The sequence below is a fragment of the Nerophis ophidion genome, linkage group LG05, assembly GCF_033978795.1.
Source record: "Nerophis ophidion isolate RoL-2023_Sa linkage group LG05, RoL_Noph_v1.0, whole genome shotgun sequence".
NCBI lineage: Eukaryota > Metazoa > Chordata > Actinopteri > Syngnathiformes > Syngnathidae > Nerophis > Nerophis ophidion.
Window position 1 is genome coordinate 56,767,893 of NC_084615.1, and position 72,089 is coordinate 56,839,981.

Below are 72,089 nucleotides of genomic sequence, written 5' to 3' on the forward strand. Positions count from 1 at the left end.
TAACTTTAGTTGTTTTTTTTTTATTATTATTTATTACACCTATGTGTGCTGTCTTGGGGTGAACTGTTACACAGCTGTTTGTAGACATAATATTTGATGGTAATGCTTTAAGTCTTAATATTAATTTTGTACCAAATTGAGGAGGGGAATTTGCCAAACAATAAAGAATACAGTACAAACTGCGGTAAAGCAATATTTTCAGGTGTAATTCAAAATACGCTGTTAGAAGGATGCGCGCAAACACACACACACACACACACACATAGACACGCATAAACGAATGCACACATTACATCACTTTTTCGCAGCACAACAAGCGTTGATTGTGACATAATAACAATCTTTTGTATCAAAATAACATGTCAGTTGGCATTGATTAAAGCAGTGGTTCTCAACCTTTTTTCATTTTAAATTCAAGTACCCCCTAATCAGAGCAAAGCATTTTTGGTTGAAAAAAAGAGATAAAGAAGTAAAATACAGCACTATGTCATCAGTTTCTGGTTTATTAAATTGTGTAACAGTGCAAAATATTGCTATTTTTTAGTGGTCTTTCTTGAACTATTTGGAAAAAAAGATATAAAAATAACAAAAAAATTGTTGAAAAATATACAAGTTATTCAATTATAAATAAAGATTTCTCCACATAGAAGTAATCATCAACTTAAAGTGCCCTCTTTGGGGCTTGTAATAGAGATCCATCTGGATTCATGTACTTAATTCTCAACATTTCTTCACAAAAATAGAAATCTTTAACATCAATACTTATGGAACATGTCCACAAAAATCAATATTGCATTGTTGCATTTCTTTTCACAGTTTATGAACTTACAGTCATATTTTGTTGAAGTATTATTCAACAAATATATTTATAAAGGATTTTTGAATTGTTGCTATTTTTTTTAAATCTCACGTACCCCTTGGCATACCTTCAAGTACCCCCAAGGGTATACGTACCCCCATTTGAGAACCACTGGATTAAAGCAAGCTATACCAGACTGAACAACAACACATAACTTAAACTACTTCAACAACCCCCCAACATCAGACCCTGACAACAATGCAATTTGAAGTATAAATGATAAAATATTGAGTATTAAGAGTATGTTAAAGATCAATTCCTATCTTGTTTACTTCCCTGACAACCTCCTTGAGGTTTCATATACAATCAGAAATATCAAACAGCTAAAATGTGCCAAACATGGCACATTTTAGCTGTGAGTTAGTCAGTTAGACATTTTAGTCATGAGTGTTTCGCATATCTCCCATTAGGACTGTAATGGATTTATATATGTTTTATGATTTATAATGTCCACACAACGTTCAATGCGCAGGATGTGTTGTTATGTGAGACCTTGTGTTGACTTTATTTGTTGGTTGTTGGTCATTTAGACCATGAGTGGGGAAAGTTGTTAGGATTGGGTCATATGTGTATTGATGCTGTGCTCAAGAAACTTTCAAGTGAAATTAGTGGTCATTGAACATTGCTTCTATCTTTGCTCACAGGAGGGCAGCCATACAACTCTAATTCAGTCCACAGCGAACTAGATTTGGGCAAATACACGCCGTGGGCCAATCTTCTTGGTAACATTGGGATGTCACGCAGGCCGCACTGAAGACTCCAACGGGCCTTGGTTTGACATCTTTACATTTTCTGTGCCTTCTAAATAGTAAAAAAAACTGCTAGCAAGAGGCAGCTAACAATGCAAGTAATGGGAATTCACCAAGTCTGTCTATAAAGCCCCCTAAAAACATTTTGATCATTGCCATAATTTATTTCCTGGAGTTGTTCGGAGCTTTTCTCTGTGGAATTTGTCATGATCCCACATGACAGTAAATGGTAAATGGATTATACTTGTGCAGCGCTTTTCTACCTTCAAGGTACTCAATGCGTTTCGGCACTATTTTCACATTCACACAATGATGGCGGGAGCTGCCATGCGACCCATCAGGAGCAAGGGTGAAGTGACTTGCTCAAGAACCACAACAGACGTGAATAGGATGGCAGAATCTGGGGATCGAAACAGGAACCCTAGCACAGCCGCTCTACCAACCAAGCCACACCGTTTTTTATTTCCTGTGTTCTGTATCATTTCCTTACATGGTGCTCTTATTTTGGTTCTACTTCCTGTGAAACTCCTTGTTTCGCGGCACCTTCCCTTTCTTGAGTTTCTTGCCAGCACACCTGTTTTCCATGTCTAATCAAGTCTATTGTGGTTCATCTATTGCTCTTTGCCAGAGTTGGATTATTGCTTTTTGTCACTGTGTGAGATTTAATATGCTGCCGCTATGTGGCTTTTGTTTCTACTAGTGTTGTACGGTATACCAGTATTAGAATAGTATCGCAATAGTTTTGAAAAGTTTTTGGTACTATACCGCCTCTGAAACATGCCGGTCCCGCATGCGCGTCAAAGTCACATTTAGTCATTGCTGGTTTACGAGCAGAGGAGCATGTTCGGTAGCACACAATCACCGAGTACTTACAAGCAGACAGTGTGTAGACAGAAAAGGGAGAACAGATGCATTTTGGCTTAAAAACTAAAGATAAAGGTGAAGTTATAACACTGAAACGCCCTCAGGAAGAGGGGCTTTAAGACATGGCTAGCTAGGTAGCGGCTAAAGTCCATCCGCCGTTGGCAGTAATTTAGCTACTTCAAAATCCCTAATCCTGGTCTCCATGGCGACAAATAAAGTATGTTTCTTATAAGTATCATTCCTGCAGGACGAGGAATAGCTAAACGTGCTTCACTACACACCGTAGCTCACCGGCATCAAAATGTCAACAAACACCATGCGTGGATCTACACCTGACATCCATTGTAATGATATCAAGTATATGCACGTATCTAGTTGATATTTTTTGGCATCACAACATCTTCTTTCTTTTTTTTTAAAATTCATTTTATGTTTATAAACTTAGGAATATGTCCCTGGACACTTAAGGACTTTGAATATGACAAATGTATGATCCTGTAACTGCTTGGTATCGGATCGATACCTAAAGTTGTGGTATCATCCAAAACTAATCTAAAGTATCAAACAACAAAGAATAAGTGATTATTAAATTTGAACAGAAAGTAAATATTGACAGTAAATGTACAAGTGGATGAATAATTATATTTTTACCACTTGTCCCTTAATAATGTTGACAAAATATTAGAATGATAAATGATACAATTAGGAGTCTAATTAGGAGTCTTTGTTTGTTTGCTTACTAATAAAACACAAGTTGTCTAGTATGTTCACTATTTTATTTAAGGACTAAATTGCAATAAAAAACATACCGTATTTCCTTGAATTGCCGCAGGGCATATAGTATGCGCCTGCCTTGAATTACAACCGGGTCAAACTTGCTTCCCAACATAATTAGCGCATGCTTAGTATTACCGCCTGCTCAAACTCGTATTGTCACGAGTGACACTTCCCCTGTCGTCATTTTCAAAATGGAGGAGGCTGATTTCAATACCGGTAATTTGAAATCGCATATAAGAAAGAAGATTAAGAGCTGTTCAGTAGGATTTAAAGTCCAAGCTTACATCCCACTCAAAATTTTACTGCATACCTTTGGTAAGTGCCGCAGTGAGAAGAGGTTTTAAAATAATTAGCGCATGCTTACTTTTACCGCATGCCTTTGGTAAGCGCAGGAGTGAGAAGAGGTTTTAAATTAATTAGCGCTTCGGCGGCAATTCAAGGACATACGGTATGTTTAATTTACCCTAAGATTTTTTGTTAAATTAAAGCCGATAATGACATTTTTTTGGTCCCCTTTATTTAGAAAAGTACTGAAAAGTACCTAAAAATATCGAAAGAATTTTGGTATCGGGACAACACCAGTTTCTACTGTTTTTTGGTCTCTACATGAAAAAAGTACATTCATATGTGATATTATTTTTAATATATACCATGAATTGATTAACGTGGACCCCGACTTAAACAAGTTGAAAAACTTATTCGGGTGTTACCATTTAGTGGTCAATTGTACGGAATATGTACTGAACTTATATGTACTGAACTGTGCAAGCTACTAATAAAAGTATCAATCAATCAATCAATCAATCAATCAATCAATCAATCAATCAATCATTGACCTGCAACGCCTACCCTCTGTCTCTGCATCTTAAGGTCATAACCAGCTCACTCGTGGGCTATTGCGACAGAACTAACAGAATTCTCATGATGTGCATTGTTTCACACTTTTGTTTTGGATGCACCGAAAAAAAAAAAAAAATTAAATAGTGCATTTTCATTTAAGTCGCAAAAATCTCATTATAATGAAAGTGATTTATCCACACCCCAAATATTCAAACAATTCCATTACAAAATATTTCACTCTTTTCAATAACTACAAGTTTTGCTGAAAAGTATTTGTTCAACGCAACATATTTTTTAAGCTCTTAGGCTTCCACATATGATTTCCAGACATATGACCTCTAGTTATCGTTACTTATCTACCCGATGTTCAGCTCATTAGGAACGTCTATAACAAATAACTGACATTGTGAAGAATAACACACAAGCGAAAGCTGTCCCAGTGATGTTGATATCAACTTGAGCAGTCCTCAGGCTTTTTTCTACACATGTGCATACTGTAAAAAAAAAAAAAAAACATTAACATGGAATTTACCGCCTAACCACGCAGCCTCCTACACTCATATTCAATGCTGTCACATTTCATTTCTGTCAGTGTCGCTGGTGCCACATCCTCATACCCACAGGGGACAAAATAAAGTCTCATTCCAGAGGACAGTACCCTGCGAGGTGCGAATGTCAGCGCAAGCGTCTTCTTCTGCCACGAGCCAAGAAGGTGACGGAAAAATAACAACCCGCCAACTGTCCTTCATTTCCTCCCTGCTCTTTTCATCAAAAAACTTCTCTTCTTTATTGCCGCCTGAGCTCATCTTCACAGATAATCTTTTTCACGCACCGCGCTCAGGAGAAAAGCTGCTTCCGCTGATTAGTGGAAGTAAGAGTAAAATCAGAAGTAAAACAAGGACGGTAACTGTGCTGACTGAAGTAAATATAAAACTAATGAAGTACTTGTGTTCCTTTTTTGTCTACCAAATAATGTGTTGTAGAAGAAATTAACTTTGGATCCATAAGAATCAAAATGTATTAAGTCAGAAGTCGAATGAGGATCATAGAACCCATAGAAGACAAATGTGAGATTATTTTTAATATAATATTACTAATTGAAGTGAGAGATGTGCAATCTTAGATTGTTTATGATAAATGTTGTGACAGTCTCTTGCTGTCGTGCAGGTTCTCAGGACCACCAAGGAAGGACATTGTTGCGCAGGTTAGACTGTCTTTTATTTTTCAATAATAAAAAGTCTTTACAGGTTGCTTTTCAACCCTGCCGTGTCCTGCTACCTCTGCCGCTCCACCTTTTCAGTCGCGTGTCTTTTTGTCTTCATGTGGCTCTCTCTTGCTCTTGTTCAGCATCCGCTTCCTTCTGGCTCCTTCTCCCGCCGTCAGTCCCCCCGACGTGTATGGCCGCTGCCCTTTTATACTGTGCGAGAGGAGATTTAAATTGTGCCCAGCTGGGCGACCCACGCACTTGATAATATTTGCGGAGTTGATTCCGGCGTGCCCTGACTCGCTGTCGGACTGCCGACCACGCCTCCTCGCCGCCATCTTGGGCTGGGCTACGGTGTGCTCTGCCTCGTTGTCGGACTGCCGGCTCCGCCTCTCCACAAATGTATTCCCATTTAACACTTTTTAGTACTTGGGAATGGCCTCCCGGTAACAGTTAGAGATGCTACCTCAGTAGAAGTATTTAAGTCCCATCTTAAAACTAATTTGTATACGCTAGCCTTTAAATAGACCACCCTTTTAGACCAGTTGATCTGCCGTCACTTTTCTGCTCTGCTCCCCTCTCCTGCGTGGAGAGATTATCAGATGACCACAGATGACGTGCTAGCTGTTCAAAGTCAGGAACCCGGGGTGCAACACTCATCCGTGCATCAGTTGGGGACGTCTCTGGACTGCTGACCTACTCAGTGGCCTAGTGGTTAGAGTGTCTGCCCTGAGATCGGTAGCTCGTGAGTTCAAATCCCGGCCGAGTCATACCAGAACTACAAAAAATGGGACCCATTACCTCAGCATTAAGGGTTGGAATTGGGGGTTAAATCACCATAAATGATTCCCGGCCGCGGCACCACTGCTCCCCTCACCTCCCAGGGGGTGATCAAGGGTGATGGGTCAAATGCAGAGAATAATTTTGCCACATCTAGTATGTGTGTGACGATCATTGGTACTTTATTTGTCTCCACTCAAGCTGATCTCCTGCTGGTCCCACTATGGACTGGACTCTCACACTATTAACTAGAATCACTCAACGTCCATTGCATCGGTCGCCCAGGGGGCGGGGGTCCCCACATCTGCAGTCCCCTCCAAGGTTTCTCATTGTATCCCATTGGGTTGAGTTGTTTCTTGCCTTGATGTGGGATCTGAGCCGAGGATGTCGTTGTTGCTTGTGCAGCCATTTGAGACACTTGTGATTTAGGGCTTTGATTGATTGATAGATACACATTTTTTCATGTTAGACCCTTTTTAAATCCCATCAATCATCAAATGAATGTCCTAAAAATTCTACAGGACACACCCCATAATGACAATGTGAAAAGTTTTTTTTTTTCTTTTCCCAAATGTATTGAAAATACAAAAAACATCACATGTACATAAGTATTCACAGACATGCTGAATACTTTGTTGAAGCACCTTTGAAAACAATGCCACAAGATTGGCACACCTATCTTCGGGCAGTTTGGGCCATTCCTCTTTGCAGCACCTCTCAAGCTGCATCAGATTGGATGGGAAGTGCTGGTTTTCATCCAGAATGTCTCTGTACATTGCTGCATTTATCTTAGTCTAGACAGGTAGCTGACCAAGAACCCTGACTAGACTAAGATGAATGCAGCATGTAGGATGTAGCTCTGTCTGAGCTACAACATTTTCTCTGTGGAGAGAGAACATTCCAGAAGAACAACCATCTCTGCAGAAATCCACCAATCAGGCCTGTAAAGTTCAGTGGCCAGACGTAAGCCATTTCTCAGTAAAACGTTTGCCAAAATCTACCTGACAGACTCAGACCATGAGAAATATAATTATCTGGTCTGGTGAGACAAAGATTTAACTTTTTGGTGTGAATGCCAGGCGTCATGTTTGGAGAAAACCAGGCACCCCTCATCAGCAGGCCAATACCAGCCCTACAGTGAAGCATGGGGGTGGCAGTGTCATGTTTTTCAGCGGCAAGAACAGAGAGTCAAGTCAGGACAGAAGGAAAGATGAATGCAGCAATGGACAGAGACATCCTGGATGAAAACCAACGCTTCCCATCAAACCTGACGGAGCGTGAGAGGTGCTGCAAAGAGGAATGTTTGAAGAGGAATGGGCGAAACTGTCCAAAGATAGGTGTGCTGCAATTTCCGTTTCATTCCATTAGAGATTTTTTGAAGCAAATTTCAAATATATGGGTCTCCATTTATGGAGGTTAATTTGTGTTTTCATTACAAAAGCTTTTTTTTTTAACACTGAATTCATGTAACTAAATGTTTTGCATTTGAATTTTGAAAAAAATGCTTGTGGAAAGGCGGAGCCGACAGCGAGCCAGGGCAAACGGTGGTCCTGCCCAAGATGGCGGTCAGGAGGCGGAGCATGCAGCAGAGCGGAGAGGCGGGGCACGGCTGGAGCGACACTACAGCCATCAGAGTCAGGTGGGTACAGAACACACCTGTGCTCAATCCCTGCATCTTCTGCTGCAGCATAAAAGGGGAGAGGGAGGAGCAAGCGTGGCAGAAGTAGGCGAGAAGACAACGGACAACAACGACCACGAGAGCGACGAGATCCACCCTGAGCGAGATGAGCCCCCGCAGCAGACGCAGCCACAAGACGAGCAGAAAGAGCCGGCGAGCTAGAAATTGGCGTGACCGACTGTCAAGACGAGATGTTTATTGAAATAATAAACTAGAGTCAAACTTACTACGAAGCGTCTTGTCCCCACAACCCACATGATGACGGCTGGAGTCCTGTCACAGTGCTGCTTCTAAAAGCGAGACTCACATCATACTTGCTTCACAGAAGGTGTGGTGTTCTTGGGATGCAACTCAAACACGACGAGTTGAGTTTATACCAAAATGGATACATGGATGATACAGCAGAGGATTGGGAGAATGTGATATGGTCAGATGAAACAAAAATAGAACTTTCTGGTATAAACTTAACTCGTCGTGTTTGGAGGAAGAAGAATACTGAGTTGCATCCCAAGAACACCATAACTACTGTGAAGCATGGGGGTGGAAACATCATGCTTTGGGGATGTTTTTTCTGCTAGGGGGACAGGACGATTGATCCGTGTTAAGGAAAGAATGAATGGGGCCATGTATCGTGAGATTTTGAGCCAAAACCTCCTTCCATCAGTGAGAGCTTTGAATGGTTGATCAAATACTTATTTTCCACCATAATTTACAAATAAATTATTTAAAATTCCTAAAATGTGAATTCCTGGATTTATTTTTCACATTCTGTCTCTCACAACTGAAGTGTACCTATGATGAAAATTACAGACCTCTGTCATCATTTTAAGTGGGAGAACTTGCACAATCGGTGGCTGACTAAATACTTTTTTGCCCCACTGTATATGAGCTGTCGAAGTCGCTCCCTTAAGCGAAAAGGCAAGGTATCAGCTATTCTCTTTAGCGTCTTCTCTATCGCACTTGCAAATTCTGCGTCAAGACGAATGGCTAAGTCAATGAGCGTGTCAAGTGTGGCAGTTTGTTTACGGGTTGCAAGTTCGTTCATGATGCGAAGATGTAATCCTTTGCAAAAAAATGCTTCACCAAATCCTCTCAGCTAGAATGCGAAAGTCTATGGAGTGTGTGGCCACAGAGAGCTTGCCTTACTTGAAGTCAAGCAGGAACCAGACTCACCGGTGAAATGTGAAAGGTTAGGAATGTTGGGCTCCTAAGGTGTGGGGGGAATAGCCGCTATAAGATGTAGGACTGTTCCTGTCTCGTCGTAACCTCCTTCTGGGTGACTTCACAGTGCTCGCCTGATTGACACCCTGGCTAAGGGTGCTGACATTGGCAGTGAGTGTCTGGAAGGCGGCAGTCAAATCACGCAGCAGCTGGTCGTGTTTATCGAGAGTCTGTCCAAAGCCAGAGAGCGCAGAGTGGAGATGTTCATTTTCTGCGGGATACATGTTGGCCATTTGATCTCTCTCGATTAGAGAATAGATAATAAAAAAATACCCAAAAGGAGTGAGGAAAAATAACTAAAGCATAAAATGCACACAAAAAGTGTGGAGAGGAAACATTCAACACTACCCGGCAACCATAAGAGATGAGAAGCGTGAGTGGAGCCAAAGTAGAGGAGAGTAATTGTTGGTCTCAACCTAATGAGGATTTTGGCAAAATAAGGGCATAGTTTTTTTGGGTCGTTCTGTGTATTTTTGTTATGTTTATTGCGCTGTCAAGAGTGTGTTGGACAGCCTGCTGAACACTAAACACTACTTTATTGTATAAAGCGGTGTGCATCAAATATGGCCGCAATATTTTGACGGAATAAAAGCATGATTTATAGTACTTTTATGAGCAGGGTTGTGTTTAAAATGAAACGTCAGAATGACTGCAAAGCCAATATTTGGACAACATGGCGCCTGTGGTTTCCTTGGCCATACTCTCTTTATACACGGCACTGCTGTATCCCTTACATTACTGCCATCTGTTGTTTTGGAATTGTAACTGCATGCAAAATCTACAGTACAATAAACAGTAGGAAGGGGATTCATATGGCCCCATTCTTGCAGTTTACCTGACACATGAAATGTGAGGAATAAGGGTGGGGTGGGGTGGCGGGGTGGGGGGGGGGGGGGTGCACTAAGCACTTTAGCTGCCAAATAAATGGCAGTTGAGTGTTGAATATCTTAACATGTGTTTGGTGGCAATTCCATCTTTGACCACAGCGTCAGTTGCTACGTAGAGTGACGCTTTCCATCATTTTCAATATATTGCATTGTAAAACGAATATCCCAGGATTGGAGCGATATGAATCCCTTCCCTACTGTAGTACATTAACCTCTTAAGGCCCAAGCTGTTTGTTTACATGCTTTTTTTTTAATTATTTCTCCTTGCCATATGACCTTATTTTACCCTAACAAGAATAAAAACTAAGAATCATCTTTTGATATTATGTACTTAGTCCATAACTACACAACCGTGTACTTCATGTTTTGTGACATGCTAATTCTCATTTTTACACTTTTAAAAAATTCCAATGTATTTTATACTCTTCTGACACCACCAAATGACAGTAAGTGTCCACATAAGCGGCCATAAGACCCCAATTCAGTTGTGTACACAATGCATCCGTGCATGTGGCTACTAAGCCTTTGTGAATGACTCAAACAAGATAACCATTAAATTATAAATTCCACCCTTCCATCCTCAATTTTTATTTTTTTTAACAATTAAACCCCGCGACCCCGAAAGGGAATAAGCGGTAGAAAATGGATGGATGGATGGAATTAAACCACAACACACACACAAAACTTCCACAAAAAGTTTTGTGTGTGAGTACCGGTATCAATTCCCAGGTGCCCGGAAATGGTACCATCCATCCATCCATTTTCTACCGCTTGTCCCTTTCGGGGTCGTGGGATGCTGGAGCCTATCTCAGCTGCATTCGGGCGGAAGGCGGGGTACACCCTGGACAGGTCGCCACCTCATCACAGGGCCAACACAGATAGATAGACAACATTCACATATCGATTCAAATATGAGTGGTACAGTCTCTTCCACGTTTGCAACAAAGAATATAGAAATGTAATCTGGTCTCCCTGAGCGTGCATACTTCTGGAAGGAATTTTTCACGTAAACATTGGGACACAGCTGTGGTAAAGAACGGCCGATCAGTTAAAAAAGGCAAATATTGAAATAAACGAGAGACGACTATATCAGTTGGGCTCCTGGAAAGTTCAGGTCATCTTCCTGATACTTTTCTTTCCCTATTTGTCTTCTATCATCCATAACTTATTCAAGAAATAAAGTTTTAGAAGTTGAACTTTTCCTGTGAATAAGTACAGCTGTTACGCGTGTTTCCACGTCTTTTCAGAGATGAGCCACACCGACCCGCCTCTTCGCCGCCTCTTGTCTTTTCATCCTCAAGTCTCGCTCTACTTCTACTTCCTCCCTCCCCCGGGGCTCAGACGTATAACCGGCATATAACTGCCGTCTTTTGGATGACTAAAGACGCCGCCATCCTGCCATCACACTTCCTGCCCCCATGAATAGGAGATACGGGGCAGTGGAGGAGTGAAGCATTCATCCAAGTCTTTTCACCTTCGTCATGATAAACATCATGTTGTCTTTCACCCTAATCGCTCTCTTAGAACACAGAGAAAGCTCAATAAGTTCATGTCAGAGATAAATGTGATCCACACTTTCTTCTAGCTCATTAAAAAGCGTCTATACGAATGTTAATATCTTCATTATAATAGGGACAAGTGGTAGAAATTGGATGGATGGATGATATTACCAGCATCTTGGTCAAATCACGCAAAGCAAAACTTCACAAAACACACAAAGGTTACTGTTTACATAAATATTAACAAACTCATACAAATCCAAATGAATAAAGCTCATGACTTCATGTGGGTTTAAATTTTATAAGCTTTTTTTGAATTAATTTTTTTAGCATATCTTACATTAAAGGCTATTTATTTTGTATTTATTTAATAACAACAATAACAAAGGGTTGTGCAAAGTAGAATAAATATCATGGAGTTGGAAAAAAAACAACTGTTATTGCCTAAAAACTAGGTTTTTTTACAACTCAATTTGTTTCCATGGGTTTTAAGTTGAGTTTTGTATAAAATACAAAATATTAAAATCTGCATTAGGGCTGGGAATTGGCAAGGACTTCCCGGTACAATAAGTACCGCAATACCTGAATCATTAAATGTTGCAAAAAATGAATACTGGGATATTCTATATGGTTCAGTGATCAATTTAAAATGTAGCTTCAAATAAAAGTTGCTTATATGTACATTAAATGAAAGTAATCATTTATAAAACTACGTCATTAAAATGATCCATTTCTACTCTGGCCTGGACGTGCAAAACACTTTTACATTTCATGAAACAAATGGCAATTACTGAAAAAAAAAATTAATACAAGACAAAACATCTTCCAATTACGTAAACCAAAAATATAAAAAATAAACTATTTACAATTTCAGAAAACACATTCACAAAAAATTAACTTTTTGTGAACGTCATTTGAAATTTTTTTTTTCATTTTTTTATTTGATGTATGTATTTGTAAAATGTTTAGCTTTTTGTCTCGTCTGAATGTCAACAAAATGTTTCCTACTGTCAACGTCTTGTAGTGATTTGCTCAACACTAATCCGCGATGCAAAGTAACAGTACCGCCGTGCTTTGTGTGAACAAGGTGCGAAAATAAACACCTTACTTTTAAACTGTCATTAACAGTTTTTTTTTAAACTTAACATTGAAGTTCAGTTCAGTTTTATTCAACTTTTAAGTACATGTTCATTTTGGTATGTCAGACTTAGCCCTGTCTTGGTTTAACTCTTATCTTACTGATAGGATGCAGTGTGTCTCCCATAACAATGTGACCTCGGACTACATTAAGGTAACGTGTGGAGTTCCCCAGGGTTCGGTCCGTGGCCCTGCACTCTTCAGCATCTACATGCTGCCGCTAGGTGACATCATACGCAAATACGGTGTTAGCTTTCACTGTTATGCTGATGACACCCAACTCTACATGCCCCTAAAGCTGACCAACACGCCGGATTGTAGTCAGCTGGAGGCGTGTCTTAATGAAATTAAACAATGGATGTCCGCTAACTTTTTGCAACTCAACGCCAAAAAAACGGGAATGCTGATTATCGGTCCTGCTAGACACCGAACTCTATTTAATAATACAACTCTAACATTTGACAACCAAACAATTAAACAAGGCGACACGGTAAAGAATCTGGGTATTACCTTCGACCCAACTCTCTCCTTTGAGGCACACATTAAAAGCGTTACTAAAACGGCCTTCTTTCATCACCGCAATATCGCTAAAATTCGCTCCATTCTGTCCACTAAAGACGCTGAGATCATTATCCATGCGTTTGTTACGTCTCGCCTCGACTACTGTAACGTATTATTTTCGGGTCTCCCCATGTCTAGCATTAAAAGATTACAGTTGGTACAAAATGCGGCTGCTAGACTTTTGACAAGAACAAGAAAGTTTGATCACATTACGCCTGTACTGGCTCACCTGCACTGGCTTCCTCCTGATGTGACTTTAAGGTTTTACTACTTACGTATAAAATACTACACGGTGTAGCTCCATCCTATCTTGCCGATTGTATTGTACCATATGTCCCGGCAAGAAATCTGCGTTCAAAGGACTCCGGCTTATTAGTGATCCCCAAAGCCCAAAAAAAGTCTGCGGGCTGTAGAGCTTTTTCATTTCGGGCTCCAGTACTCTGGAATGCCCTCCCGGTAACAGTTCGAGATGCCACCTCAGTAGAAGCATTTAAGTCTCACCTTAAAACTCATTTGTATACTCTAGCCTTTAAATAGACTCCCTTTTTAGACCAGTTGATCTGCCGTTTCTTTTCTTTTTCTTCTATGTCCCACTCTCCTTTGTGGACGGAGTCCGGTCCGATCCGGTGGCCATGTACTGCTCGCCTGTGTATCGGCTGGGGACATCTCTGCGCTGCTGATCAGCCTCCGCTTGGGATGGTTTCCTGCTGGCTCCGCTGTGAACGGGACTCTCGCTGCTGTGTTGGATCCGCTTTGGACTGGACTCTCGCGACTGTGTTGGATCCATTATGGATTGATCTTTCACAGTATCATGTTCTCATATGTTCTCATAGTCATCAGTATCATCAGTATCACAGTATCATGTTCTCATAGTCATCATTGTCACCGACGTCCCACTGGGTCATTATTGTCACCGATGTCCCACTGGGTGTGAGTTTTCCTTGCCCTTATGTGGGCCTACCGAGGATGTCGTAGTGGTTTGTGCAGCCCTTTGAGACACTAGTGATTTAGGGCTATATAAGTAAACATTGATTGATTGATTGATTTAATTTATAAAAAATATATTTTGATATGTATTTGTTATGTGACATTGGCTAAACATATCAAATATGCGTGTTAAATAAAAGCTGTGCCTTTTTAAAAATTAACACTTAAGCCTACAACGCTACTGTATATTATTGTTTATCATGTTGGTGTTACTTGGAGAGCCAAGTGTTTTCTAAGGTGGTAGTTTAGAAACTACCGATTTATGTCATATATTGATTGACTTACACTGTGTCTACAGTGTCTTTAATTTACAAAATGTATCAACGTGTCACCTTTCATTCATCTTTTAATTGCTTTGTATGTGGCCATTGCTGGAAAAAGTAAAAAAAAAAAAAAAAAAAAAATATATACATATATATATAGGATTAGGATCTGAAAACAGTTAGGAATCGAAAACAAAGATCACAGCAAAGAACCAAAAACGAGGCCCAACAAAAGAACAAACCAAAACTCAGTGATGGGCAGTAACAAGCTACATGTCGCTAAGCTACATAGCTTAACTACATTTTCCAGTACCTTGGCGGTATCTTAGCTACTTTTTTTTAAAGAGTAGCTCTTCCTGTAGCTTAGCTACTTTTAGGCACATGTAGCTAGGTAGCTTACATCAAAGCTACAAGCTACAAAGAGAGAAAATGGACTGCAAATCCAGACCCAAAAAAATACGGAGAAAATACAAAAAAATGGATGAATGCGAACATCCATACATGCGGAGACGATCCCCAATGACTGGTAGGTGTTCGCATGATAAGTCACAATTGGCTAAAGTTAAGGGCGAAACATTACTGACTGGCCAATCAGAGGCAAGATAAGGCGGGTCATTGAAACTAGTAAGAAAAATCATAACGGACACGCAGTCATGTAGTCATGACAAAGAGGGAGTTAGAGACAGAAGGACGCTTCAAGCTGACGACTCAAAAAAACCTACTTTATTTTCCGCACTATAAGGCGCACCGGATTATAAGGCACAATTTAATGAATGGCTTATTTCAAAACTTTGTTCATATATAAGGTGCACCGCATTATAAGGCGTATAGAATAGACGCTATAGTAGAGGCTGGGGTTACGTTATGCATCCATTAGATGGAGCTGCGCTAAAGGGAATGTCAACAAAACAGTCAGATAGGTCAGTCAAACTTTATTAATAGATTACAAACCAGCGTTCTGACAACTCTGTTCACTCCCAAAATGAATAAACAACTGTTTTATTATTTTCCCCGATTCAATAAACACGTAAAAAACAGTCTGATACTGTTACAGTGAACCAAACGTTAGTGCAATCACAACATAGTAACACTCGAAATAGTGCAAATTAACAATATATTAATAACTCAACGTTGCTCAAACAATAATGTCACACAACACAACACACAAAATAAACATGTAAAGCTCACTTTATTAAGTTATTCCTCATCCACGAATCCCTCAAATTCTTCTTTTTCGGTGTTCAAATCAAACAGTTGGGCGAAGACGGCATCCAACATGCCTGGCTCTGTCTCATCAAAGTCGTCATTAAACAAGTCAGTGTGCTGCTGCTAATGTTAAATTCTCTCGTTGCTGCTCTATTCCCGTGTTCTACTGTGTGACTGATTGCCTTGAGTTCATACTCTGCGTTGTAAGCGTGTCTCTTAATACCAGCAATTTTGGGGTCTTTACATAAACACACAGAAACGGCATGCCTCCCGCAGTCATATATCCCAGCATGCACCGCACACTTCTTCTTCTACGAGGGAAAAGGAAGTTGGCGGCTGCTTACTGTAGAAGAAGAAGTGCGCTTCTCCTTCTACGGGGAAAAATTAAGTCTGTGGCTGCTTACCCTAGTTGCGAGACCTTTTGTGGCTCAATATTGGTCCATATATAAGGCGTGCCGGATTATAAGGCGCACCGTCAGCTTTTGAGAACGTTTCAGGTTTTTAGGTGCACCTTATAGTGTGGAAAATACGGTACTTGAAATTAGCAGAGGGATTCTCTCCCGCAGATTAAGTTTTTCCTTTAGTGATGAAAACAACATGCAGGAAACCGACAGTAATGCATGTCCTTGGCTATATTTAGACAAATATATGCGTTTAGAAAAAACAATGCCCAAAACATTAGTTTTTAGTTGTTTACTCTGTAAACCAACACACATTTAGGAGCACACATTTAGGTAAATTGAGTCCAAAGTTTTACTGCACATACCTATTATCAACTTTTACCCAACAACACACAAGTCATTGTGTTTTGTTTTTTTTTGTCAAATAAGTAGAGAAAAAGAGTAACATTATATGGGTGGGCCAAGGAAAAGGCAAACTAAATAAATAAATACAGTGAGTGCTGGGACCCCTAGAATTAGTTGTAGGGTGTCCACTGCTAAATAACAGACAGTTAATAGTAATGGACCCTATATAGGTTTCTGTGGAAAGGGATTGTGATCAGCGTGCTGCAGGAGTAAAGGTCAACGCCTCTGTCCATGGTGCTGAAAACAGAGTGCCATCAGACGGGGGGAGTGGCAAATGCTGACGGCGAGACAAAGCTGGCAGATGATTAGATTGCACAGGTGGTACGTCTTAAACTAATCATCCGTTGTCTTTAACAGTTAGAGGTCAGGTGCTGGGGGATTAGGAAGTTGGAGAGAGACTGGGGAAGATTGTCTTGGACAGTCGTACCACTAACACTGGTACTCCTCAGGGCTGTGTACTTTCCCCCTGGCTCTTCTCCCTGTACACAAACAGCTGCACCTCCAGTCACCAGTCGGTGAAGCTGCTCAAGTTTGCGGATGACACTACTCTCATCGGGCTCATCTCGGATGGCGACGAGTCTGCCTACAGGAGAGAGGTGGACCGGCTGGCATCCTGGTGCAGCCTCAACAACCTGGAGCTGAATGCCCAGAAAACAGTGGAGATGATCATGGACTTCAGAAACCCCTCTGCCACCTTGAAGCCCCTTCCCCTCTCGCTTAGCTACATTTAATCGAGAGTAACTTGTAGCTCAGCTTACTACATTTTCCAAGTAGCTTGCCCATCACTGCCAAAACTCAAGAACTGTTTGGCAAAATGGGTAAGCAGGAGCGACGCAACGAAGACAGTAGGAAGACGAGGAATCGGTGGCAGAATAAAGCACTATATATGCTAGAAAAACCAGTACACAATGACTAAAATGTTTTAGACCAGAACAGAAGAAACTGGAGGAGGACGAGAACGGAGACAATAAAAATTCTTGGCAGAGAAGCAAGGGAGACGAGGAAGAAGAACAATCCGGCGTCTTCCCACACTCCAAGAACAGAATCCTGCAGAGGAAGCACAAAAAAGGAACCAGGCAGGGTGCAAAAGCATAACGTGACATTTTGAGCAGAAAAGTCAATGTTTGTGTGTATTTATAGTGTAGCAAAAGACAGAAATGTACATCAGCTAAGCGAAAAACACACACACATCCTGCTCCCTTGTGCTGACGGGAGCACATTAGCTGTAATGGAGTGCTGCAGGTCACATAGATTCTGTAGGATAGAGTGGATGGGGCTGTCAGTTTGACAGACAGCTTATGGTACAACGGCTGCACGTGTGCGAGGAGGAGACAGCGGCCATGATGGATGCCATCCCTCTTTGGGACATAAGGAACGAGGGATGTCCACTTATCTACACCTGATTAGGAGGACGCTGGGAGAAGAGGAAAGGTGCATGTATTGCTGGTATTTTTTCTCATCCGGCTGGCAGGAAGCCGAGGGGTAATTCTCATGTGACTTATTTTGCTGATTGACCCTCTGACAAGATCAAATCCTCTGAAGACCTGGTGATGTCCTCAGCTGTCTTTCAGCCAATCTGTGTGGGAGGCGGAGAGCGGAATGCAAGACACAATATAAATAGGCAGTACTTCCAGGGGGTCCCTCAAGATAAATGTTTTTCTGCTTGGGCTGTCAAACCTACCAGAATATTAATGCGTCAACTATAAGTTCCTTTAACGGCACTCATTTTTTTTAATGCGCACGCGTCCTTTCTGGCCCTCAGGCCATTCCATAGCAGGGTAAACTTGGGTTCGTTCACTATTTACCGATGAGCCACACGTGGGCAAATAGCGAGCTGAAATGGACAAAGAAAAGGGTATATTGTGGAAATATCAGGTTCAAAGCCATGGAAAGTTGTTCTCCCAACAAGAAAGCTTGTGTAAATTATTTTTTTTATTTTTTTATTTTTTTTAAACTCCGTCAATAATTTGTATTACATGTTCTGGTCAAGTCCTAAAGTACAGAATATTTAGCAGGATAATTATTACTTTTTAATAATAAATAGAGAAGTTTAAGACATTGCCATGTAGAGATATTAAAAGCCTACTGAAACCCACTACTACCCAACACGCAGTCTGATAGTTTATATATCAATGATGAAATATTAACATTGCAACACATGCCAATACGACCTTTTTAGTTTACTAAATTGCAATTTTAAATTTCCCGCGAAGTGTCCTGTTGAAAACGTCGCGGAATGCCGATGTGTACGCGTGACGTCATGGACTGTTAGGAAATATTAGCGCTGCGCACACACACAGCTAAAAGTCGTATGCTTTAACCGCATACTTCCACAGTATTTTGGACATCTGTGTTCCTAAATCTTTTGCAATTTGTTCAATTATTAATTGAGAAGTCAAAGTAGAAAGATGGAGTTGGGAAGCTTTAGCCATTAGCCACACAAACACACTTGTTTAAAATTCCCGGAGGTGAAACTTTACTATGGATCAGAGCGGTCAAGCGAACATGGATCCCGACCAGATGTCAACCAGCAGTTTTCGGTGAGAAAATTGTGGTAAAAAGTCGCCACTTACCGGAGTTTAGCTGAGCTTGTGCCATCCGTACAGCTGCCTTCGACATCCATCAGACACTGGCCTCAAGACACCCGTGGATACACACTTCCGACTATCAGGTACTATTAAACTCACTAAAACACTAGCGACACAATAGAAAGATAAGGGATTTCCCAAAATTATCCTAGTAAATGTGTCTAAAAACATCTTAATCCGTCCCAATGCAATCACGTTTTTTTTTTTTTTTCTAGTCCGTCGCTTTCAATATCCTCAAACACGAATCTTTCATCCTCGCTCAAATTAATGGGGAAATTGTGTTTTTCTTGGTCCGAAAAACTCTTTTTGTTGGAGGCTCCCATTAAAAACTATTTGAGGATGTGAGGGGTCATCAACGGGTGACGTCATCGTCTGCGACTTCCGGTAAAGGCAGGGCTTTTCTGTTAGCGACCAAAAGTTGCAAACTTTATCGTGGATGTTCTCTACTAAATCCTTTCAGCAAAAATATGGCAATATCGCAAAATGATCAAGTATGACACATAGAATGGACCTGCTATCCCCGTTTAACTAAGAAAATCTCATTTCAGTAGGCCTTTAATACCAATACGGTGTACAACATGTATTGTACAAAATATCTGAAGCATTTATGTTTTTATTACCAATCATCTCTAACAATCAAAGCATGATCATAACAATTTACATTTTGTGTTATTCACATGTGAAACTGTGGTCTAAACACTGAAGTGTACCTCCCCTCTTCTGGATGCAAGTGCTCCAAAAGTAGGAATACAAATTCTGTATTTCTACAAATTACAAAATCTGGCAGACTACAATTATTACTAATTGTCATTAAAAGCGTGTTGTTGTCCTTTCTTGTGCTGAGCTGTTTAAAAAGTATACTATTTAGAACACATTCAATAAAGCAAAATAATTCTCCAGTCATGGTATTAAAACTTGAAAATGATCTGTCTGGGGTACACTTCTAAATTATTCAAAATATATGACTCTGCAATCCATCCATCCATTTTCTACCGCTTATTCCCTTTGGGGTTGCGGGGGTGCTGGTGTATAACTCAGCTACAATCGGGCGGAAGGCGGGTTACACCCTGGACAAGTCGCCACCTCATCGCAGGGCCAACACAGATAGACAGACAACATTCACACTCACGTTCACACACTAGGGCCAATTTAGTGTTGCCAATCAACCTATCCCCAGGTGCATGTCTTTGGAGGTGGGAGGAAGCCGGATTCACGCATTCACGGGGAGGGCATGCAAACTCCACACATAAAGACCCCGAGCCCAGGATTGAACCCAGGATTACTCAGGACCTTCGTATTGTGAGGCAGACGCAGTAACCCCTCTCCCATCGTGAAGCCCGGATCTGCACTTAATCGCAATTAATTTTGAGTTAACTCTAAGCAATGCGATTATTGCGATTAAATATTTTAATCGTTTTAATTAAAACCAAAACAAGAAAAGTACTAGTCTACTTGTGACAACCAAAAAGAAAGGCAAATGGGTAACCTCGCTAAAATCCTGCACCAATGCAAAAATGTAGAAAGTGATGACTGGTATAGCCAGTTCCTAAATGTTGTTGACATGAGACTTAGAACAGCACAAACAGACAACCCTGATTGCCAGAAGAGCTGAAGTGGGGGTGCAGATGTGCCTCGTAGGTCCGCCTATCGCCGAAAACTTGGGAATCGAAAATGGGAAAAGAAAAATACACAGTAAAGGGCAAAACAAAGTAAAAAAAAAATTGGTGATATAATATAGCTTTACAAATTGTCATGATCCGGGGTCCGGTTCATGTTTTTGTTATGTTCTGTTAGTTTTGGACTCTTAGTTCCTGTTTGACACCTGAGTTTGGTTTGGTTGCCATTGCTACTTATTATTTTCACCTGCCTCTGGTTAGTGGTCCCACGCTCAGCTGTGGTCAACCACTAATGAGAGAGCTATTTAGTCACCTTGCTCCCCAAGCTCAGTCTGGTATCATTTGTTGTTTCATGCCACAGTTTCATGCTTCTTTCATGCAATACCTTAGTTAATTATGTTTGTTTCTTGCTATGCCATAGTTTATTCTAGTTGTTCGCTTTATGGTAAGTCGTGTTTATTTCATGCCACATTTTTATCAGTTCTCTATGTCCATAGTCTATGCTAAGTATTTACTTTAACTCCAAGTGCGATCAGCATTGTTTTTCTTTTTTGTACGTTTTTTGAGTGAAGATTATTAAATATGTTCTTACCTGTAAACCTCGTCCGGAATAGTCCGTTTGCATCCCGGGAAAACAAACCTTGCAGTAAGCTGAAACACTCTGCCGTGACACAAATGTTATTATTGTTTTGGTTGAACAGTGTTGGGCCCAGTATTGACCATTTGGATAAACCGTAAAGTATTTTTAAGCATGCAGATGTTTTCTGAGCTTCGCATATCCCTTTGCTTATTCAGTAGCTTTTTACCCAGCTCAAAACATCACTCGGATGCCAGCTTATTCTAATATGCTAAGATAGTATTATTTTACGAATAATTGATACTCTTGCTCTTTTTGGTGATCAACAATTTTTTTAATCATTTCCAGTATAATGCTGTGACAATCAGTTGTTTTAAATTTATATTTGTTTTTACAATTTTTTTGTGGTCTATCTCAGCAGTGAGGAACATTAAACATCGATATATGTCTAACTAATCATTACATTCTACAAATAATGAAGGATATTTTTCTAACTACTTTTTTCATATTGTTTTTTTAAACATTTTTATTGATCATTTAATACAATGCAAGACCTTGGTAATATTTCCCTTAAGCTGAACTTGTTTTTAGTATGTTTTTTATTTATTTCCTACTTCATTAGTTCAATCAATCAATCAATGTTTATTTATATAACCCCAAATCACAAATGTCTCAAAGGACTGCACAAATCATTACGACTACAACATCCTCGGAAGAACCCGCAAAAGGGCAAGGAAAACTCACACCCAGTGGGCAGGGAGAATTCACATCCAGTGGGACGCCAGTGACAATGCTGACTATGAGAAACCTTGGAGAGGACCTCAGATGTGGGCAACCCCCCCCCCCTCTATGGGACCGAAAGCAATGGATGTCGAGCGGGTCTAACATGATACTGTGGAAGTTCAATCCATAGTGGCTCCAAGACAGCAGCGAGAGTCCCGTCCACAGGAAACCATCTCAAGCGGATCAGCAGCGTAGAGATGTCCCCAACCGATACAGGCGAGCGGTCCATCCTGGGTCCCGACGAGCGGTCCATCCTGGGTCTCGACTCTGGACAGTCAGTACTTCATCCATGGTCATCGGACCGGACCCCCTCCACAAGGGAGGGGGGGACATAGGAGAAAGAAAAGAAGCGGCAGATCAACTGGTCTAAAAAGGAGGTCTATTTAAAGGCTAGAGTATACAGATGAGTTTTAAGGTGAGACTTAAATGCTTCTACTGAGGTAGCATCTCGAACTGTTACCGGGAGGGCATTCCAGAGTACTGGAGCCCGAACGGAAAACGCTCTATAGCCCGCTGACTTTTTTTGAGCTTTAGGAATCACTAATAAGCCGGTTATATTTAGGAGTAGTTATTTTTCAATTTGTCTTTTCTCAAGCATGTTGCTATCCTTTTGTCATCCATAGTTGATTATTCTTTCTTTCACGTCTTGTCAAAGAACAGGGGTGCCCAAACATTTTGTCTCCAAGGGCCAAATTAAAAAATTGTCACTGGATCATCAGCCAAATACAGCGATTATTAGTGTGCAACACAAATATTTATCATGTAAATAATTAAGGTTCCTTCAGTTAGTGCATATAACAATTTAAAATAAACAACAGGGTGGCAAAATTAAAATACTGTAAATCCTTCAGAACAACAAACCATAATTGCACCCACAAATCGAAACGAATATAAGTGCAAAATCTCAACAAAAACATGAATCTTCAACACTACAAACTGCTAATAGGTGACATTAATCTGATCTTTGTTTAGTTTTTTACAAGCTCTCAATGTTAGGTTGCAGCTGGCTCACTGACAACGTCAGTATGTCATCCAGGTTTGAGTCAGTCGGGGTGACTCTAAATCTGGACTTATTATGGTTCATGACACTAAAAATCTGCTCACATTGCTGCCAAACAATGAAATTATTCCCTGTGCATGTTTCCTCATGTGTGGATACTTTTGCATTTAAGGCCTGTTTGTATAAATATTTCAGATTTACTGTCATGCATTTTTTTTTTTTTTAGCTCAGTATCACAATGAAAGTAATCACCTCTGGTGGAATGTTGTCAGGAACAGAGTCAGGGTTAACATTGAAAGTTTGAGAGAAGAGTTTAATATACCAAGCACTTTTTCTCAAATCCATAAAGCGTTTATCAAAAACTCCCTGTTTAGGTTGCTGAAAAGTCCCTTAGGCAGCTTCTCTTCTACCAGGATCACAGTTCTCAACTGGAGAAGTGAGCCATATTTCCTGCAAAAGTTGTGTCCACAATAACTAGTAAAATTGCTCATTCATAAATCAATCCATTTTCTTCTGCTTATCTAAGGTCAGGTTGTGGGGGAAGCAGCCTCAGCAGAGAAGCCCAGACTTTCCTCTCTCCAGCTATTACGTCCTGCTCCTCACGTAGATCCTGAGGCGTTCCCAGGCCAGCTGAGAGACATAGTTACCCCCAACGTGTTCTAGGTCTTCCCTGGGGCTTCCTACAAATTCGGATGTGCCCTAAAAACCCCCCGAGAAATGAGTCCTGACCATATGCCTAAACCAACTCATCTGGCTTCTCTATGTGGAGGAACAGCGGTTTTACTTTGAGCTCCCCCCGGATGACAGAACTTCTCACCCTATCTCTTAAAGAGAGTCCCGCCATCCGATAGAGGAAACTCATTTCGACTCCTTGTACCCATGAACTTGTCCTTTCAGTCATTACTCAAATCTCATGACTGTATGTGAGGATGGGGACGTAGATCAACCAATATATTGAGAGCTTTGCCTTCCGGCTCGCCACGATGGTTCAATGCAGGGTCTGCATCACTGCAAACGCCGCACTGATTCGCTGGTCGATCTCACGATCCACTCTTCCCTCCCTCGTGAACTCCGAGGTACTTGAAGTCTTCCACTTGGGACAATATCTCCTTCCCAACTCGGAGAGGGCACTTCACCCTTTTCCGGATAAGAACCATGGACCCAGACTTTGAAGTGCTGCTACTCATCCCATTCGCTTCACAATCAGTTGCAAACAGATCCAGTGAGTGCTAAAGATCCTGGCCAGATTAAGCCATCAGGATCACATCATCTGCAAAAAGTCAAGACCTAGGTGTAACGCATGTGTCAAATACATACATACATGTTTGGAGACTATTAGGCTCTTGCCTTTTTATTTACTTTTTGCGCACTTCCTAGTCACGAGACTGCCACAGTCCAATCAGCTGTAGTTGTATGCCGGTAGCCGGAAGTGCCGGTAGTGCCTGGTATGCTCTTGCTCTGTTTACTCTTCGGGAGCTCGGCGCACTCCTCCCTTGTGACGTGACCGGCGCGGTCCAATTAGTGGTGCTTATAAGCCGGTAGCAGGAAGTAGCCAGGAGACAGGACGTGAGAGGAGATCGACTGTATTTCTGCTCGAGGTAGGTTTTAAATCTCGGTTTCACCTGAAATATTGTGCTGACGGACTTTAAACTACATGCCTGTTTGTAACTTCATAGAGCCGACTTCCAGCGCCGGATTCTTTGTCATTAAGCTGTGTTTGACTGCAGAAGCTGAGTCGGTGAGTCCATATTTATGACAATAGCACTTTAAGCATTAATCTTTCTTCATTGCAACAGTCTTTGTTGCCTATTCTCAACCATACATATAAAAGGTTTATGACTTACACTGATGATCACAATTGTGTATTGAATGTACTTTTATGTGTTTAGATAATAAGCACATTCAGTGCACTGACTGCTTTGTATAGGTCATAATTATGCTGCTAATGGTTATTTTAGCATTTTATTGCATATTGTGATTCTGATATGTTTATTGATTTATATTGTACAATATTGAGGAAAGAATTAGAAATTATTGAATATTTATTATAAATACTAATAATATATTGTGAATATTTGATCATGCAATTAGTGTTATTTAAGGAAGATAATTTGTGTACATGTGGATTTATAAGAAGGGTCCTGGCTCTTATACAGGCCAGGTTTCTCTTTCTGATGGCAAACTAAGGAAAATAATCACCTAATCCAAGGATCGGTTTTGGAAGATTCCAGCCAGGAACCTCACCACCTGATCTGTCTGGGCTGGTAGGAGGCTCTCGAGCCAACCCCTTTACAAATGTTCATCTTTACTTGCAGTACATGTACTGCACTGCCATCTTTTTTCCAAGAATTATAATTTGAACTGATATTTGAACTAGATCCAGAGACCCTGATTAACTGAAATAGAATTGTATTTATGTATATCGTACTTATGTCTTTTCTTCAAATTACTTTAATGTTGAATGGCCATTCAACTCATTGTGTGTATATATTTGCTGTCCATTACTAATTATGTAGTACACGGTGTCAACCAAACTACAATACAAGCTCTGCCTCGCTCTACGAGTTGAAACTACTCTTCTGTTCCTAGCCCATAACACCCCATATATACAGTATATATTGCATTGATTTGTAGCACGTCTAGGTTACATAACCTAACCTAACCCTATAGCCACTAAACCGAATCCTGTCAACCCCCTGACTGCATCTTGAAATATATATTTGTCCATAAAATGTATGTACAGAACCGGTGACAAAAGGCAGCCCTAGCAGAGTCTAACCAACCAAACTGTGACACCCATCATAAAGGCCACAATCAGGCAGTCCGATACCCCATAATCCCTGAGTATTCCCGACAGGATTTCCCAAGGGACAAAGTCCAATGCCTTCTCCAAGTCCACAAAGCACAGACTGGTTGGGCAAACTCCCTTGCACCCTCAAGGATCCTGCCGAGAGAATAGAGCTGGTCCACAGTTCCACAACCTGGACGAAAACCCCATTGCTCCTCCTGAATCAGAGGTTTGACTCTCCGGCATAGCCTCCTCTCCAGTACACCTGAATAGACCTTACCAGGAAGGCTGAGGAGTGTGATTCCACTATAGTTGGAATATACACTCTGATTAACCTCCTTAAAGAGAACCACCACCCCGGTCTACCAGTCCAGAGGCACCGCCCACGATGTCCATGCAATGTTTCAGACTCTTGTTGACCAGGAGAGCCCCACGGAATCCAGAGCTTTTTGGAATTCTAAGCGGATCTCATCCGCCCTCCCACCAAAAAGCTTTTGAACTACCTCGGCAACCTGAGACCCAGAAATAAGAGAGTCCCCCACAGATTACACAGACACTGCTTCTTCACAGTAAGACGTGTAAGTAGTATTTTGAAGTATTCCTTCCTAGGCTACAGAAGCAGTATAATTGTTATAAACTCAAACTTACAACAGCATAGTCAGCCAGGGTAATCACTTCAGCACCATGGAGAGGGCAAAAATACAGTGGCACATAGGAGCTGCACATACTTAAGTAACACATCTTTTTTTGGAAATATATATCCAATGGATATGGCTATATATTTTTGGAAATGTATATCCATTCAAAGTGTTGTGTACAATCCTAATATATATATGCTTACATGCATGCAGATTTCGAGAGAGGAGCTCAAACTTCATTTGAAAGGCCTTCATGTGGTTAAACAGTGCCGTGAAAATCTGCTCCTTGCCTTGAAGTTGAATATTCAATTGAGCAGGTGTATGGTGTTCACTGTAAAAGCCATTTAACAAATCCACTTGTCATCCGTAGGAAATTGGATCTAACTGCCTTTGGTTGTCAGAAACTCCACGATGGCATGGCGCAGCTCAAAATATATTTTTTAAACACTTTCTCGATGTGGAACCAGCAAACTTCTTGGTGGTACAGCACATCACTGTATTGCACATCATCGTCTTCCAAAAGGGCTCTAAACTGGTGATGTAAAAGAGCCTTTGATCGTATGCAGCTTATGCTTTTAACGACATTGCGCACCGCGTCTCCAAGCCCATTTAAGATAACACTCAGCTGTTCTCGGTTCAGGATACAGTGGTATCGTGCCATCTTACATCCCATTAGGAAACCTTTTTAGCAACCAGCGTGGCAGGGGACACCGTTATCGCGTTTATTTTATTTCAGCTCAAGTACTGTCCGACTGATGCGAACAAGTTCATGCTTTTAGTAGTTCCTCGCAGCATCTCTACCCCAGCCAGCTCTTGTGAGATTTCCATGGTGTGATTCACTACTCAATTGAAAACTAAAAGCTGTGCTGAGTCCAAAATATCTGTGCTTTTATCACGTGCTAGTGAAAAAACAGTAAATCCAGGCATACGACGGGTTAGTGTGTTGCGGGAGAGTCTGATTTGAGAGAAAACCCTTGCTTGAGATGGGCATATTAATGTTGCTTTTGTGGTCAAACACTCTTTAACAACATCCCTGTTTCAACAAATTATCCAGTGTTGGCAACTAGAGGTGAAATTTCATACCTGGCCAGTGTAGCGCTGTTCTGAGTAGAAGAGGACCATACTTAGGTGCTTTGCTGCAAACAAAATTTAACTAGCAACTCGCTGGGCTTTTTCTTTTGCATCTCATACTGGTACTTTGATAACGCTGCGTGTTTTGTCTTGTAATGCCGATGTAAATTGTAATCCTTTTGTACAGCCACAGACTGATTACAGATAAGACAGACTGCTTTAGTATTAGTTCAGTTCAGTTCAGTTCAGTTTCAGTTTGTTTTGAAAATGCATACGATACAATGTAATGCATCACACAGTTCCAGTTGTTTCATTACAGCACATCTGAAAAGGAGTAGGAAGAAGCAAAGCTTATTTAATCCTACCCCTTTTCATACCATTGCAATTGTATTTATTTTCCTTGTTCTCTGTAACAGAACCGTGAACAAATAAATAATGAATAAATAATATACCAACGTAAGCAAACACATATTAAACACATAATAACTAAATATTTGTCTCAATAAAACAAAACAAAAAAAGGGGCTCAAGATGTTTATCATAATTCTTGTTCTGTGTACTTTGTGAACACTTTTAGTTTGAACAGTATCTTAAACTGAATCATATTGGTGCTTTGTTTGATTTCTTTGGTTCATCCATTCCATAATTTAATTCCATATACTGATATGCTAAAGGTTTTAAGTGTTGTACGAGCATACAAATGTTTTAAATTAGATGTATCTTGAAGGTTATATTTATCCTCTTTTGTTTAGAAGAATTGTTGTACATTCTTGGGTTATAGTTTGCTTTATACATAATTTTAGCTGTTTGCAAATGCACCAAATCGTTAAATTTCAAAAATTGTAATTTAATAAATAAAGGGTTTGTATGTTCTCTATATCCAACATTATGTAATATTTTAATTGATCTTTTTTGTAACACAATGAGTGAATGAAGTGCACAATTGTAGTTGTTTCCCCATATTTATACACAATAACTCAGACATGGTAACACTAGTGAGCAGTAAATAATATGAAGTGATTTTTGGTCTAGAACATATTTTATTCTATTCATTATTTATGTGTTTCTTGCTACTATATGTTGTATATTTTATTTAAATGAGTTTTCCAATTCATTGTGTCATTTATTATTACATTCAAAAATGTGTTTTCTTTTACCCTTTCAATATCTACTCCGTCTATATACATTTTTTAAACACTTTCTCTATGCTGTATTTGTGTTATTATCGTGTATTGTGCATTATTATCTGTAAAAAACGATTTTTCTTACCATTAGTGTTAAAATCCTTTTTGATTCTATGACATTTTCCGGGATGCTCAATGTTGATCTGCTAAAGCCCGATGCAGGTGCAAAGGATCATGGGTCATCTTCCCAAATCCATAAAAGTTTGATATGATGTAGAAATGAACAGCATTACATAATGATGGAGCTACTGATATTGTTACTTGTAACAAGTAATCGAATTAATTACTTTGACATACTTTACAGTGCCGTTACCAATGTTTTGATGTAACGTTGAATGCTACTATTGATGTGGTTGTATGTCAATAAGACAGCGACAAAAGCACAGCAAGTCCGCTGCGGAAATAAACATTTTACTTAATGGAAACAACAACCAGCACCAAACTACAATGTTATTAAATAGGAAGAGGCAACATCACACAGCTAACAACACTCAGGCTAAATTCACACACATACACACCTTCTGACTACTACTATGAGGGGATAATGAACCACAAATAAGTAATTGCAGTGACAAGCTTGTAATCCAAACAATACCTTGTTTGTTGACAAGGAAACAACACAGGCATTGAGCCACTATGAAGCTAACAAACACAGCTGAGCTGAAACATAGCCGTCAGTGTGCTCACTCTGATGTTATACATCCCTTCACAATGGGCACGGCCACTATTTTGGTAGTAGTTGGATAGCCAAGTTTTTTCTGAGGTGGTATGTGGTGAAAAAGTTTGAAAACCGCTGTTGTAGCTCATCCATATGAATGTTCTACTATCTTTAATGATGTTGTATCATCTATATTTAAGTTAGGTCTTTTATTTTGTATTTAGTAATGTATACATGTGTTGTGTACATCGTAAATGTACCTGCCTTTAACCAAAGGTAGAGCACAACTTTTTGACTACATTTAACTTTGACACATTTATACATACGTTTAAGAAAAAATAATACTTTTGATATTTGCATTTAAGTTTTGAAAATAGCACAATATATGTTAAGTATTTTCACAATAAAAAGAAGGTGTGATTTTAACTTTTATGTCGACAATTTAAAGAAATACGTGTGCAGTCAGAAAAAAGACAGTAATCAAAACACGATAAACAGTTTTAAAGGTGTAAAATAAAAGTCAAACACAAATGTAAGCCTAAGTGGAAAATCCCTGAAGGTCCTGAGGAAAAAATGTTAAAAGCATTTTATCTGCCGCAAAGACTCTCTCTTTTACCACTTAATCAACATTCCGGGGGAGTAAAACAGCTTAAGGGTATGACAGTGTCGGCCTGCCCCCTCCGTCTCATATCTGTCTTTTGGCTGCATATAATCCTTTTTCTGTGTCGAAAGCATATATCTCAAATACGGCACAATACTTTCAGTAAATAGACATCACGGATGCACCAAATTAAAATTCCGGGCCTTCACCAAAAACTGAAACTCAGAAATATATTATTACACCAATTATTATCACCATTGCATCTATGGCTATGACTGTGCACGTATCTTTCTAAAATCAATGCATTGTAATTGCACAAATTAATTAAAAAAAACCTTCATAGATTAAGACAATATTACAATTATGATGTTTTTTATTTACCACCACTATTACAACAAAGTATAAATTATATTTCACAATAATAAAATATTGAATAGGCTAAAATAGGCTCCACGGTGGAAGAGGGGTTAGTGCGTCTGCCTCACAATACGAAGGTCCTGCAGTCCTGGGTTCAAATCCAGGCTCGTGATCTTTCTGTGTGGAGTTTGCATGTTCTCCCCGTGAATGCGTGGGTTCCCTCCGGGTACTCCGGCTTCCTCCCACTTCCAAAGACCTGGGGATAGGTTGATTGGCAACACTAAATTGGCCCTAGTGTGTGAATGTGAGTGTGAATTTTGTCTGTCTATCTGTGTTGGCCCTGCGATGAGGTGGCGACTTGTCCAGGGTGTACCCCGCCTTCCGCCCGATTGTAGCTGAGATAGGCGCCAGCGCCCCCCGCGACCCCAAAAAAAGGGAATAAGCGGTAGAAAATGGATGGATGGATAGGCTAAAATACTGAATGGCGCCAAAGACAGATTTCACGTGTTCCAATTTTAGAAGTAGACAGCAATCATAGTAGACAGTCATTGGATAAAAACACCGCCCATCGGATGCTAAGCTCCTCTACGAGTCTAGGCTTGTCTTCAGCTGGTCTGGACGCCGGCCTTTTGCATGTTGATTGGATGATCTATTTGCTTGCTTCCTCCTAAAGTCTTGGTACTTGTTTGTGTATGGTCAGTCACTCTTTGGCATCAATGTTGTGTGTTTTGATTCCTTTTTTGTTTTTATAATAATTAATCTTGTTTCCGAGGGTGTTTTTTTCTCAGTCTTATTTTTTTCCTAGTTTATCTTCCAGACTCAATCTTTTTTTTATTTGCACTTTGTTTAAAGGACATAAGTTATAGGCGCAGCCAGTGCTTTGAGGGGATCCGGTTTGGCGGCTCCAGGACTGGGTCTCTGCGGGTCGGCCTGGCTTGGTTGGTTTTCACTATGTATATAGCGCTTTGAGTCACTAGAGAAAAAGTGTTGTATGAATATAATTCACTTGTCAATTGTCAGATGATGTGGTCCTGCTGGCATCAGAGCCGAGATCTTCGGCTCTTACCGGATCGGTTCGCAGCTGAGTATGAAGCATAAGACATCAGCCCTTCCAAGGCCAAGTCCATAGTTCAAGTAGTACCTTGGGATCTTGTTCACAAGTAAGGGAATAATAAATCATGACATCGACAGGTGGATCAGTGCAGCGTCGGCAGTGATGTGGACTCTGCATCTGTCCGTCATGGTGAAGAGTGATTTGAGCCAGAATAAAAAAGCTCTTAATTTTCCCATTTGATCTCGGCTCTAGAGCTTTGGATATTGATAATATATGCGGGTCAAATGACCAAATTAATTTCCTCTGGAGATACGGTTTAGAAGCTCCGTTAATCTGGAGGAACTCAGAGTAAAGCGACTGCTCCTCAACATCGTGGAACCAGATGAAGTGGCTAAGGCATTTGGTCAGAATGCCCCCCAGATACATCCCTGAGGAGTTGTTCAGAGACTGGTAGAAGGCCTGGAGTAAAACCCAGGAATTGTTGGATAGACCATGTCTCACAGCTGGCTTGGGAATGCCTTGAGATCCCCTTGGCGAAACTGGACAAAGTAGCCATGGAGATGAAAGTCTAAGCTTCTCTGCTAAGGCTGCTTCCCCCATGACTCACATTCAGATAAGCAACTTTTGTCGATGATAACTAGTTCAATTATCTTTAAGAGTGTACGATTATGTTTTGTCCCTACAGTGCTGGTAAATGTTTGGACTTTACGTAAAACTGGTCAGAGATAGAGGGTATTAATGTCATCACTATTCAATGTAAACCATGTCAAGTGTTTTTCAAGGAGTAATACGGAGAAAATAAAACAAATAATTTACAACAGAAAAAAAGTTAGACCAGAAAGAGCAACTGAGCATTGAGTATAGTGTGAAAGTAGTCTGTAAAATACTTTTTGTTGCATTTGTTTTATGTGTGAAAAACGCTCAATTAATACCGATCAGCCAAAGGAACACAAGTGACAAAGTGTCCATCCATCCATTTCCTACTGCTTGTCCCTCTCGGGGTCACAGGAGAGGGGATCTGGGTGACAAAGTGTCTTAAATTCAATTCCCAAATCAAACTACCCAGAAAGCTTCTGTGCAATAATTCACCACGAGACCATCTTTTGGAAGTAATGTGGTACATGTTTCTGCCTTTGATGGGAGAGGGCATATGTTTAATTCCTAGCCAGGGTTGCTTCAAGAACAGCTTCCAGTGAACCAAATAAGGAAAAATTATTCAAACGAATGCCTCGCGGCGACCTCTGACAGGGAAAAGACGAAGGCGGGACGATATGCAGTACAATAGAGTTACATTTAAAAATGTGTCAGTTTGAACAACTGCAGGTGTAATACCTTAAGTTAAATTAGAGATGTCAGGTTCTTTCTGGAGACCTGAGTAGACATATTTGAACATATTTGATCATACTCTCAGTGAGCACTCTAGTATGTCAGAGGGAGACAAAAGTACATTTTCCTGACAATAGTGTGAAAGCGCTGGAGGGTGAAGTTAAATGAGGCCCCAGAACAAAGACAAGAACAAAAATCCGAGCAGGGTGAGAAGAAATGTGGAGAACCAAGTAATGAAAAAAACACATAACTGTTTGATTTCTGGCCTCTTTTTCTCCTCCAATAATGAGCACTTTTAATGGTTTCTCTGAATGTCAACTCCCAGCCTGCAAGCATCCGAGCTGTGTGTGGGTGGTCGAGACTGAAGGAGTAGGAAGGAGAGAATCATAAGGAAAGAAAAAAGGAGGCAATGCATTTGGCCAACACAGACCCTTAAAGAAAATCATGAAAGAGAATGCAGCATATTGATAATTTTATTTTGCTAAGCTAACCTGAATAAATTGATCTGTTTGCAAGTACAGGTCCTGAAGTTTGCTATTTCATCTTGTGGTAGGGTGGCCGTGCGCAACCCGAGGCTCCCTGGTTCAATCCTCACCTAGTACCAACCTCGTCATGTCCATTGTGTCCTGAGCAAGACACTTCACACTTGCTCCTGATGGGTGCTGGTTAGCGCCTTGCATGGCAGCTCCCTCCATCAGTGTGTGAATGTGTGTGTGAATGGGTAAATGTGGAAGTAGTGTCAAAGCGCTTTGAGTACCTTGAAAGTAGAAAAGTGCTATACAAGTACAACCCATTTATCATTTATTTTAATTTGTTCTACACTATTTTTTTTTTTTTTTTTGGCCAAACTCTTATTTGCACCAGAGGGGGCGGTACAGTACTGTTTTGATTTTTCACTCGGAAAACAAGACGCAATACAAGATGTCAATACAATATGTATTGTACATCGGGAAGAAAGAGAAGAGAAGACCTATGAACGCACTTCCCCTTTTGTCGTGGTAGAGAATAAAACAACTTGTAAACCCCGTGACTCCATTTTATCCGGTAAAAATACAACCAACTTGAAGCGCTATCTGCAGACTACCCATCAGGACATCCACAAAACAAAAAGTAGGCCGAAGCTAATATTTTGAAATAACTCATACTCTACTGCAGTGGTTCTCAAGCTTTTTTCAGTGATGTACCCCATGTGAACATTTTTTTTTCAATTCAAGTACCCCTTGATCAGAGCAAAGCATTTTTGGTTGGAAAAAAAAAGAGATAAAGAAGTAAAATACAACACTATGTCATCAGTTTCTGATTTATTAAATTGTATAACAGTGCAAAATAGTGCTCATTTGAAGTGGTCTTTTTTGAGGTATTTGTAAAAAAAGATACAAAAATAACTGAAAACTTGTTGAAAAATACACAAGTGGTTTGATTATAAATAAATATTTCTACACATAGAAGTAATCATCAACTTAAAGTGCCCTCTTTGGGGATTGTAATAGAGATCCATCTGGATTCATCAACTTAATTCTAAACATTTCTTTGCAAAAAAGAAATCTTTAACATCAATATTTATGGAACATGTCCACAAAAAATCCAGCTTTCAACATTGAATATTGCATTGTTGTATTTTTTTCCCACAGTTTTTAAACTTACATTCAGATTTTGTTGAAGTATTATTCAATAAATATATTTGTAAAGGTTTTTTGAATTGTTGCTATTTTTAGAATATTTTCAAACAATCTCACGTACCCCTTGGCATACCTTCAAGTACCCCCAGGGTACGCATACCCCCATTTGAGAACCACTGCTCTACTGAATTATTGGTACTACTAAAGACTGTAGGGCAGGAGCAAGGTCGCTTACGTCATTACCACATGTCCGCAAAATACTTACTTAAAAACAAATAACTTTTTTAGTACACAATGATGCCGCAATTTTCCATCCATCCATCCATTTCTACCGCTTATTCCCTATCGGGGTCACGGGGGGCGCTGGCGCCTATCTCGGCTACAATCGGGCGGAAGGCGGGGTACACCCTGGACAAGTCGCCACCTCATCGCGGGGCCAACACAGATAGACAAACAACATTCACACTCACATTCACACACTAGGGCCAATTTGGTGTTGCCAATCAACCTATCCCCAGGTGCATGTCTTTGGAAGTGGGAGGAAGCCGGAGTACCCGGAGGGAACCCACGCATTCACGGGGAGGACATGCAAACTCCACACAGAAAGATCCCGAGCCTGGATTTGAACCCAGGACTGCAGGACCTTCGTATTGTGAGGCAGACGCACTAACCCCTCTCCGCCAATATAATGAGAAAATTGTACAATGCACTTTTTAATGTCCACGTCACACTGTTCATCTATTAATTGCACAGGTTGACAACCCAAAAGAGCATATTTGTCATTTTTCAAGCTAAAGAATTAGTGCATTTGCTGTATGTACTGTACATTAGTTTATAAAACTGGTTGCTGTATTTACACAAGAGTGTGGCCAAGAAGACGCCAATTATTATGCACACTTAGTGCAGTTATACAAAATATAGAAGAAAACATTTGTTTCTTCATACGAACATAAACTTGCACACATATTTTCAAGCGCTGTACACCGGCGTTGAGTGTTTTTTGTTTTTTTTGTTTTTTTAGCAAACTAATATCAGTGATATTTTTTGTTGTCATAATTGTCTAAATAAATGGTAGACCTACATGATAAAATGTACACATTGCACTTTAATGATGGAATACCATAAAATAGTTACAATGTTATTGAACATAATATTAAAGATATGATTTCACTAGGTTATGCACTCCAAATTGCCAACAACCCATGTATACAACTTTCTGTATGTAAGTAATGTAACAATTCATTTTTGCCAATCTTGATACATTCTTATTATTAAGGTTTGAGCGTCAAATTCATGTTCATGTGCCATTTCCATTATTTCCTGTTAAATAAATACTATTTTTGCTCCAAACAAATGCATAGGTTGTACCATGCCACTTGCTTGAACCAGCATGTTTGCTTAATTATCTGCTCGACAATTTTCATAATACACTCTCTTGAATGCATGTTCCGAAATTAACTAAAAAAAAATAAGAGGCTTTAATTAGTCTGCATTTGATTTTGAAATGGTGTAATGCATCATACTCGGATTTATAGAAATGCAACTGCATGTCAGAGATGATTTATTACTTTGTACAGTAATTTGAAAAAACTTTATATAAGTGGTATTAAGACAACTTCAAAGATGCGTTATCCCATATGCTTTATGTTTTAGTCGACAAAATTTACTATATTTAATGTTGAGGAATTTAGTCGACTTAAACTAAACCAATCTAGATTGATAAAATTTGACTAAAAGTAAAATATTTTTTGTCAAAATACTACGACTAAAACTAGACTAAAAACCAAAATTACCACTGCTCAAAATGTGGACCGTCTCATTTACTCTCTCTTACACTGCTTCTCCGTCTCATCTACTGAAAGCCAAAAGAAGACCAACTGGAGCAGCTTTCCAGAAAAAACGGACTCACTGTTCACAAACAGTTGGACCATGCCAATATCCTCCTCTACAAAAACACTCAGCTATTTTTCAGACATAATCATCGCTGAGGCTTCAAACACCCGACGAGTCCTTTTCTCAGGAATTATCAATGCTGTCCAGCCCTTTGAATCCCTTCCTCCACACTTCTACTCCACTGACCCGTGTAACTCCTTGATGTCACTTTTCAATTCCAAAATAGCCTATGTCCACCAGCGGCAGACGCTTCTTATGTCCAATTATCAATATCCTTTTGTTCTTCACTTTCCTTTTTCTGCTTTTCTTTCCTGTTTTCATCTACCTCCTGCTGGCGATCTGTCAAAACTCATCCAGAAATGCAAGGCACCCACCAGCCAACATAAACCCTTGCCCTCTTCCCTGGTAATAGCATCTCTCCCCTCTCTCCTACCCCTGATAAATAACTGCAACCTACTCAGTGACCTTGTGGTTTCAGTGTGCGCCCTGAGATCGGAAGGTTGTGAGTTCAAACCCCGGCCAGGTCGTACTAAAGACTATAAAAATCGGACCCATTACCTCCCTGGTTGGCACTCAGCATCTTGGGTTGGAATTGAGGGTTAAATCACCAAAAATGATTCCTGGGACCAGTGCTCCCCTCACCTTCCAGGGGGTGAACAAAGGGATGGGTCAAATGTCACCACAGCTAGTGTGTGTGACAATCATTGGTACTTTAACTTTAACTTGACACTCATTCATCCCTCACCTCTGGTTTGGTCCTGTTATCCTTTAAATCATCAATTCTGAGGAAACCTGGTTCATACCCTAGTATCTTAAACATTATTTTGGTCCTATCTCAAACCCACCATCTCTCTCAAAAATCCTGTAAAAACAGGAGGGCTACAGATTAATGCTCTTTTCTCCAGCATTAACCAGTTCCAGTCCAGTCTTCACCCCAACCACAGCACAGAAAAAGCTCCTCTCAAAATCACAAATGGCCCTCTGTTTTCAGTTTACTCAGCACTCCGAACCATCCTCATCTTCCTTGATCTGAGCGCCGCATTTGGCACCATCCTTGACCGACTAGAAATTGGTTTATCTGACACACCCTGCTTCCACGCTGATCTTTCTAGTCCTACTCAGTTCATCCAGTTAAAATCTATCTCACCCCATTTGTATCCCCTCTCTTCTACTGTACCACAGGGCTCTGTTTTTAGTCCTATACTTTTCATCATCTGCCTTTTCCAACTTGGTCAAATTTTCCGTAAACATAGCACAAATTTACACTGTTACACGGATGACACCTAACTCTATGTGTCCTCCAAACCCTCTTGCATTCCTCCTCCCTCCTCCCTTTGTGTCTGTTTACAGGAAATACAATCCTTTTTCACAAGTAATTTTCTTCAAACAAACAGCGATAAAATGAGGTACTCAGGGTTACTAAGTCCACACTTGTGACAATCTGTCACTTCACTTCTGGTGGTGGTTCCTTGTTTGGTGTTTGTGTAATGTCGGCGCTCTTATTTTTGTTCTTCTTCCTGCTTGTCTCCTGGAGCGCTCGTTTCCCTCGCCTGTCCCTGATTTGCAGCCTGGCACACCTGGTTGCAGTTGCCAATCAGGCCTGCCTCGCCTGTTCCTCAGTGCTTGAGGATTGACTATGTTGGGGACCTTTATAGAAGTCTTCTTTATCTTTCTTCAGTTTTAAAAGTCTCTGTCTCGATGGAGAGCTTCCTTTATTACCTCCTCCAGCATAAGTGAAGAAACTGCACACGCTAGGGGTAAGTCTCTTGTATGGGGAACACAGACTTAGACTTTCTAACCAACAGACTGTCAGTATCCACAACACTATCTCCTCTACCATCACCCCCAGCATTGGCTCCCCCCTAGAGATGTGTGCTGAGCACCCTTCTCTTCACACTACTGACTTAAGACTTCACTGCCAAACACCCCAGCTGTCATATTTTGAAGTTTGCGGATGACACAGCAGTTGTGGGACAGATCGCAGACAAGAGAGTACAGGAAGGAGGTAGAAAATCTGGGGTATTTGTGCAAAAGTAACAACCTTTGCATCAATGTAAAAAAGACCAAGTAAATAGTGGTAGACTTCAAGAATGTGAGATACCCCCCTTAGCCCTGCCCACCAGATGAGTGGCTGTGGAAGTGGTCTCGAGCTTCAGGTATCTTAGGGTTTCTCTATACAGGGACCTTACCTGGAGCCTCAACACTTCCTGTCTGCTCAAGATACAGCTTCGTCTAAGGAGCTCCATCCTTAGGAACTTCTACAGATGCGTGGTGGAGACCCCCTTTAGGGTGTGGCACAGCAGCTACACACATGAAAAGAGAAATGCACAGCAGAAGATCGTGTGGATCAGCCTTCCCACCACCATAGACGTGTCTCATGTTTGCTGGTATGACAATAAAAGTTCCTTGAACTCTTGAATTATCTTGTATTAACGCATCCATCCATCCATCCATTTTCTACCGCTTATTCCCTTTCGGGGTCACGGGGGGTGCTGGCGCCTATCTCAGCTACAATCGGGCGAAAGGCGGGGTACACCCTGGACAAGTCGCCACCTCATCGCAGGGCCAACACAGATAGACGGACAACATTCACACTCACATTCACACACCAGGGCCAATTTAGTGTCGCCAATCAACCTATATTAATTGCAAATTCATTTAGGATATGGTTCAAGGACCCAAACTGGGCTGCTAAAGGACATCTAGGGATAAAGGCAGAGGGGGGCACACCTGGGATGCCAGATGTTGCCGTTGAGCCCTCCGGAGGTGTCGTGGGCCTATCAACGAAACACCAATGAAGGAGGATGCCCACCTGAAGACCCCAGTGAAGCTTTTGCCCCTAACCCCCCACACCCCACACTCAACACTAAGTGCTGAATAAACTGAAGGATTGTATTATTTAGTCCTATGAGCTCAACTGATAGACCCCACAAGTTCCTTTCCCTTAAGCCAACAGATGTTTATTGTACTGTCAGCGATACGGTCAATGCATACTTCAGTGCAAAAATGAGTGAGACAACTCGGACTGGTGTACTCACTGGTAAATGGAACTTCGAAATAAACCCCAATAGTACTTTATATAAAACTGTTAAAAGTTTTGAGAAAATAAATTACAGACATTGAAGTGAAACATTTTTTTAAATGTTCCTGTTTGACATGACTCTGCAGCATCTCGTGGACATCGGGGGTGGTACCTCTGGATTGGCAGACCGGGGTGGTGGTTCCTCTCTTTAAGAAGGGGGACCGGAGGGTGTGTTCCAACTATCGTGGGATCACACTCCTCAGCCTTCCAGGTAAGGTTTATCCAGGTGTACTGGAGAGGAGGCTATGCCGGATAGTCGAACCTCGGATTCAAGAGGAACAGTGTGGTTTTCGTCCTGGTCGTGGAACTGTGGACCAGCTCTATAGGTAGGGTTCACGAGGGTGCATGGGAGTTTGCCCAACCAGTCTACATGTGCTTTGTAGACTTGGGGAAGGCATTCGACCGTTTCCCTTGGGAAGTCCTGTGGTGAGTGCTCAGAGAGTATGGGGTATCGGACTGTCTTATTGTGGCGGTCCGCTCCCTGTACAATCAGTGCCAGAGCTTGGTCCGCATTGCCGGCAGTAAGTCGAACACATTTCCAGTGAGGGTTGGACTCCGCCAAGGCTGTCCTTTGTCACCGATTCTGTTCATAACTTTTATGGACAGAATTTCTAGGCGCAGTCAAGGCGTTGAGGGGTTCCGGTTTGGTGACCGCAGGATTGGGTCTCTGCTTTTTGCAGATGATGTGGTCCTGATGGCTTCATCTGACCGGGATCTTCAGCTCTCACTGGATTGGTTCGTAGCCGAGTGTGAAGCGACCGGAATGAGAATCAGCACCTCCAAGTCCGAGTCCATGGTTCTCGCCCGGAAAAGGGTGGAATGCCATCTCCGGGTTGGGGAGGAGACCATTCCCCAAGTGGAGGAGTTCAAGTACCTAAGAGTCTTGTTCACGAGTGAGGGAAGAGTGGATCGTGAGATCGACAAGCGGATCGGTGCGGCGTCTTCAGTAATGCGGACGTTGTACCAATCTGTTGTGGTGAAGAAGGAGCTGAACCGGAAGGCAAAGCTCTCAATTTATTGGTCGATCTACATTCCCATCCTCCCCTCTGGTCATGAGCTTTGGGTCATGACCGAAAGGATAAGATCACGGGTACAAGCCGCCGAAATGAGTTTCCTTCGCCGGGTGGCGGGGCTCTCCCTTAGAGATAGGGTGAGAAGCCCTGCCATCCGGGAGGAACTCAAAGTAAAGCCGCTACTCCTTCACATCAAGAGGAGCCAGATGAGGTGGTTCGGGCATCTGGTCGGGATGCCACCCGAACGCCTCCCTAGGGAGGTGTTTAGGGCACGTCCAACCGGTAGGAGGCCACGGGGAAGACCCAGGACACTTTGGGAAGACTTTGTCTCCCGGCTGGCCTGGGAACGGAAAGAGCTCGACGAAGTGGCTGGGGAGAGAAAAGTCTGGGTTTCCCTGCTTAGGCTGTTGCCCCCGCGACCCAACCTCGGATCACATGTATTTGGTTTTGCATTTTCCGATGTGGTTTCCAGGGATTTATGTGTTGGTACAGTATAATCCAAGTGACCGCGTCTCAGCAGCTCCCGCCCCTTCTTTATCTTTGTTTATGTCTCGTCCCCCATTATTGCAGCGGCCTGTCATCCACCCATCTATGTGTGGGTGTGAACATTAATGGCAGTGTATAAATAGATCCTCTTATCTAGCTCAAACGATCAATTGCATGGTTATACCCAAAGAGTGCCGTTTTGAGAGGCCACTGCTGCAAAAGGAGAGTGCCATTAGGATTGACAGGTTAATGAGATTCATAGAATGAAAGTTCTCAACACGCATCATCATCTGACAACTGCTAGTTTGCAATACTAGAAGCCACCTGCCTCAATTAGTTGGAGTACTTGGGGTCAGATGGAAGCAGGCCCATGGAAAGTGTGCAAGTGTGTGTGTGTTTGTGTGTATGTGTGTGATGAAATAGTGAAGAGTGGGTGGGGAGAGGTTGCATGGAGACAAAGAGCGAGCAACCAAGAGAGAAAGAGCGTAAAGAGAGGTGTTTTGTTGTACACCTCCACTTTTTGAGCTACTGATTTTCTGAAGCAAAAAGGCCATTTTGTTTCCCTTACCTTATTTATTCTGACGGTCAGAGCCCTGGGGAATCTAGAAGTTGTTAGTTCTGCTCCAGGAATATAAAACATAATGTGTATCGATTTTAATCACGTCATATGGCAGAAATATTTTTTTAAAACAAACATTTCTCTCTGATCTCTTGTTAAAGGTGTGGCATTGTTGCCATATAGAACATTTTAAAAAATGAGCATAGCTGAAGCTTATAATGATCACGATTTGACAACACTCAGAACCGTCCCCCCAGTAAAACTGTTGTTTTCTGGAGGAGTTTTGACGGCACAGACCACAAGAGGGCGTAGTAAGCTCAATGATTGTATTATATACATATGTATATATATAAATATAATAACAAAAACAATAATAGTAATAATAAACTAGAGAATGAAGTTGACCAAAATCCAAACGTGTGTGTGTGAGACTATGTGTGGAATTACCTGTTGTGTGTTACTCTGGGTGTTGAATTAATCTTTCTCCAGACAAGAGGGGCAAGGCAAGAAGGCAGTCTGTAGGCAAGCAAGCAGTCGGGTGCTGGAAAGAAGCAACGAGGTCCGTGTCCTAGCGGGTGTCGAGGATCGAGGGAGGCAGTCTGGAATCCAGTGGAAAGTAGAGGCACACAGCTTGATCACGGGAAACAGGGGAAGCACTGCGGCGAACACAACGGACATAAAACAACAGAAACTGGGAAGACACAGAGAGGGCTCAAATACGCGGGAGGGAAGCCAGAGAGAGGATGCTTACTACGAGAAAAGATGATTACGTTCTGGCAAAGGATCTTCGGGTTTGCTGGTCTTTATTCTGTTCGCCTTCGTCAGTACCAGTTGCGCTGTTTGCTGATCGCCTGCAGCCTTGCCAGCGCGTGGCCGAGATGCTGCCAGAGCGGGAAGGGGCGTGTCCTGGCGCTCTACCGGCGCCTCCGCTGGCAGAGGTTGCAGCAAAAAGTATGCGGGACTGCGCATGCACCGTGATAAAAACATTACCATAAAGACCCATGAAACATTCCCTTCATTCAAACCATTTCAACATTCAAGCCATTCTTACATTCAAAGTATAGTATTTCTACATTCATTCTACATTTTGGCTTCAGCATTGACGTGTTTCTACTGAAATTGCCTTTATTTTATTTGCCTTTTGTGCGTTTTTTTAATTGATTGATTGATTGATTGATTGATTGAAACTTTTATTAGTAGATTGCACAATTCAGTACATATTCCATACAATTAGCAACTAAATGGTAACACCCGAATAAGTTTTCAACTTGTTTAAGTCGGGGTCCACGTTAATCAATTCATGGTACAAATATATACTATCAGCATAATACAGTTATCACACAAGTTAATCATCATAGTATATACATTGAAATACTTACATTATTTACAATCCGGGGAGTGGGATGAGGAGCTTTGGTTATCAGTACTTCAGTCATCAACCATTGCATCAACAGAGAAATGGAAATTGAAACAGTGTAGGTCTTACTTAGTAGGATATGTACAGCGAGCAGAGAACATGGTGAGTTCAGATAGCATAAGAACAAGTATATACATTAGAAATACATTTGATTATTTACATTAGGTTATTTAGAATTCTAGAAGATGGGATGTGAATGGAGGAGGGTATTAGTAAAGGGTTGAAGTTGCCTGGACGTGTTGTTTTAGAACGGTTTTGAAGGAATATAGAGATGCACTTACTTTTACACCTGTTGGGACTGCATTCCACATTTATGTGGCATCGAAAGAGAATGAGTTGAAACCTTTGTTGGATCGGAATCTGGGTTTAACGTGGTTTGTGGAGCTCCCCCTAGTGTTGTTGTTATGGTGGTCATTTATGTTAAGGAAGTAGTTTGACATGTACTTCGGTATCAGGGAAGTGTAGCGGATTTTATAGACTAGGCTCATTGCAAGTTGTTTTACTCTGTCCTCCACCCTGAGCCAGCCCACTTTGGAGAAGTGGGTACAAGTGAGGTGTGACCTGGGGTGGAGGTCTAAAAGTAACCAGACTAGCTTGTTCTGGGATGTTTGGAGTCTAGATTTGAGGTTTTTGGAGGTGCTGGGTTACCAGGATGTGCAAGCGTAATAAGCATTAATTAAGCATTTAATATGTACTTCATGTGGTCTTTGTACTTTGTGACTGACTTGGCTGTTTATTAAGATATTAAGTTCCAATTTACACAAAAACTCAATTTACATCGCTGTTGTAGAAACAAAACTTGAATATAATCCATAATAAATGAGTAATGCAATGTTGTTTTTTTATTTGTTACAAAAGTTAGTATGAATACATAAATATAAATAACTAGAGAAAGCTGCTATATCCAGAATAATCTTCACTCCTCAGATTAAAAAACTTTTTCTAGCGACGTCACGATGGTTTTGTGCTGCGTTCCATTTGTTGAGAGCCAAGGGAATACAGCAGTAGCAGAAGCAACTTCAGCTTCTTCTTCTGGGTCACAACCAACGTTAATAGCAGCTCAAGCTAAGTAGTACCTCCTTGTTAGTGCTTACAATAAGACTGTTTGTATAGCTTGGTTAATACAGTTGAACCTCAATCTACAAAGTTAATTGGTTCTTCAACATGGTTCGCCAACCAAAACGTTTGTATCGTGAAGCAGAGTTCCCCATAGGAATCAATGTAAATATGAATAATTGGTTCTAGCCTTGACAAAAGTAACAACAACAAAAAAAACGCACACTTTAAAGCACTATAATGCAGGGATGTCAAACTCATTTTAGCCCCAGGGCCACATGGAGGACCAATCTGTTCCCACGTGGGCCAGACTGGTAAAATCTTGGCATAATAACATAGGGCAGTGTTTTTCAACCTTTTTTGAGCCAAGGTACATTTTTGTCATTAATAAAATACAGAGGCACACCACCAGCAGAAAAGTTAAAAAATGAAACTCCACCAGGTTGTCTTTTTTTTTTTTGGAGTTCGTTGTTGTTTTCCTGAGTGTAGTGCTTTAGTTCCTGTATTGCGCTGTTATTTTGGTGCCGTTTCCTATTTTGTTGGTGTTTTCCTGTAGCTGCTTCATACCTTCCTTTGAGTGCTATTACCTGACCTGCTTTGTTTTGGCAAACAAGACTATTTTGGTTGTGCGGACGCTATATTTCTTTTTGGGGACATTGTTGATTGTCATGTCATGTACGAACACGTACTGTAAGTCTTTGCTGTCGTCCAATATTATGTTTTTCTTTACTTTGTAGCCGGTTCAGTTTTACTTTTGTTTTGCATACCCATCCCTATGCTTCAGTATCTTTTCCTAAAGGGACTTGCCTTTTGTTCATTTTTGGTTTAAGCATAACATACCTTTTTTCCTGCACGCTGTCGCTCGCTGTGCTCTGGATATTGTGATCAGTACAAACCATCCTTAACGCGTTCCAACTTCTACAAAGCAAATACCTGCTGCCACCTACTGATATGGAGTATTACATGATTACCTTGCTGAGCTCTATACAGCACAGACACTAGACAACAGCACATTATTTGCAGATTATAATTATTGATTTGCAAATAATATTTTTTGGACCAGTTAGGTGAAGATGCATTTCCCTCGGCAAACCAGACAATATCTCACGGCACACTATGGTTGGAAAACACTGACTAAGTGGAACTGCCCTTTTTTGAGGGGATTTTTGCCTATCATTCACCATCATCATGAAAGAAATGACAACGAAGTGTATTTATTTTTTATGCATTCGAACTCTTAAATAATGTAAATAAAAGTATACGAACGGCGGAGCTCATGGGAAGTCCTCTATTACGCCCCAAAAACTTAATAAAAAAGTGCCAATAATACTCCATTTACCATTTGTGATTTTAATGAAAACCAAGTATTAGTGATATTGTTACTAGAAGTGCTAACGCAGACAAACTAATTGTGATCACACGCTTGTGTGCCAATGTTAACATGATCGACTGACCAGCTGCTTCCTCGTATCCTTGCACGTCACAATTTATCCGGGTCATAAATCATGCCTCCCACCTGGACAGTAGAAGGACGATGATGTATTCGGACAAGTTGGTACACTTTGACAGCCTATTTAGACCCAGAAATTGTGAGAACGAAACGAAAAGAAGCTTGATTCTCTCAATTATTGATTGCCCATTACGTCGATCGCGGGCTCCCGGTTGATTGCGGAGGGCGTGTCAGTTGATGGCCTGCCAGGCATTAATACAATTGTTCAAAAAAGTGAAGATTGATTATCTCAAATTTTTAGATCTTTTTAGATGATGCTGGCTGCTGTGAGCTGAGTATTAAGACACGACTAACAGAAACACTTTTTATTTCAACAGACTCTCACGAGTACCTGCCGTCAAAAGCCTAAAGACCGACCGCACAGTTCCTGTCTTCACAATAAATGTACTGCTCCATTCTGCAAGCGCTAACTGAATAAGAGTCTCAGAAAACGAGCAGGCCAGGGAGTTTGCCGTCAATGTATTTCTTGTAAAGTGTTAAAAAACAAGTATGGAAACTGGACAAATAAGATGCCAAAAACCAACCACTTTCATGTGGTATTGGACTGAAACATGGACTTTTTTCACCTCCACAATGTGAATTTGAAAATGTGGAAGTTATCAGCACTACTGTGAATCCTGTCTGATTCCAATCTGTTATGCCTGGACTGCACTGGCTTGCAGCCCAGGACATGAAAAGTTCTGCCAAGTTGCCTTTTGGGTTGCCATATTCACCCATAGTCCTAAAGAAAGGTTGCGCGTGGCGACGGCACTTGGACAACAAGAGTCTATAGGGACCAGAGCGCCATCTGGCCCCCACATCAATGTCTCTCGTACCGGGGGGTGTAACGTAGAGCAGTGTTTTTCAACCTTTTTTGAAATAAGGCACATTTTTTTCATAGAAAAAACCTGTAGGCAGACCACCAGCAGAAATCATAAAAAAATGGAACTCAGTAGACAATAAAAAATTGTTAGCTAGACTTTAAACCATAACCAACCATGCATCTATACAGCTCTGGTCTCAAAGTAGGTGTACTATCACTTATACAGGCTCCCACAGCTCTCACCGGTGCAAGTTATGACAATTGTGGAAATAAACTAGTCAGAAATGCCACGACGCTTGAAGCTTTTTGAAATGGCTGTGGCGATGTGTACAGAATGTAAACAGGATGTGACGTAGAGGGCCCCTCCTCCTCAAAATGGTCGTGAAGCAGCCTCTTGCATTTCTTCCCTATTTAAAGTTGAAGTTAAAGTACCACTGATGTCACGCACACACTAGGTGTGGTGAAATTACCCTCTGCATTTGACCCATCCCCTTGTGTTTCGTCTCGCCTCGACTACTGTAACGTATTATTTTCGGGTCTCCCCATGTCTAGCATTAAAAGATTACAGTTGGTACAAAATGCGGCTGTTAGACTTTTGACAAGAACTAGAAAGTTTGATCACATTACGCCTGTACTGGCTCACCTGCACTGGCTTCCTGTGCACTTAAGATGTGACTTTAAGGTTTTACTACTTACGTATAAAATACTACACGGTCTAGCTCCATCCTATCTTGCCGATTGTATTGTACCATATGTCCTGGCAAGAAATCTGCGTTCAAAGGACTCCGGCTTATTAGTGATTCCCAAAGCCCAAAAAAAGTCTGCGGGCTATAGAGCGTTTTCATTTCGGGCTCCAGTACTCTGGAATGCCCTCCCGGTAACAGTTCGAGATGCCACCTCAGTAGAAGCATTTAAGTCTCACCTTAAAACTCATTTGTATACTCTAGCCTTTAAATAGACTCCCTTTTTAGACCAGTTGATCTGCCGTTTCTTTTCTTTTTCTTCTATGTCCCACTCTCCCTTGTGGAGAGGGTCCGGTCCGATCCGGTGACCATGTACTGCTTGCCTGTGTATCGGCTGGGGACATCTCTGCGCTGCTGATCCGCCTCCGCTTGGGATGGTTTCCTGCTGGCTCCGCTGTGAACGGGACTCTCGCTGCTGTGTTGGATCCGCTTTGGACTGGACTCTCGCGACTGTGTTGGATCCATTATGGATTGAACTTTCACAGTATCATGTTGGACCCGCTCGACATCCATTGCTTTCCTCCTCTCTAAGGTTCTCATAGTCATCATTGTCACCGACGTCCCACTGGGTGTGAGTTTTCCTTGCCCTTATGTGGGCCTACCGAGGATGGCGTAGTGGTTTGTGCAGCCCTTTGAGACACTAGTGATTTAGGGCTATATAAGTAAACATTGATTGATGATTGATTGATTGTTCCACCCAATGGAAAGTGAGTGGAGAATTGAGCAGCAGCGGTGGCCGCGCTCAGGAATCATTTTGGTGATTTACCCCCAATTCCAACCCTTGATGCTGTGTGCCAAGCAGGAAGGTAATGGGTCCCATTTTTATAGTCTTTGATTACTCTGGAATCTGCAGTCCCATTGGGTTGAGTTATTCCTTGTCCTGATATGGGATCTGAGTCGAGGATGTCGTTGTGCTTGTGCAGCCCTTTGAGACACTCGTGATTTAGGGCTACTGTATATACATAAACTTTGATTGATTGGTTGATTGAACGCAGAAGTAGTTTATCGTCAAAAATGTCAGAATAAGTTGAATATGATCATTTTGGTGCAGAATAAGTTTTTTGTATGTGATTGCTGAACAGCAGTTTTTTTAATGAGCCTTAGAGGGGGATGTGATGCATTTATATAATATGTGTCAATATTTCAATCAGAACTAAGTGGATTTTTCATTAACAAAAATGTTGCATTGTATATGAGGGAGTGAATCACCTTAGTTTTTTAACAGAATTAACAGTAAAATATATATCTCCCAAACATTGTGCAAATAGGACCCATCCTACAAGTAAAGCTTTGGCAGGTCCTTGCGTGACAGACACACACTCGCACACACGTGCGGATAATGAAGGAGGACTTGTCATTGCTGGGAGGAAGTGTGTTCAAGTCTGTATGCATGTTTGACATTGTGTGAGTGACGCAAAAACTAGCAAAACACAAAAGAAGAAAGATGAGAAATTGCGAGAAAAAACTGATGGAAAGTCTGTTATGGAAATTACTAGGAATCAGACGGGCCTTAGACCAGAAGTTCTTTACTTTTTTGACCTTAGGGCCCAACTATTCCTGTACTCTTGTCATGTCTATCACGGTTAATTATGACAAGACATTTCCGCGATACGATTTCTGCGAAGTAGGATTGCTTTCAGAGTCAAAGCATTAACACGGTTTATGACCTTCAAAATAAGTTTTCATTAAAGGGCTGTTAAATGGGAACATTATCACAATTTCAGAAGGGTTGAAACCAATAAAAATCAGTTCCCAGTGGCTTATTTTATTTTTTGAAGTTTTTTTCAAAATTTTACCCATCCCGAAATATCCCTAAAAAAAGCTTTAAAGTGCCTGATTTTCGCTATCTGTGAAGCCATCGTCCATTTTCCTGTGACGTCATCCAGTGATCCCAATACGGATACCACAACAAGATATAGCGACATTAGCTCGGATTCAGACTCGGATTTCATCGGTTTAAGCGATTCAACAGATTACGCATGTATTGAAACGGATGGTTGGAGTATGGAGGCAGATAGCGAAAACGAAATTGAAGAAGAATTTGAAGCTATTGAGCGAATAGCTATTGACGCTATTCGGCCGTGTTTGCCTTAGCATCGCCGGTAAAATGTGCAGACCAACGATCGGAAGTTTCGCATCTTGTGACACTGGATCAACTTAAATCCATCGATTGGTAAGTGTTTGTTTGGCATTAAATGTGGGTGGAGGGAAACGCTGAATGTAAATATAGTTTCAAATGTACATACAGCTATCCTAAATAGCATGTTAGCATCGATTAGCTGGCAGTCATGCCGCGACAAAATATGTTTGATTAGCACATAAGTCAACAACATCAACAAAACTCACCTTTGTGATTTAGTTGACTTTATAGTTGGAAATGCATCTGCAGGTTATCCATACATCTCTGTGCCATGTCTGCCTTAGCACCGCCGGTAAAATGTGCAGACACTCCGACACATTCAATGGGGGTCTGGCGGCAGATTTCTTTGACTTTATTGTTGGAAATGCATCTGCTTTGAGTGTCGCAGGATATCCACATAATCTTGCCATCTCTGTAGTAGCATAGCTTTCGGCGGTAAAGTGTGCGGAACAAACGACTGACCATTTCATCAGCTTTCCCCACACCCTCATATTTTAAACAAATTTCGTCCAATTTCTTGCCACTTTCGCATCTTTGGGCCAGTGGTGCAACTTGAATCCCTCCCTGTTAGTGTTTTTACACTCTCCGACAACACACCGAGGAGGTGTAATGTCTCCAAGGTTCCAGAAAATTGTCGAAAAAACGGAAAATAACAGAGCTGAGACGCGGTGTTTGTAATGTGTTTGAGAAAATGGCGGCTTTATTACCTAGGTGACGTCACGTTCTGACGTCATCGCTCTGAGAGCGATAAATAGAAAGGCGCTTAATTCGCCAAAATTCACCCATTTAGAGTTCGGAAATCGGTTAAAAAATATATGGTCTTTTTTCTGCACCATCAAGGTATATATTGACGCTTACAAAGGTCTGGTGATAATGTTCCTCTTTAAGGGCTTTGAAAGGATTAAAATATTTAATTGCATTGATGATAACTAACTCAAAATCGATTGCAATAATCGCAGACAGATATAATTATTCATCATTACCAAGTGTATCACAGACAGATAACTTAAGATTTTCAAGTTTTTAAAACTGACTTGAATATTTGTTTGCTTTAATGACATGTGTATTCAACATTATGCTTTTTATAACATCCCATCTATAAATTCATCTTCTTCCGCTCATCAGAAGTCAGGACGCGGAGGCAAAAGCCTAAGCAGAGAAGCCCAGAAGTTGCACAGTCCAACTTGGCGAAGGTATTTCCCTCTGGTTTATAAAATATCCATTAAAAGTAAAAACTAATGATTCTGAATGTTTAACTCTAGTGTTGGAAAAGTTTTTGTCTACTGATACGCGTCACTAGAAGGTATTACAGTATCTATTTAACGACAGCTGCAGTTGCTCCTTAGTGTTTATTAACTTAGGTACGGGATCAAAGTATGTCTCCTACATGACCTCTGCCTAGATCAGTGGTTTTCAATTAATTTTCTGTCACTCTCCCGTGTAGGGGACAAAAAATGTTCACGCACCCCCTGAAGTAAAATCATAAGACCCTGACAATATACTTTTTTCAATCAATATCCTCAGTTTCAGTACACAGAAGGGTTTTGTATGTATACTTGGTCATATTCCCTGCTTGAGCCTGTTAAAGGCCTACTGAAACCCACTACTACAGACCACACAGTCTGATAATTTATATATCAATGATGAAATATCAAAATTGCAACACATGCCAATACGGCCTTTTTAGTTTACTAAATTGCAATTTTAACTTTGTTTGCTAAGTGTCCTGTTGAAAACGTCGCGGAATGCTGACGTGTACGCGTAACGTCACGGACTGTTAGGAAATATCAGCGCTGCGCACACATACAGCTAAAAGTTGTCTGCTTTAACCGCATAATTACACAGTAATTTGGACATCAGTGTTGCTGAATCTTTTGCAATTTGTTCAATTAATAATGGAGAAGTCAAAGTAGAAAGATGTAGTTGGGAAGCTTTAGCCTTTAGCCACACACATACACAGTGATTCCTTGTTTCAAATTCCCGGAGGTGAAACTTTACTATGGATCAGAGCGCGGTCAAGCGAACATGGTTCCCGACCAAATGTCAACCAGCAGTTTTCAGTGAGAAAATTGTGGTATAAAGTCGCCACTTACAGAGATCAGCTGAGCTTGTGCTGTCTGTACAGCTGCCGTCGACTTCCATTAGACACTGGCCTCAAGACACCCGTGGATACACCCTTCTGACTATCAGGTACTATTAAACTCACTAAAACACTAGCAACACAATAGAAAGGTAAGGGATTTCCCAGAATTATCCTAGTAAATGTGTCTAAAAACATCTGAATCTGTCCCAATGCAATCACATTTTTTTTTAACTTGATTTCTTTTTATTCATTTTTGTTCTAGTCCGTCACTATCAATATCCTCAAACACAAATCTTTCATCCTCGCTCAAATTAATGGGGAACATTTATTATTATTGGTCTGAATAGCTGTTTTTGTTGGAGGCTCCCATTAAAAACAATGTGAAGATGTGAGGAGCCATCAACGGGGGACGTAATCGTCTGCGACTTCCGGTAGAAGCAGGGCTTTTCTGTTAGCGACCAAAAGTTGCGAACTTTATCGTCGATGTTCTCTACTAAATCCTTTCAGCAAAAAGATGGCAATTGCGCGAAATGATCAAGTATGACACATAGAATGGACCTGCTATCCCTGTTTGAATAAGAAAATCTCATTTCAGTAGGCCTTTAATTAACTCGAGCGGTGCTGCCCCCGAGCCGCAGGCTTGTGTATTGTTCAAGAACGAAAAACGGTGGGACTACTGGAAGTCCCTGGTGTCTCAGGCCCCCCAGCCCCTTGACACCACACTACGCACCCAATTGGGCTAAGAAGCACTGCTATTTGAGAAGCACCGCTCCAATTTTTGCCCACTCTACCAACCCCTGCTCATGTCAAAGTCACACAAATGTGCAGATGTGTTACTGATGAGGCAGGGGTTCAAGATGAAGCCCATCAAAAAGTTGTTATGCCAAAAGTTAACTAGAAATTGTTGCAGTGAAGATAGAGAAGCGCTATTGTTATTAGGAATGTAACCTTTAACGCGGGAACGGAACACGGCTTAGTGAATAATTTCACAACATTGCGACAACATAATTAATTAAACATAAAACAAATACTGCACTAAAATATATATCATAAACAAATACAATTCTAATTACCGCTTAATTTAAGCCAATTTACAATTTTACAAGTCATGTAAAATTTGCTTTAAAAAAGGGACAGGGGAGCCTACTCAAATTATTAACCTTACTCTTGATTTTAATGCTATTCAATTATTATATCTAACATACTTACAGGTGTAAACTTATTATATCTAACATACTTACAGGTATAAACTTGAAAACATGTGCTAATCACAAAGATTAATAGTTATTGAACACATAAACTAGCACATACAACAACATGCACAGCAAGAATTATGTCAAGTTGATACAAAAATAAATGATACAATACACTCGTAAGATATTTTGTTTCCTTCTCTTTGTTGTGCTATCAAAAAATATTATTTTTGTATTTAATTTTCAAATGAATTATGTTGTTGCTTCGATTGCCTCACTCAATTGACTGAATCACACACAAACTAATTGTTGTTTGCTCTAAATTTAATATACCCCTCAAATCATATTTTCCATCACTGTCTCTGAAAATGTTTTGGATATTTGGTAACAACAGACTATTTCTTACTTTAAGTATTACTTTATGCCAGGTCAATAAATGTAAATATTTGTAACTTTACAAGCAGTGCAGCACATATGTGTGTTCCGAATACCAAACAGTGTTTATTACACTCAGTGCTCTTTTTTGTGATGTGCGTTACTTTTGTAAGGTAAGCTCTTGAAAATATTTTCCAAAACTTGTACGTAATTATTAAGATATGGAAATAATAGTGTTCAATAGAAAGTATGCAATATGTCTTGGTTCAGGATGTGCTGTGCTTTCCCAAAAGTCCAATACCTAATGCTATTTTTACACACAGATATTTGGCACTTATGCTTTGGGGGGACTATAGTGCAACTGTGTTAAAACGCTATGTCAAAACAAATAACTGCGCAGTGACACACATTTGTTTTTTCCTGGAAAAATAAACAGGGAACTAAATCAAACCAAGACACAGTTTTTAAGGTACTATTCAAATGCTAAACACGAAATTATGTAAAAACACTATTAAAAACTGCTGGCTAATTATTTCCATAGCAGCCTTTGCTTCATAGTTTGAAGTGAAAACAATAATTGTGTTTTTGTTATGTTAAAAACAAGTCTTGTAAAAAAAAAAAAAAAAATCTACTTAAACCACTGCTCAGGGGCACAAAACACTCTTTTTTCACTCTGCTGCTCTTGTCGTCGTTAGCAGGTAATCAGGACACTTTTTTGCTGATGGTCGCAAACTCATTAGGAAAACAACATACTCAGTGACTGCACATTGATTTTTGTAATCTCACGCTCTCATTACATTGTTTTATCTGCACTGCATGGCCCTGACAAGCGGGATTTGAACCAATAGAGGCTGTGTTCTAAATGGAATACTTCTGTCAGCTAAGTACTGTGTGCCATTGCTGGGGGGTCAGGAGATTTCTCTGTACGCCTAAACACCATCAGAAGAAGCACTGACCTACATTTACGACTTAAATTATCGTATTTGTTCCATGAATTTGTATTAATTAACAGTCAAGTAACAAGGGGTTTCTTGGCTTTACTGCTTCAGGTACGTGTGTTTGATTTTTGTGTCAAATCATATCTCAGTGTTGCCATGGTAATGTAATCTGCCCAGGGCCAGCAGAATCTGGGGTGCAGGTGGAAGTCCGTTAAACTGTATTAGCAAAGGGACTGTTTCTTTAACCAATCACATTTTAGATTTGCCACACAGAGCCTGCAAGCAGGCCCAATAACATCAGCAATTTGATGTTTTGTGATGGGCTGATCAGAGCAATTTGATAAGTTTATAGTCTTTGACCAGCTGTGCAATAACACCCACAGTGGCTGACAGAGAAGGAGACAAATTGACTTGGTGTTGGACTTTGTAAAATATCCAATGTATCTAACTGTAAAATACCTCCATCCATCCATTTCCTACCGCTTATTCCCTTTCGGGGTCGCGAGGGGCGCTGGCGCCTATCTCAGCTACAATCAGGCGGAAGGCAGGGTACACCCTGGACAAGTCGCCACCTCATCGCAGGGCCAACACAGATAGACAGAATGTGAGTGTGAATGTTGTAAAATACCTCATTCAAGGTAAAAAAAAAAGAAGTTTGACATCGTAGCAACAGGTTGGCTTTGCAAACTAACTTCTGGTATTTGCAGATCATCAACTTTTTGTTACGATTTTTGCAATTTTCCAGTGCTGTGCATTTAGTTCCAAAGTGTGTGACTACTGTCCCAAATTCATTAGTTATTGCACACTTACTTGTCTCTACTTTTCTTACTCTGTCATTATTTCAAGTTAGTGCGTCCTCCTCCACTACAAAGCCAAGATGGCCACAATTGCAAGTTGTTTCGGTCACTTATTGCATGTAGGGCCCCGCAATCCGAGGGGGCCCCTTTTTTGCACGAAGAGGCGCATGTAAAACATCAATCAATGAATGACAGGGTCATCCATCCATCCATCCATTTTCTACCGCTTATTCCCTTTCGGGGTCGCGGGGGGTGCTGGCGCCTATCTCAGCTACAATCGGGCGGAAGGCGGGGTACACCCTGGACAAGTCGCCACCTCATCGCAGGGCCAACACAGATAGACAGACAACATTCACACTCACATTCACACACTAGGGCCAATTTAGTGTTGCCAATCAACCTATCCCCAGGTGCATGTCTTTGGAAAATTCTTATTATATTTGACCAAAAACGTGTTAATAGCCCCTTCCAGCCCCGTCACTGATAAGTATATAATAACAAAGTTCCTTTGACATTGTCACCCATGTTGCACAGCATTAATGGACTGGTCTTGTAAATCAGACATACCTTGTTCAATCTTTGGTAAGAGTTGTGGCAGGATAGGTTTGCAAATTTATGTTTCACATGTGTTATTTTTCCCTTAAATATATACAACATTGAAATATCTCCAGTAGATACAATTTAGTCCAAAACATGCATCAAATTAAATTCGTATTTGAGTCCAAATCAAAATCTTATTCTCAGCAATTTGCTTCGCTATGTGTCACCATTTTAAAGTCTGTGTCGGGGTTCAAACACTTGACCAGTCACAACAGGGAGTCATTTTCTTACTGTATGTACTCTGTATGTTTATGCTTTGGTCGGATGACGTTCTTGTTTTCATATTTGGTCTAAACTCGAGTACTGAAACACAATGTGAACGCAGTCTTAGCAAAGCAAAGAGGAAGACTTCTGATGATAGTTTTCATATGATGGACATCAGTGAAGCAAAGCCATCAAACTATCGGGACGCTAAAAAATATTCAACAAGTTATGACATTAAAACATAACTTTAAAAAACATTTGTATCGTCTGTAATGTCCAAATATGTTTATTTTCAGCACTTTTCTTCAAGTTAAAAGTGCAGGATCTCCAATCTTATGTCCTGGTAAAAAGGTCAGTGAGTCTTATTAATGTTTTTTCTTATTCTCACAGAAAACTACAGCTAATGACCCTTTTTTAAGTACAGACATTGAACTTATCTTGATCATGCTTCGTTACATGGCTCAAACCCTTTTTCAGATGATTGTGTTTTCTACAGAAATGTTCGCCAAAATATTGCCTACCGTTTTTCATTCTTCATGTATCGTCTTGGTTATTGTACAGCCCAGTGACGTGTTGTCAGGGGAGGCAAGTGAGGCAGCGCCTCACATGCCACCAGTTGGCTTAACAATGAGATGTTCCAAAAATAACTAATACAATAAAATAAGTTTTAATATTTCTCTTTTGGTTTATGCTTTCTATGTGATTTTGGTATGGTTCTTGTATATTTTGATTATTTGCATGGTCAAAATCGCGGAAATTCCATATTCCTGATGAAAACAATGCAGCAGATGAGAAGTGAGGCAGACACAGGCGGTGCCTCCACGGATACACACAGTGTGTATTGGGCATGCGTGCGAGGGGGCGCATGCTTGTTGCCACGCGGAAAAGGCAGGTCTTGAGGCAGCAAGTATCTCTGCCTCAAGGTAGGGGGCAGTATATTGTCAACTTGCAGTTCAATGCCTCAGCAGTACTCTGACTCGCCATACTGGGAGAAGTGGGGGTGCTCAAGCTAGCAGACACAGGTCTCTCCAGCGGAAGCCAGCATTTTTATTATTTTTTTTTTTTTTACTGTATTTATAACAAACATGGCATTTTTATTAGAGTAAGCCAGCGTTTGTGGGTGTTCTTTTTCAGATGCAAAAATATTATTTAATTCCTTGGAATGAAATTTAATTAAATGAATGTTTCTGCCAAAATGGAGGATACTAGACTGTATCCAAGATTATACACTTCTCTAAACTGGACTTTAAGACAAAATGGATACAATCATACGAAGTGCGTTTTCATGGAGGATACATATTGCTGCTTCATATACAAATACAGAAAGGTAATATACACTCATTATACTTGATTTATTTTGTTAAAAGCAAATGGGACCAAAAAGTATTTAATAACAACTTTATCAAATAGTTTTTGGACCCATTTATCATATCAATATATCATTATGATAAAGTTTTTTATGAAAGCAAATAACTCCCTTTTTTCCCGATAATCCTAATGTGCAACCTAAATCAACAATGACTAGAGATGCACATACAAATTTAAGTAAAAAAAAAAAAAAAGAAGAAAAAAAAAGTGTAAGCCTCACTTGGTGTTTAGCTCACCGCACGTCACTGGTACAGCCAAACATGTGCGTATATAACAAATCGCGTTACAGTCTAGGGTAGTGCTGTTCAATATTACAATATATATCAAACACAACATAAATCATTCGATACAGGGTTTCCCCTACACGTAACTGATTGTGGCACACCGCTACAGCAAAATAAAAGCTGCCACACCATAAAAATGTGTATTATTAGGTCCATCAGTGCTAAATATTATAAACTTATCACTTTTCTCGGGCACTGTTCCCCTAGCATTCATAAAAGCGGTTATTCATCCTCTTCTTAAAAGACCTAACCTCGATCCTGACCTCATGGTAAACTACCGACTGGTGTCTCACCTTCCCTTTATTTCAAAAATCCTCGAAAAAATTGTTGCGGAGCAGCTAAATGAACACTTAGCGTCTAACAATCTATGTAAAACCTTTCAATCCGGTTTCAGGGTAAATCACTCCACGGAGACAGCCCTCGCAAAAATGACTAATGATCTATTGCTAACGATGGATTCTGATGCGTCATCTATGTTGCTGCTCCTCGATCTTAGCGCTGCTTTCGATACCGTCGATCATAATATTTTATTAGAAGGTATCAAAACACGAATAGGTATGTCGGACTTAGCCCTGTCTTGGTTTAACTCTTATCTTACTGATAGGATGCAGTTTGTCTCCCATAACAATGTGACCTCGGACTACGTTAAGGTAACGTGTGGAGTTCCCCAGGGTTCGGTCCTTGGCCCTACACTCTTCAGCATCTACATGCTGCCGCTAGGTGACATCATACGCAAATACGGTGTTAGCTTTCACTGTTATGCTGATGACACCCAACTCTACATGCCCCTAAAGCTGACCAACACGCCGGATTGTAGTCAGCTGGAGGCGTGTCTTAATGAAATTAATCAATGGATGTCCGCTAACTTTTTGCAACTCAACGCCAAAAAAACGGAAATGCTGATTATCGGTCCTGCTAGACACCGAACTCTATTTAATAATACAACTCTAACATTTGACAACCAAACAATTAAACAAGGCGACACGGTAAAGAATCTGGGTATTATCTTCGACCCAACTCTCTCCTTTGAGACGCACATTAAAAGTGTTACTAAAACGGCCTTCTTTCATCTCCGTAATATTGCTAAAATTCGCTCCATACTGTTCACTAAAGACGCTGAGATCATTATCCATGCATTTGTTACGTCTCGCCTCGACTACTGTAACGTATTATTTTCGGGTCTCCCCATGTCTAGCATTAAAAGATTACAGTTGGTACAAAATGCGGCTGCTAGACTTTTGACAAGAACAAGAAAGTTTGATCACATTACGCCTGTACTGGCTCACCTGCACTGACTTCCTGTGCACTTAAGATGTGAGTTTAAGGTTTTACTACTTACGTATAAAATACTACACGGTCTAGCTCCATCCTATCTTGCCGATTGTATTGTACCATATGTCCCGGCAAGAAATCTGCGTTCAAAGGACTCCGGCTTATTAGTGATTCCCAAAGCCCAAAAAAAGTCAGCGGGCTATAGAGCTTTTTCAATTCGGGCTCCACTACTCTGGAATGCCCTCCCGGTAACAGTTCGAGATGCCACCTCAGTAGAAGCATTTAAGTCTCACCTTAAAACTCATTTGTATACTCTAGCCTTTAAATAGACTCCCTTTTTAGACTAGTTGATCTGTCGTTTCGTTTCTTTTTCTCCTATGTCCCACTCTCCCTTGTGGAGGGGTCCGGTCCGATCCGGTGGCCATGTACTGCTTGACTGTTTATCGGCTGGTGACATCTCTGCGCTGCTGATCCGCCTCCGCTTGGGATGGTTTCCTGCTGGCTCCGCTGTGAACGGGACTCTCGCTGCTGTGTTGGATCCGCTTTGGACTGGACTCTCGCGACTGTGTTGGATCCATTATGGATTGAACTTTCACAGTATCATGTTAAACCCGCTCGACATCCATTGCTTACCTCCTCTCCAAGGTTCTCATAGTCATCATTGTCACCGACGTCCGACTGGGTCATTATTGTCACCGATGTCCCACTGGGTGTGAGTTTTCCTTGCCCTTATGTGGGCCTACCAAGGATGTCGTAGTGGTTTGTGCAGCCCTTTGAGACACTAGTGATTTAGGGCTATATAAGTAAACATTGATTGATTGATTGAAAAATGAGGGTTATTTTACACTATATTGAATGAATACATAAACAGTATTATAGTCTATTATTCACAGTGCATTATTGGTCATAATTTGTTTGAAAAACATCTCAAATATCATGATAATGTTCCTCTATGCTTTATTTCGAAAACGTGTATCTGAAACGCCTGTCAGCATGAGCGCTACAGCTGGTTGCACACCTGGAACGGATTTGGTACTCGGCAAAAGTAAGGAAAGAAAATTGAAGAGAAAGGTATTTCAAGTTAAATGGGACGTTCCTTTGACAACTACCCCAAGAGATTAGTGTGCACTGTTACATTTCACAGTAGGCAGCAAAATCTGAAAAATAGAGAAAAAGGATAAGAAAAACTACATGGTTTAACCGTTTTTAAAGAAAGAAAATATATAAGCACAATTGCTAATACAATTATTCATGATGTCATAAATGGGATGATGTCATATTGGCCACGCCTCCACCACCACATGTATATTGGCAATCTGGGGGAAACCCTGCAATATAATTACCTACTGTTTATATTAACGTTTGTAGCGTCTGTGCTCCGGCTAATAAAACATCAGCAAAAATGCTAATTTGTGGGAGCAATTTTACGTCACTTGAAAGAACTTGGCGCTGAGAGTCGGCGGGAGCATGAATGTCAACGTTGCAAAACTGCACGGAAAACCACAATGCAAGGCAAGCCAACAAAGAGAAAGTGTTGCCAAAAAGAGGAAACAGAAACACCTTTGTTCGGATTAAAAAAAGTTATGACACCGACAAACCGTAATTTACAAAACATGCCTCCGATAGCACTATTTCACGGAATAGAATATTGATGTACAACTGTAATAAAGTCCTGCCTTGTTGGAGCTTACTCAGTTGTTCACAAATCGAGATGCTCTCCTCACAATAAGGTGATAAGGTACTCTGACCGTTTCCATCCATCCATCCATTATCTACCGCTTATTCCCTTTTAGGGTCGCAGGGGGCGCTGGCGCCAATCTCAGCTACAATCGGGCGGAAGGCGGGGTACACCCTGGACAAGTCGCCACCTCATCGCAGGGCCAACACAGATAGACAGACAACATTCATACTCACATTCAAACACTAGGGCCAATTTAGTGTTGCCAATCAACGTATCCCCAGGTGATTGTCTTTGGAAGTGGGAGGAAGCCGAAGTACCCGGAGGGAACCCACGCATTCACGGGGAGAACATGCAAACTCCCCACAGAAAGATCCCGAGCCTGGGATTGAACCCAGGACTGCAGGACCTTCGTATTGTGAGGCAGACACACTAACCCCTCTTCCACCGTGAAGCCCAAGGAAGGAGTCCCATTCGTATAGTCTTTGATATGACTCGACCGGGATTTGAACTCACAACCTACCGATCTTCCCCCCAACCCAAACACTATCCCATTTTTCTAGGGCCCCTTCTACACTAAGCCGGCTAAGGTTATCCAGGGTAAATCCCACCTAACCTTATCCTTGTCCACACACACAGACAATGGTCATTTTAGACCCCCTTTGCCCCTCCGTCCGCCAGCGCAACGCAACCTAATACCTAATCTTGAACCTAATACCTAATACGCATGATCGAAAAATGCACGTCATAGTGACCGCCAGTGTTGCTTTGTGTGCAAGTTCTTAAATGTAACTTATCTGAACAATAACCAGTGTTGTGGTATTTCAATTAACAGGAATCCAGTGTACTGTGGGGCCCTATTGTAGTGAATCACACCTGAGACATCATAAATTAAATCAAAATTAATCAAATCTTTATTAGACATGTAAACAATGTGATAAAGAACATTTTACATCAATCATTCTAGGGATCTAGATATTTGGTCATGACACTCCTCACTATTTTGCCTTCACCTTCATTGTCCATTCGTTTTGGATGACTTCATATACTCTCGTTGAGTCCGCGACATACATGGCGGGCAATAACTGATACAGTCTTCTTTGCCAGTCAGAAACCATTTGCTTTTTTCCGTAGTCTTCCCTCGTCGGTCAGGTAATAAAAAGCACACACTACTTTTATTAATCACATCCATGGGAACTCTCCTTCGACAAAGGGACAAGGTTTTTTCTGTAAGTAGAATCATAGCTGACCTGGACATTCGAAAGTTCTCTTGCCGTCTGAAAAGTGTTGTATCCCAAATAGCTGCAATCGCTTTCTCTTAAGGCAGGGGTGTCAAACTCAAATACAGAGTGGGCCAAAATTTAAAACTGAACAAAGCCGCGGGCCAAGGTTGAACAAATTAACCTTTTAATAGGGACCCAAACAAGTTTTGCATTGAAGATTGAACAAGCAAGGCTTATATAACTTTATTGTGACATGCAAAATTGAGTTTCGAATAATAATAATAAAATGTAATGCCTCTGAGGTAAATATCAAATATATTGTAGCGTCCCGAAATAGTTAGTGCTGCAAGGGGTTCTGGGTATTTGTTCTGTTGTGTTTATGTTATGTTACAGTGCATATGTTATCCCAAAATGTGTTTGTCATTCTTGTGTGGTGTGAGTTCACAGTGTGGTGTATATTTGTAACAGTGTTAAAGTTGTTTATACAGCCACCCTCAGTGTGACCTGTATGGCTGTTGACCAAGTATGCCTTGCATTCACTTATGTGTGTGTAATAGCCGCATATATTATGCGAGTGGGCCTGCATGTTTGTATGGAGGAAATGCGGACGTGACGACAGGTTGTAGAGAATGCTAAAGGCAGTGCCTTTAAGGCACGCCCTCAATATTGTTGTCCGGGTGAAAATCGGGAGAATGCTTGCTTGCCCCGAGAGATTTTCGGGAGGGGCACTGAACTTCGGGAGGATTGGCAAGTGTGAGAAATTGCGGTGTTACAGCCAGCGGCGCCGAAAAGTGGGGGTAAAGGAGACGGATTCTAGGGGCCCATGATGGAGGGGGGCCCAGAGAGGCCCCTAATGATGATGAAATTATGTGTTGGGGGCCCTGTAAAGATTATTTTCATGGGGCCCAAAATCCCTAGCGGCGCCCCTGGTTACAACGGCACTGCTGCTGTGTAATAACGGCGGCCCAGCTGTAATGTTAATTTGATATTGCCTCAAGGGCCAAATTAAATTACACGGAGGGCCAAATTTGGCCCGCGGGCCAGGGTTTGACACCCATGTCTTAAGGTATTCATGTGTGATTTCCACAAGGGTCTGTACAGACAGAAGGAGAAATACTGGCATGTCTGGATGATTTGCCTCCATATTTCTACTGGTTAGCTCAGAGTTACGAAACCGCTTTATTATGAAGCAGGATGCGGCGCGTTCTTTCTGACATCACTTCCTGTGTGCGTGCGGCCTTTCTGGCGTCACTTCCTCTCCAAACTCAGTTTGTAAACAATCAATCACTGCATACAAAACTAAGAGCCGGAGATTCAAGAAATACACGGCTGACTTACACGTGTAAAAAATTATTCAAGGAGGGGAACCTTAAAAGATGAATTAGTGTGGCTGAAACGGGGCTTAGGCTAAATAATTACTTGTTTAATGAGTTATCCGGCTTAATGTAGACAGAGTCTAGTCGCAATGAGGTCAGAAATAATACCATTTAAGCACTGGAGTGGTCAAGGAAGGTCCCTAATGAACACAAATAATTGGAGAGCACTGGGACATTTTCTGGAGTAAGTGTCAGGAACATACGTGGCTGCGGTCGTTGTGACCCCAAGTCGCAGCAGACGGGAGGACGACGTGCAGGTAAGGGGGTACTTGGCGTACTTTGCTACATTGGAACTATTTGAAAAGTAAATGGTCCCCAACCCCTTTGGGGAAACATTTGGTTAAAAAAAAAAGAAGAAATGTGTATTTCCCTGAGCACTCTGTATTGTCTAAAACAGGGGTCTTCAACTAAAATTCAAATAGGTCCAGATACAGAACTGAATCTTTGGGTCAAAGTTGAGAGCAATTACACACTGCTTCAGTCGGTCTTTTTAGCTGTTAGCTAGTAACACCTAGAATTTCAAAGCTGACTAACTTCTTGATTTATTGCCATACAGAATACATGAAAACACATTGTATTCACTGTTTAGACAGCACAGAAAAGAAAATACATTTGTGTTGTTGTCTCACATAAATATTGCGACGATGGGAATAATTCTCCCCAGACCCCAAAAATGCAGTTTTCCTTAGAACAGAATAGACCTGCGAGTGGTAAGAACCGCAATGGGGCTGCTGGACTCCGGACTCTATCTACGTACATTCAGTCAAAAGGTCTCCAAGATCAGCACAGAACCAGGACAGTTTGTTTGACCTTCTGCCATCTGGGAAAAGGAACAAAGCAATTAGAGCTGGAACAAACAGACTCAGGAATAACTTTTGTTCCCAAGAGCAATATCCTCAATCTGAACTGTCAAACACTTTTACACTGACCTGAATACCGTACCTCGTACTATATTATGCTACTTTGTACCATATCACACTACTTTATACCATATTATATTACTTTATACCATATCACACTACTGCATACCATATTATATTACTTTATACCATTCTATACTACTTTATCTCATATCATACTACTTTATACCATGTTATGACATTTTACATTTTGAAGATGATCTGCAAAACATAATCCATGCAACATTTTGACCAAAGAACCACCATTACATGTTATGTAGACCACAAGAAAGTGTTTTCAATTTAGAAAAAAATAATAATAATATGACCCCCTTTAATGCGCCCTATAATCTGGTGAGCCTTTTGTATGAACATAGACCTCACTAGACCCGCTCATCGGCATTGAGCCTTATAAACCGGTGCGCCCTATGATCCGGATAATACGGTACACAAAAAATAAGAAATAAACAAGTCTTCCTTGGACAATCCTTAATGGTGGTTTAAGTTTTAGGAATGCCCTCAATACCATGAATTTATTTATGTGGACCCCGACTTAAACAAGTTGAAAAACGTTTTCGGGTGTTACCTTTTAGTGGTCATTTGTTCGGAATATGTACTGTACTGTGCATTCTATTAACAAAAGCTTCAACCAATAAATCAGTCAATCAATCAATCAATCAATGTGTTCAACTAATCACTGTTCGCAGCACAGCTCGCACCTGATAAGGTTCCAGGAACTTTCCAAAAGTCCCACCTCGCTGCCAGGAATTCCAAAATGTTCCTGAAGGAACTGAATGTGCCTGGGTAGTTTTTGATGGGAACACATGGGGAACTTAATTAACACGGGTAAATGGGAAAGTCCCAGTGGTGGAAAAGGGCCTTTTTTTTTTTTGCACAGTTTGTGTATTTTACTGCATGTAAGGTTATTATAAGGTTATTGTCCGAGTTTGTTGTTTTACTCTAAAGACAAAGTTTCTTAGATCTTAGAATACTTATATTCTGCCTAAATGAGTGGTTACTGCTGAATTTCCATCTCATAAGTGTATTCATGCAGTGCACTGATGTGCAGCTTACAGTATAGTGAGACTCTCCAATGACAAAGTGACATATGACGTATTCGTATTATCCTTCTAATTATGCACATTGATTCCACAGCCTTGGTTGAAAATGCATTATTGGCCAGTACTGCCTTGATGAATATATCTTGACATCCATTTGACAAACAAGGCACATGGAATAAATTGTGCCGGTCCTGCTTTAAGAAATTAATAAACAAATGGAACAAAAACATTGAAGCAGATTTTCCTTTAAGAAATCATGTAAACCCTATTAATGTGTTGTAAATGTGGAGGAAAATGAGTGTTTGATTGGGCACCTAATGCAGATAGTACATCCAAAAACCTAATTTAAATAGGGCGGCTTTTGCACTTGTTATCGCAGTCTTTTCTTATGCAGTCTTTTATTACGAACTCCATAATTACGCTATCAACAACTTCAGGTATCAGCCATTGTCAAAAACATGTCTGCAGTGCTAGTGCTAAATCTCTCAAGCTGTAATTGTTAAATGCTCACTTAAATTCAAACAGATCTTTCATTCTCAATGTTTTTTTTATAACACTGACTATTTAGATGTAATGTTCTTTTTTTTTTATTTTTTACTGAGACTCGGCAAAGAGAGTTTTTAAAATGTGTCCATGAAGGAATGATGTCCACCTGACTGCACCTATGTGGCCCGAGGACTACTGGTCGTGGTGGTGGCCTTGCTCTGCTGTTTAAAGACGGTTTCCTTTAGCGAAAAGTGAACTGTGGAATTTTTTCATCTTGAAAATGTTGATTTCCAAAGTTGGTCATTGTGCCACTTCCTGGTTGCGGGATCTTGGTGACAAGGAAGGATTAGGCTTGATTACCAGATGTTTACAGAGTTTTATTTTCGTGCACTTTCTACTGAGTCTCTTTCGTCTCCCCCAGTCTCTCTGGGCTCCCTTTCGCTTCCGGGCTCCTCACGCTGCTTTAAATAGAGAGACAGGTGATTAGAAAACCTGTTCCAGCTGGGTTATCCACTCAACTCAACCCAAACAGACCACCGATACCAAGTCTCTTCCTGGCTAATGCAAGGGCGCTCGCTCCTCATGGTGAAGAGGACAAGATGGACGGGGTGAGGCTCCGTGTAGCACAAAACACTGTGATGGACAGCTGCGCCCTATTGTTTACGGAAACCTGGCTAACGTCCTCAATACCCGACGCTAGCATGGAGCTAACCGGTCACACAGCACACAGAAAGGACAGAAATGCAGTGTCTTCCGGCAAGCGGCGTGGGGGTGGACTGCTAACCTACCTAAACAAAAAGTGGACTTCTGATTCAAAGGTAGTTAACAGCCACTGTTCCCAAGATCTGGAATATTTTACAGTTAAATGCCGACCCTTCCATCTAGCCAGGGAGCACTCTGCTGTCCTGATCACAAACGTGTATATAGCTCCCGATGCTAACGCTAGCACGGCGCTAGCTTTGTTGCGCGATACAATCAGTGCACAACAGAACAAATATCCCGACGGCATCCACATCATAGCGGGGGACTTTAATCATGTCGACCTGAAAAAAGTGCTCCCCAAACTTCACCAGCATGTGAAGTGTGCTACGAGGGGAGCTAACACACTGGACAAAGTCTATTCCAACATAAAAAAAGGATATAGAGCCAAACAACTTCCCCAATTAGGCAAGTCTGACCACATATCCCTGCTCCTTTTACCAGCTTACACACCAATAAGAAAAAGTGCTCCTATCACAACCAAAACGGTCAAAACATGGCCGGAGGGAGCCATGGAACAGCTGCAGGACTGCTTTGATACAACAGACTGGTCAGTTTTTGAAAACCCAGACTTGGAGCAGTACACAGAAGCAGTCCTGGGGTACATCAAACACTGCATAGACACTGTCACAGTGGACAAGCGCATCCGATTCTACCCCAACAGGAAGCCCTGGATGACAAAAACAGTCCAGGGCTTACTCAAAGAGAGAGACAGTGCCTTCAAAGCGCAGGACCTGGCACTCTACAGTGCTGCCAGAGCCAATCTGAAGAGAGGCATCAGAGAGGCAAAAGCCGAACATAGGAGGAAAATGGAAGCCCACCTGCAGATCAACAACACCAAGGAGGTATGGAAAGGAATAAAAGACATGACCAACTTCAGACCCAGTAACCCTTCGGCTGACGGCGACGCCTCTCGAGCGGGGGAGTTAAACAGCTTCTTCGCCCGATTTGAGAGAAAAACACCTGCAGCCGTCACAACAGTTCCACCCAACACCCACAGCAGCTGCACCCTTATACTGGAGGAGCATGAGGTGAGACGCACGCTGAAGGCAGTGAACCCGAGGAAGGCTACGGGCCCAGATGGAGTCCCGGGACAGGTACTAAGAGACTGTGCAGACCAGCTGGCCGGAGTATTTACGAAGATCTTCACCCAGTCCCTCTCCCAGGCCGTCATCCCATCATGCCTGAAGACCTCCACAATAATCCCGGTGCCGAAGAAGAACTCTGTCAGATGTCTGAATGACTACCGTCCAGTTGCACTTACACCTATAGCTATGAAGTGCTTCGAGAAGCTGGTACGGACCCATATCACCTCAGTTCTCCCTCCCGAGCTCGACCCACACCAGTTTGCCTACAGAGCCAACAGGTCCACAGAGGACGCCATCGCCACAGCCCTACACTCCTCCCTGGGTCACCTGGAGACGGGGGGAAGCTACGTGCGGCTGCTTTTTGTGGATTATAGCTCGGCATTTAACACCATTATTCCTGATAGACTGGTGTCCAAACTGTCAGACCTGGGTCTCTCGAACTCCATCTGCATGTGGATTAAGGACTTTTTATCCAACCGCCCCCAGAGGGTGCAGTTGGGTCGCCACATGTCATCAAGCCTGCACCTCAGTACCGGCTCTCCACAAGGCTGCGTGCTGAGCCCCCTTCTCTACTCCATCTACACATACGACTGCACACCTGCCCACTCCAGCAACTCCATCATCAAATTTGCGGATGACACCACCGTAGTGGGGCTCATCTCGGAGGGAGACGAGGCTGCATATCGGGATGAGGTGGAGAAGCTGTCGGATTGGTGCAAAGTCAACAACCTGGCCCTGAACACCTCCAAGACCAAGGAGCTGGTCATAGACTTCAGGAGGAAAAAAACGGACATCCTGCCCCTGATCATCAGTGGTGACTGTGTGGAGAGGGTCTCCGACTTCCGCTCCCTGGGAGTCCACCTGGCCAACGACCTATCCTGGAGCACCAACACCACGGCTACCATCAAGAAGGCACACCAGAGACTGCACTTCCTGAGAATACTCAGGAACAACCACCTCTCACAGGAACTGCTGGTGTCCTTCTACCGGTGCTCCATTGAGAGCATCCTGACCTATTGCATCTGCGTGTGGTTCAGCAGCTGCACGGCCGCAGAGAGAACGGCGCTCCAGAGAGTCATAAAGACCGCCCAGAAGTTAATCGGATGCCCCCTCCCCCCCCCTGGCTGACCTGTACAGCTCCCGCTGTCTCAGGAAAGCACAGAGCATCCTGAAAGACCCATTCCACCCCGGGCACAGCCACCTGGAACTGTTACCCTCAGGCAGACGCTACAGGGTGCTAAAAGCGAGCACCAATAGACTAAAAAATAGCTTTTACCCAAGAGCCATAGTAGCACTAAACAGGCACTGAGTGTCCATATGTCCATCATGTCCTCATGTGTAATGTTTAAATGTTTTTCTATTTTTTTGGACTACAATGTTAAATAATGTTTTATGTATGTATACATAGATACATCTGTCATCACTATCTTTTTTTTTTTATTTATTTTTTTTAAATTTATTTATTTATTTTTTTTTTTTTAAATTTATACTACCATATTGTATATGCACCTTAGGAGGAGCTGCTCCAATTTCGTTGTTCTTTGAACCTGTTCATTGCAATAATGACAATAAAACTCTATTCTATTCTATTCTATTCAACTGCAGCTGCTTCATAGCCGCTTCCGCACATGCTCCGCCCACAGGCAACGCCTGGACCACGCCCCCTCCACAGTCATCATCATTTTTTTTATTGTATTTGTATTCATTGCTCTCCTGGTATAAATGGCTGTTTTTTTTGGCAGATTTTAGTGACTTTTTAGTTCCCATTACTAAATTTGACAAAATGTTGATGTTAGCTGAGGATAATGTGCCTGTAAGTGACACCGCAAACAGTTTTGCTAACAATTGTATCAATCTCACAGATTCTTTTAATTTTGTTCAACATGTCAATGGCCCAACACACGCTAAGGGAAATACACTAGACCTTGTTTTTTCACTTGGATTGGACATTGATTGTATTGTTTTGGAGGATCTGCCCATAACTGCATTTTTTTTTCAATTGTCCGTCATTTTTGATTTTTCAGTCAGTAAGCTTACAAAACTCTCCTGCATGTTAAACAACCTCTGCAGAAAAATGTTCTACTGTATCTGACAGTGTTGTGTAGCTTTACAGGATTGATGTTGATACTCGATTTTTAGCTTTCAATTCCCACTGCTCAGTTCCCATTGGTTGAATTAACACGACCCAATATTTCAGACTGCAGTCATACCGAATACATATCTGATTTGTATTCACAAATCAAAGAGGCCTGGGTCGGACTTGTTGAAGGGTTATCTAGCAAAGTAAGATTTTTATTGTACAGCAAATTGTCTGTGCGCATGACAATAAACAATCTTTGAATCTTGAATCTTGAATTTGAAAAATATGGAATTGCACTGTTCACACTGTCGTGCAACAATCTGATGCAGGTCACATATGGGAAAACAAATAAAAATTGACTTGCAGTGTGAACACGGCCTTAAATCACATGCAACACGCCTACTAATTGTACACAATATTTTATAAATTGCACAGTTGTATTTGGATCTTAGTAGATCAGGCCCTTAGTGTCGAGTGCAGATTTTGGAACAATTGATTGACATGGGCGTGGCTTTTGAGCAAGATGGCTGCAACTGTTTCTCTCTGCTGAAAGGCCTAATGAAATCCACTAAAATCATCAAACTGCACTGACATCCAACAAAAGTCCAGACTGCTCGAAGAACAATGACTACCAATGCAAAGTTAGCAGCTGAAATGGTGGGAATTAAAGATTCCCTAAACTTTATGTCAAGGGAACTCAGTGAAGTGGCGGAACAACAGAGGAAACTGACAGGCCTCATGGAGGAGATCAGGCAGCTAAAGGCTATCATCCAACACAAGAATGAACGGATTGAGCTCTTAGAACAAAGAGTGGATGATTTGGAACAGTATTCCAGAGCTGATGACCTTGTGGTCACCGGCCTGGAGACCAGGCATCGGAGTTATGCCCGGGTTGCTGGCCCACCTGATGACAAGCATGGTGAGGATGCACCATCTGAGGAGCTTGACACCTTGGAGCAACAAGTGGTACGCTACATGAAGAGTAAACATATTCCTCTGGAGAGTCAGCACATATCAGCATGTCACATTATTCCAAGTAAGGACAAAAAAAACAAGCCTAAAGTCATCATCACGTTTGCAAATAGAAAGCACAAAGTGGACATTTTGAAGGCAGCTAAAAAACTTAAAGGCACTGGAGTTTATCTAAATGAGCACCTGGCAAAGAAAAATGCGGAAATTGCTTGGACAGGTCGGATCCTCAAAAAGCAAAATAAAATCCAATCGACCTGGACCAGGAATGGAAAAGTTTTCATCCGGACAAACGGACCACCAGAACAAGCCAAAGTGATTGTGATGAGAACATTGAAAGACCTGGATCAGTACAAATGAAAATAGTGAGTGCATTTTTCATTTTCTTTTTTTTCTTTTTTTGCTTGATAATTGGATCTCCTGTAAGGAACTCATGACTCTTTCTTTCAAGACTAAAGCCCTTTCAAGTGTTGATTACACAGAACGTGGCACATTTGATTTTCAGAATGAAGTGGATCCAGAGACTCATATATTTAAGCATGTTAAGGATTCTTGCCAGTATTATACTGAGGAACAACTTGATGACGCAAGCATAGAAAATACATTTTCTTTGATTCATTTTAATTGTAGAAGTCTACCAAAACACTTTGCTAAAATCAAAGATGTTTTAGAGTCCCTTAAAGGTAGATTTAAAGTCATTGCTTTATCTGAAACATGGATAAAGAAAGACAAGGATGTTGATCTGAAATTAAAGGACTATGATCTGTATGTCACTAACAGAGACAATAGGACTGGAGGAGGGGTGGCCCTCTATATATATAATGAACTTAAATGCAGACCAGTTAAATGTATGACAATGGCCATAAATGATTTACTGGAGTGTGTAGCTGTTGAGATAGAATTACCACAAAACAGAAACATTGTTGTTGCATGTGTATATAGAAAACCAGGATCAAAAGTGGAAACTTTCATGGATAAATTAGAGGAAATGATTAATGGTTTAAATAAAAATAAAACTGTTGTAATTTGTGGAGATTATAATATTGATCTTCTAAAGGAGGATTCACATAAACAAACATCAGATTTTTTAGAGATATTATATGAAAAAGGGCTGTACCCATTAATTACAAAGCCTAGCAGAATAACCACAACTAGTGCAACCTTGATAGACAATATCTTTACAAATGTTTTAGGGATTCACATCACTACTGGGTTAGTGATAAATGACATAAGTGATCATCTGCCTATATTTGCAATATTTGACTATCAATTCCCTAAAAGAACATACTATCAAATACTTAAGAGGAAAAGAAGTGTCAACCATATTAACAACTTTAGGGATGACCTATTAAAACAAGAGTGGAAAGAGGTGTACACAGACGATATAAATACTGCCTATGATTCTTTTCTTAAACATTATATTACTCTGTATAACAAGCATTGTCCTGAGGTTCCATGCAGATCTAAACTAAGGCAAAATAATGCACCTTGGATGACAAACAGTTTGAAAAATGCATGTAAAAAGAAAAATAGACTTTATAAGGAGTTTATCAAATCAAGAACAGAGAATGCTGAAAAACGATATAAAAACTACAAAAACAAGTTGACCAATATATTGAGACAAGCAAAAAGGGAATATTACAAAAGAATGTTGCATGAAAATAAAAATAACATAAAGGCTACATGGAATATTTTAAATAAAGCAATAGGGAATAGGACAAGGCGAACAGAACTACCTAGATGTTTTAAAAAAGATAATATGTTAATTGAAAACAAAGATGAAATTGTCAATGAATTGAATCAATTCTTTGTAAATGTAGGACCTAGCTTAGCAAACAAAATACCTAGAGCTAATGATCAATCAGGGGATGTCTGGAAAAGGGAAAATAGGGTTATGCAGTCAATGTTTCTTAGTGAAGTGACTGAGAATGAAATATTATCTGTGGTTTACAAACTAAAAAACAAGACCTCAATAGACAATGAGGGCATTGACATGAGTATAATAAAAAACACAATTGATTGCATCATTAAACCATTGCATTATATAATTAATTGTTCTTTTAAAGTAGGGGTTTTCCCAGACAGTATGAAAACTGCTAAGGTTATACCTATATTTAAAACCGGAGATAAACATACATTTGGTAATTATAGACCTGTATCTCTCTTATCCCAATTTTCAAAAGTGCTTGAAAAACTGTTTGTTAATAAATTAGACTGTTTTATTGAAAAACATAAATTATTAAATGAAAATCAGTATGGATTTCGATCAAACAGGTCTACGAGCTTGGCCATCATGAACATTATTGAAGAGATTACAACTGCAGTTGATCAAAATAAATACACAATAGGAGTGTTCATTGATTTAAAGAAGGCATTTGACACTGTAGATCATCAAATTCTCATTTCTAAATTATATACTTATGGAGTCAGAGGAGTTGCACTGGAATGGTTAACCAGTTATTTACATCAACGACAGC